General features: G+C 42.9%; 1 protein-coding gene across 1 annotated transcript; it reads right to left on the bottom strand.

Moving 5' to 3' along the window:
* Nucleotides 1-28,227: 28,227 nt before the first annotated feature.
* AMTN (amelotin) lies at nt 28,228-61,088 on the bottom strand. Its single transcript, XM_086963110.1, has 10 exons — nt 61,016-61,088; nt 60,845-60,913; nt 54,807-54,851; nt 52,993-53,049; nt 47,578-47,661; nt 42,576-42,656; nt 39,958-40,056; nt 37,011-37,046; nt 34,599-34,625; nt 28,228-29,371 (listed from the first exon to the last, which is right to left on the bottom strand). The coding sequence occupies exons 2-10, from the start codon at nt 60,896-60,898 to the stop codon at nt 28,772-28,774; spliced, it is 1,083 nt and encodes a 360-aa protein (XP_086819236.1). The 5' UTR covers nt 60,899-60,913; nt 61,016-61,088; the 3' UTR covers nt 28,228-28,771.
* Between the last annotated feature and the right edge of the window lie 11,001 nt (nt 61,089-72,089).

Raw genomic sequence — 72,089 nt, 5'->3', positions numbered from 1 at the left:
CTCTGTGCATAGATGTGTGAGCAGTTGATTCACTAGGTGTATGAGTTCAAGAGTGCAGGTGGAAACAGCGGTATGGGCGGTTGACTGTGTGCATGGGTGTGTTGGTGAGTGAATGGATATCTCAGTGCTACATGTCCAAGTAACTACATATGTAAAACACAGTGCATGTGAGTATTGGCATATATAAATGACTATACATGAGAGCCAGTGAATGTGCGAGTGGCTGTATGGATCATTGTTTTTTAAAATCGCGGGGTACGCGCACGGTGCGCGTACCCTGCGATTTTTTCTTTTTTTTTTTTTTTTTTGCCCTTGGGGGTCCTTTTGGGACCCCCTGAGAAGGGCTAGAGGGTTGGGGGGTCTCTACCCTGCCCCCTTTTCGTGTTTTCCACTCTTGTTTTGGGCTCTCTTGTGCCTCAGTTCTCCTGAAAAATAAGATGGTGGCCAACACTTCCTGGTTTGGACAGTTTGGAATGTTGACAGTCGACTGCCAGCCAATCGGAAACTCGCTCGCGCACGTAAGGGTTCGCGCACGTACGCGTACGGTACGCGTACAATGCGCGTACGGTGAGCACATATAGATATATAATTTGCTCAAATTCAATTTTCTCAACACCTACTGGAGGGATTTTCACCAAATATAGAAAAGGCACTACTGCATACCTGTCCCTACCATTTTGCCAAGTTTGGTGTAATTCCGTTCAGCCGTTTGGGCTGTAGCCGTGTCTAAAGGTCCCATAGAAAATGCCATTTGAAAAATTTCAAATTCAATTTTCTCAAGAACTACTGGAGGGATTTTCACCAAACATAGCAAAGGCACATCTGCATACCAGGCCCTACCATTTTGCCACGTTTGGTGTAATTCCAATCAGCCGTTCAGGCTGTAGCCGTGTCTAAAGGTCCCTATGGAAATTAACATTGGAAAACACATTTTGGGACCCCCCTTTCGGCCCCCGCTTGATGAATCCTCCCAAAACTTTCAGGGAAGACGCGGAGCGGCGCTGGCCAAAATTCTGGAAAATTACACTCAGATTCCTCAAGCCAAAGTTATTCCCAATAGAATGTTGAGCGCATATAGATATATAATTTGCTCAGATTTAATTTTCTCAACAACTACTGGAGGGATTTTCACCAAATATAGAAAAGGCACTACTGCACACCTGTCCCTACCATTTTGTCAAGGTTGGTGTAATTCCGTTCAGCCGTTCGGGCTGCAGCTGTGTCTAAAGGTCCCATAGAAAATGGCGTTTGAAAAATTTCAAATCCAATTTTCTCAAGAACTACTGGAGGGATTTTCACCAAACATAGCAAAGGCACATCTGCATACCAGGCCCTACCATTTTGCCAAGTTTGGTGTAATTCCATTCAGCCGTTCGGGCTGTAGCCGTGTCTAAAGGTCCATATGGAAATTAACATGGGGAAAACACGTTTTGGGACCCCCCTTTTTTCTCAGCCCCCGCTTGACGAATTCCCCCGAAACTTTCAGGGAAGGAGCGGAGCGGAGCGGAGCGAAGCAATTTTAAGGAACATTACACGCAGATTCCTCAATCGGCGCCAACGTTATTCCCAATAGAATGTTGGGGATTTCCTATGGTAACTAGGTCCTAACTATATACCGCCAGTAGGTACTATATATATATATTTATTGCTTTTATGCTTTTATGCTTTTCAATATTAGCATGTGCTTTATTCTGTTGTAGAGGCTATTCAATGTTACTAGACCATTTTAGGGCAGTCTATTAGTATTTTAGAATGTAGATTTGGGTCCTCACAGTGTCCCTAACTGACTCCTTTGTAAATGCTGCTTTTCTGTCAAAAGTGCAAAGGCCACTTCTGGCTCAAGGTTCAGCATTAGCACTGTGCTATTTGACCTTTACTGTGAATTATATTTTTCAATTTTAATATTGAGCCAATCTGGGGTGGGGGGTGCATTGATTACGTCATCTTCTCTTTATATGTGCTAATGTAATGTGTGAATTTTAATCTGAGTTTTTGTTTTGTATTGTATGGCTTACACTTGTGGGAAACAACAAAATAAATTCACTGGCTTTGTTACATTCCACTAAATCTAGATATTAAGTTTGCTTTCGGTTAGAGCACACGTGTGGCAGGTTGATGGACTTGGTCTGACACGAAAGCAGCAAATGATCTAGTGTTTAATTTGCCTTCCATCAAATTCCATACTTCTGGGGAGGGTGCTATTAGGAAGAAAACAATACAGGGGCATGGTTATTGTAATTTTCTTCATGGTCGGTGTCAATTTATCGGACATAATATGGTTACCACTGTAACTTAGCCATGGATCTAGGTTTAAGCAGAGACCTTTGTCTGAGTCACACACTTCATTCAATTGTAATCGCCTCTATGTACCATAGATTGACAATATCTCTTCTTCTGCCTCAGTGCAGTTAATTTCATCTCAGTACACTTGTGTACTGCAGCTGCTCTACCCCAGCTAAGTCATCTCTTCTCTAAACGGCACACGTTCTAGGTTATGACTCCTTCCCCTTTAGCTGGCTCTCCAACACCTTCATCTGGTATCTTGGAGGGTGAGATCTGATAGACCAAATACCTAAAAGGCCTTTCCACATTTCTACCCTGTCTCCTGAAGAAGGGTGCTACACAATCGCTTCCAAGAAAATATTTTTTCTGGACTTCAAACACAAACTCGCCATCCTACACAAACTTCAATGTTTTCACTTTCAATGACCTTGTTTTACAAATACTTGTCCGCAAAATTCTGCCTAGAGTTAGGTGCATCTAAGCTCTAAATCACTGTAGACCCTCCAATGTCAGTTTCTTTGATTATTATAATGCACAACCTAAAGTTTCTACTCGTCCTCTTCCAAGATTGGTATCTTTGTTTGAGTCAATGGCTCAAGGGACAAACTCCCCACTCAGTCAAAATTGTTGCACACTAATCTGCAAGGGATGCAGTTTCCTTCGCAAGATTTCCTAATCCCCTCCAAGTGGTCACTGGACTTTGTCTGAAGTAAAATAGAGCAGCAGTTTGAACCGCCACTCTTAGTTTCACTGCTGAACTGCGTCCCCAGTATGCGCTATATCAACAAGTTACCGCTTGCTCTATATATCTTTTATGTAATCTAATACATAGGGGTTTGTTTACAAGCCCTTTGTGCCACCTGTGCGTCACTTTTTTTTGTGTTTAAGAATTTCTTATTAAGTTTTCAAGAAAAAACAATACAAACAGCAAAGTGAAAGGCGAATATATAAAATGCAATATGTGAAAAGAAGAGTAGTAGGAAGACAGTAGAAAGAAAAGGAAGAAAAAGAAAAAGAAAAAGAAAAAGGGGAAAAGAAAAGAAAAGATTGAAGCAAGAAATATATTATTCAAATAGTTGAAAGATAGAAGACAGAAAAAGAGAGTTAATGCAAAGATGCATGGGAAGAGAGATACGTTGTAAAAGGTAGCCAGAGGAGATCAGATTTAATTTTTTGCGAGAGAGTGAGAGAACAGTAGCAATTTTATGTTCATCACAAATAAAATTCTACCCAGTCAATGAGAACATTTTAGAATTATCTTTCCAAGATGATAAAATACCTTTGAATGCTAAAGCAATACAAAGATCAAATAGCAAGGAGATAGAGGAGGAGTCATCAACATCAGGAGAGGAAGAGCCTAGAAAAATATTTTGTAAAGATAAAGTAAAATCACAATTAAAAATGTTCATACAAATGGCCCAAACAGATTTTCAAAATATTAATACATTTGAAAAGCCATAAAGTTCATCACACAAAGAGCCAGTAGAACTAGAACAAGAGCAACATAAAGGAGAAGAGGATGGGGAAAACTTGGAAATAGAAACAGGTGTAATAATAGCTCTATTGTAAATAAAATATAAGGATTGAGTTATACGAGAAGCAGCAGAAACTTTAAATAACTTAGACCAAAATGTGTCCCATTTCGAAACAGAAAGAGAAACGGACAAGTCTGTTTCCCACGTAACTTCAATGTGAGATTTAGCTCTTTCAGTAATGGGTAACAACAATAATTTGTATACAATAGCAACTTTAGGTCTTTGTGTCTGAAATAAACTATATAACGGAGTAGGTGGAGTGAGAGAGGGTGTGTTATCAGGAAGGTCAAAAGTGGCAAGCTGTAATTTCAAAGCATCTGAAATTGCAGTATATTCATTAGAGCACGAACTAGGTAACTGAAATCGGGATTACAATTCAACAAATGGAATAACAGAGTTTTGTTGAATTAATTGGTGCACAAAGATAATTCCCTTCTCCTTAAAATAATTGTAGTTGAATGATTTACCCTTATATTTGATAACTGTATTATACCAGATGGTAGAGGATAAAAAATGATGTAAAGGTACAATTTGACATATATACAACAGTCTGAAAAGAGAAGTCTTTTAGTAAAGAACGCTCAAAAACAATCCATCTAGGGATAGGAATATCAGCAAAATCCTAGGCTAAAGCAAGTGATTGTTTATTTAAGAAGGCTGATTGATAAGCTTTAAAATTAGGAAAACGTACACCACCTTCAGATTTAGGACATATATGTTTTGCAAGTGCAATACATGTGTGTTTCTTGTTCCATAAAAATTGGGAACAAATAGAGTTAATTTGGGAAAAATATGATATGGGAATACGCATAGGCAACATAGATATTGTATATAGTACATGCGATACAATCATCATTTTGATGGTGTCTAACCTTCCCCACCAGGAGAGAAATAGTGGAGACAAGTATGAAGGAGTGATGGGATTTTAGTGATTAATGAACAAATATTTTATTGTGTTGGACAAGGAAGCAGAAAACCAAATACCAAGGTATTTGATTTTAATGGGGTACCAAGCGAAATTAGTTTCAGAAAACATATATTGGTAGCACAGCGAATTCAGAGGTACAACTTCAGTCTTAGAGAGGTTTAACTCATAACCAGAAATACTGGACTACAACCGAACATCATCCATAAAAGGAGGCAAGGAAGTAAGGGGATTAGACATATAAACTAATATATCATCAGCATATGCAGAGATTTATGTTTCTATAGAGTTATATGAGAAGCCAAAAATATGAGTATTAATGTGAATGCATTCAAGAAAGGGTTCGAGGCATAAAACAAATAACAGGGGAGAAAGGGGACAGCCCTGGCGTGTACCTCTATATAAGGGAAAAAAAATTGAAAATCGGGTATATACAAAAATACTAGCTCCTGCACAGGAGTGCAAAAGTTTGACATATGAAATGAATGTAGGTCCAAAACCAAACCATTAAAGAGTTTTGAACATAAATTGCCAATTAATACGGTCAAAAGCCTTTTCGGCATCCAAGGACAACGCTGCAAGAGGGAATTTGAATTTCTTGCCGTGGGAAATTATATTTGCAAACATTCTAGCATTGTCCGAAGCTAACCTGCCCTTCACAAAACCAACTTGATCAGTCTTTATTAACAATTGAATAATATGCTCGAGACGAGATAACAGAATCTTTGCAAGTATTTTACAATCATAGTTAATCAATGATATAGGTCTGAAATTTTTACAAAGGGAATGCTCCTTGTCTGGTTTAGGGATAAGGATTATTAAAGCATCCATAAAGGACCCAGATGCTTTAGCATTATCAATAAAGGAATTAAAAAGCTGTAAGAGTTTGCTGACAAAAATGGAGGCAAAAATAGAATAAAATTCAACGGAGAAACCATCAGGTCCTGGTGCTTTTGATTTTTTCAGAGAGTTAATAGCATTAGTAATCTCCTGAGAAGTAATTTTACCCTCCAATAAGCTGAATTAATTAGGCAAGGACGGGGGAGATGGGATGCCCCTAAAAAAAGTATCCCGATTTTGATTAGAAGGATGAGTATCATCAGTATGAAGTGATTGATAATAGTCATGGAAAACATCAGCAATATCATCATCTGATGTCACTAAGGGCCTCATTAGGATGGCGGACGGACCTGCATCCGTCCGCCACCCCCGAGGTGGAGGGACCAGCCGCAGGGGCATCGGCGGTCCCTCCGTGCGAATTAGGATGTGACCGCCACCCTGCGTCACATCCTGTATATTTACCATTGCGGTGGGTGCTGTTCGAAGCAGCACCCGTCGCAAGGTTAAATATGCATGCCTTCCATTTGCATGCACAAATCGGCTGGCACCGCCTTGTACATGCAAATGCTGGGGGGTACCATAGGCCCTTCAAAACACCCACCCCCAGATTGGATGGCGGTGGGATCAGAAGCGGACGGCAGATCCGTCCGCCGCTGATCCGCGGGGTGTTGGCCAATACCTCGCGGATCAGCGGCGGACGGATCTGCCATCCACTGCTGATCCCACCGCAATCCTAATCTGGCGGTGGGTGTTTTGAAGGGCCGCAGCGGTGATTCCGCATTCTCCGGGCCGGCGGTGGCTTCTGCCGGCCCGGAGGTTGCAGAATCACCGCAATCCTAATCGGCCCCTTGGTTTTTAGTGGAGTCATTCAAGATGGGCCCAATACTTTTACGCTCAGATTTGACTTTCAAATAATAGTCTAACAATTTACCTGCATTATTCTGTCCTTCATGATACTTAGATTTAATTTTAAGAAGAATATTACAAGCTTCGACTGTTGCAAGTTTATTAAGTTCGGATTTGGCTTTCATCAACTCATGGACAGTTTTGGGGGATTTGGATGTAAAATAAGTATGTTTCAATAATTTAAGGTGTTGTAATTGATCTGCATACTTTTTCCGATTAGTTTTCTTTTTCTTTGAAACAAACGAAATAGTAAAGGCACAAAAAGAAGCCTTAAAAGCATCCCAATTATTGGGAAAGGAAGTGTCTGATGGGTTATTGAGCATAAAATATTAATTAATAAAAGTAGTGGCTTCTTTAATAAAAAAATAGTGTCAGATAATAAAAAGTTATTAAGTTTCCAACGGCTGAATTCTCTGGTAGTAATGGATAAGTCTGAAACAGATTAGACTGGTGCATGGTCGGAAATTCAAATAGACCCAATTTCCGATGATTGAATGGATGGAAGTAGGGATTTGCTAACCAAAATAGAATTAATCCTAGAATCGATTTGATGAACATTGGAAAAAAAAGTATACTCAAAAGAATCAGGGTTACAAGTTTTCCATACATCATATAATGATCAAGAGGCAATGGCCGACTGGAATGCTATGTGGGATTTATCAGGATTACATTTACATTTAGATTGTCTGTCAGAAAAGGGGTCAATCCATTGGTTAAAATCACCTGCAATAATAATGTTAGGACAATCGATGGAGGAGAGTAAAATTTTAATGTCATCCCAAAATTTAGAGTCTGATTTTACTGGGCCATAAATATTCAGCAAAACCAGAGTTTTGTTTTGGATAACAACCTTGGCCATTACCCAACGACCATCCTCATCATTTTGAGTAGACACAATTTGTACAGATAACGACTTATGAAATAATATCGCAACACCCCCTTTCTTGCTAGAAGCAGGAGAATAAACAACATGGCCCACCCATTGTCTTTTTAATTTCAGCGATTCCGCTTCAGAGCAATGCTTCTCTTGAAGAAAGGACACCTGAGAATTAAGTTTGGATAAGTGAGAGAGTACCTTTCGTCTCTTGACGGGATGTCCAAGGCCACGCACATTCCACGTTACAAATTTACACATGAAGGAAGGATGGGAGGGTTATACATTAAAAGTTGATACACATCAGGGGTCCATCTAAAAAGGAAATGACACCACATATGAGAATCATAACGGAAATATATTATATAGAAACAAATCCCACTGATAAGCACATGCACCATATAATAAAATACATTTAAAAAAATACCATATATTAGATGAAAATAGATATGTTACAAAACAATAAACATTGCTAAGTGATCCATGCAACAAATTAAATAACACAGAGCAAAGGAAATAGAAGAACATACAAAAGGAAGAAGAAAAAAAAAGGGAATAGAGATAGAAGAAAAAGAAGATAGATCAAGGAAAGAAATCCAGATCTATGAGAAAAGAACAACACCTGAAACTGAAACATGGAGCGTAACTGCACCAACAAGAGATGAAGCAACAGAGAAAAAGAAGAAACTGATAGAATTACAAACAGAATATAATACATAAGGTAAACTTACCCGTAAGTAAATCTGCATGTGTAAGTTTACTCTTACATATTTAAGTAATGTTACTGTGTCAGAGGTCCACAGAAGCCTGATGATGCTCTCTCAACTCATTTCAGTAGAAATCTGTGTAAACATGGTTTACTCACAGTGGGATCCCGCAGACGAGGTGCTGTATCTGTCAATTGTGGCTCCAACACACTTGCACTTCACCTGCCCAAGATTACTGCAGTGTTTGATCTTGGGCAAGTTACTATTTCCATGTGACTTTTTACCTTTTTTTTGTCCTCATATTTGCCACCAGATGGAATGACTCTAGATGGAAACTCTCAATTCTGCCAACATAATGCCTAACTGTGCGCCCTGGAATATTTTATTTTATTTTTAGCTTTCGAGAAGTCTCCCAGAGGTAGGTTTTCTACTAGTCCAACTCCCCTGATCGATGTCTCTATACCTTGTCTTGGGGAGGACCAGACCACAAACCCCTGGCATAATCATTGGACGTTTGTTGTCTAACTATCCGACCATTTTATCAACGGAGCCCAAATCTTTGCCGCCTCCTCTCCTCCACACAAGAGGTCTATTTTACTAATAGCCATGATGTTTTTTAGGCAGTCTGCAAACCTAGGGGGGGGTTGAAGATTTCCATTCTCTACAGATCTCCCTCCTGGTAATAACAATCACATAGAATATAAAGTGGGTGATGCTGTCTCTAGTATCCTATTCCTCTAGCAAACCCATAAAGATCAGTCTGGGGCTACACGTGACTGATCTAGACAGTACCTCCTCTAAAAAGATGCAGACCGATGACCAGTAGTTTTTAATCTCTATACAGTCTGCAAAAATATGTAAATCGTCTGCCTCTGTATTTTTGCATCTGGGGAAGAACTGTGGTGTTCCCAATATTTTTGAGAGCTTGGAGGGAGTCCAATAGACCCTGTGTGCCGTGTAAAGAAGGTTTCTTCTGAGGTTGGCAGGTTTTACTGTTTTTTTAGATATTCCAAATGAATCTAACCAAACCTCCGATTGTTTCTCCGGATCATCTCCTATTATATCCCCCCAAAGTTTCGAGATCTCTTCCTCCTGCCTGTCCTTTGCCCCAATTAGTATGTTATACCATGCTGAGACCTCACCCTTCCACCCTTCTTGTCTGTTAGCTAAATCTAAGAATTCGCAGCCCGCTCTTTCTGACACCCAATTTTGACTTCCCCACCATGATGATAAAGGCTCAATAGTGTTAATTAATGAGCACAGGAATACACCTCTGGAGTAAAAAACGTGTCTTTTATTAATTTTCACAATTTTTTTTTAAAAAACGCCAATTTGAGTGTTTGTGGTATATTGACTTAATGAGGTGCAATAGTAGCAGGCAATGGCAGGCAGGCTACAAGAGAAGTAGGCAGGCTACAAGAGAATGTAGACTTATAGCTTATGAAAAAATGTACAATTCAAACTGTAGAATAGCACATTGAATGCCCATGATATTTTAAGGTTTACGCTATTTTATCCCCTGCAGCAAAATTTATCGAAGGGAGCATAAGGGGACTCACAGTTGGAGTCGTCTAGAAACACAGGAGGGTTTCGCCCTCTCGGCTGGTAGGAGTCCAGTTGGCCGATTGAGGGTAAATAGTATGGAATTGTGTACATTTGAGATCACTCACAATATTTAAAAAAAAAACTTTTTATTGCTCTTTATAAAGCGGGTGTATATGTGTTTGTCTTTTTACAGTTGTGAAGACTACGTTTGTCCAGTGCAGTGGCTTAAAAATGTGTGAAGCCCTGAAGAAATTGCCAAAAATTTATATGGCAATGAAACATGTCGGCAAGTAGAGTATGGTTGGATAAGGAGTAGCCATACCCACTTTTTTAGATTCCACAACCAACACAGAAGAGACAGAATAAAGGCATATATCTGTGTTGTTTGTGGGTTGTATGTTGTTTTGACACTATTTGTGTTGTCCGTGGTTTATTCACACTGCACAATTTTCACAAACACATTGTCTTGTTTGTTATCTGGACACATTTTCCCTTTGAGCTTGATGGTGCCAATGATGAGATCAGGGCAATCCTGGTGAGTACCTGCCAGGTTCCCCTTGGTGGTGCGCCCGTGAGGCGCCATCTCACTCTCACACACTTTTTCTTATGTTTGTCTGAGTTTGACACTAAGGTGTGTGATATTCGTCGTCTCACAACTGTTGTTTTATTTTAAGGGCTTGGGCAATTTTTAAGATGGCACAACATGGTTGTACCTCCTACCTCAATAATTAAAATAGAGGAGTCAGTTGCAAAAGCTTTGTAACAATTTGTACAACATGAAAATAATGAATTTCTAAGTGTCTTGGTGGTTTGGGTCATTTTTGTGATATCAGTAGTTTCTTTACAATAGTCGTAATAGAGAACTGAGATTTACATAAATATAGTTATTACAATTTAATGTATTTATATGTCATTGTAATGTATACGGGACTATTTTATTTTTGAAAGGTATATTTTTCATCATGCTTTTTTGTCACATTCAATCCTTTAACATATATATATATTCTATACAGAGAACAGTTCTTTTTGGTAATTTATCAATGTAACAGACATTCTTTAAGCTTTCCTTAGGTTTTTGTTAGAAATTGCAAGTCTAACACATCCTATTGTCAAAGACAAAAGCAATTGACCAGTTAGCCATTTGCTAAACATTATATCAATGAGGCCTCCCTTTCAACAAACACCTTTTCGACCAACAGCCAAAGAGCTCTTTAGCGTACATAATAGCAGTACTTTTTAAGTGCCAGTGTTGATGATATCTTTATATATTGGGTATCCTCACCTACTACAGAAAATACATTAGGTGGAGTTGTGATGTGAATATCACAGAATTATTATTCTAGCATGGACCCTTCTGCCAACAGTGATGACCTCTTTGTGGACCTTGGCGCTCTGTGGGAAGCCTGCGCACCTCTGCACGTGAGGATTTACCTAGCGCCTCGCCGGACCCGCTTCGCAGGTCCCGCAGCGCTTTTACTGACTGTGGAAGCTGCTGGTTGTTTGCACAAGCTTGTGGGGAGCGCGGGGCAGGCGAGTGTGTCAGCGGGGCTGCGAGCGTTGAGGCAGGGACTCCAGCGTCCAGGAGTCCCTGCGCGCCCAACCGGTTACACCTGGGCTGCTCTGCCCGCTGGCCACGCCCCCCGCCAACGGAGTAAAAGCGGATCAAGCACTCGACCCACTGGGACCCTTCTGCCAACAGTGACGACCTCTTTGTGGACCTTGGCGCTCTGTGGGAAGCCTGCCCACCTCTGCACGTGAGGATTTACCTAGCGCTTCGCCGGACCCGCTTCGCGGGTCCCGCAGCGCTTTTACTGACTGTGGAAGCTGCTGGTTGTTTGTACAAGCTTGTGGGGAGCGCGGGGCAGGCGAGTGTGTCAGCGGGGCTGCGAGCGTTGAGGCAGGGACTCCAGCGTCCAGGAGTCCCTGCGCGCCCAACCGGTTACACCTGGGCTGCTATCCCCGCTGGCCACGCCCCCCGCCAACGGAGTAAAAGCGGATCAAGCACTCGACCCACTGGGACCCTTCTGCCAACAGTGACGACCTCTTTGTGGACCTTGGCGCTCTGTGGGAAGCCTGCGCACCTCTGCACGTGAGGATTTACCTAGCGCCTCGCCGGACCCGCTTTGCGGGTCCCGCAGCGCTTTTACTGACTGTGGAAGCTGCTGGTTGTTTGTACAAGCTTGTGGGGAGCGCGAGGCAGGCGAGTGTGTCAGCGGGGCTGCGAGCATTGAGGCAGGGACTCCAGCGTCCAGGAGTCCCTGCGCGCCCAACCGGTTACACCTGGGCTGCTCTCCCCGCTGGCCACGCCCCCCGCCAACGGAGTAAAAGCGGATCAAGCACTCGACTCACTGGGACCCTTCTGCCAACAGTGACGACCTCTTTGTGGACCTTGGCGCTCTGTGGGAAGCCTGCGCACCTCTGCACGTGAGGATTTACTTAGCGCCTCGCCGGACCCGCTTTGCGGGTCCCGCAGCGCTTTTACTGACTGTGGAAGCTGCTGGTTGTTTGCACAAGCTTGTGGGGAGCGCGGGGCAGGCGAGTGTGTCAGCGGGGCTGCGAGCGTTGAGGCAGGGACTCCAGCGTTCAGGAGTCCCTGCGCGCCCAACCGGTTACACCTGGGCTGCTCTCCCCGCTGGCCACGCCCCTGCCAACGGAGTAAAAGCGGATCAAGCACTCGACCCACTGGGACCCTCCTGCCAACAGTGACGACCTCTTTGTGGACCTTGGCGCTCTGTGGGAAGCCTGCGCACCTCTGCACGTGAGGATTTACCTAGCGCCTCGCCGGACCCGCTTCGCGGGTCCCGCAGCGCTTTTACTGACTGTGGAAGCTGCTGGTTGTTTGCACAAGCTTGTGGGGAGCGCAGGGCAGGCGAGTGTGTCAGCGGGGCTGCAAGCGTTGAGGCAGGGACTCCAGCGTCCAGGAGTCCCTGCGCGCCCAACCGGTTACACCTGGGCTGCTCTCCCCGCTGGCCACGCCCCCGCCTATCTGCCCTCCAAGTGGGTGTGGCAGTGTACAAAGGTGAATAGAGCTTCCGCTTCGTGGGAGCGAGCTGGAGCGCGCCGGGAGAAGCCCGGGACAAGGGCGGGACCGTCTAAGGCCGTCATAGGCCGGAGTAGGCTGGGCTGGGCCTACCCTCTTGTGTTGGTCATTTGAACCCTGGTCCAATTTGCTGTTACAGCCCCCGCTGAATATAATCGATTATCTATTGTCATGACGTCCCCGGCAAGGGAGAGTACCCCATTGAAGCAGGGAGGAGTTAAAAACAGGACCTTAGAGAACTATTTCTCCCGGGCTGTGGGGGAGGGGGACAAGGAGAGTAACTTAACCCGGCTAAGGGCAGAGCGGAGACGCTCAATAGATAACCTGAAAAACAGACCCCTTGGAGAATACCCCACTACGCCTAGGGAGAAGTTGACCCCAATAGATGATGTCCCACTCCTGTTGAGGGATTGTACGAATACCCCACCAGTTCCAATCATGAGTCTAGCCCCAGCTATTAGCCCAAGCCCTACTAGGGTGACCATTGATCTAGTCTCCCAACCCCCTCCAGCCCCGATAGCTAGGAAAGCCAAACCCAAGCCAGCCACCACGCAAGGAGTACATGGGCCTCCTCCTAACAAACGCAGGAGGAAGTCGAAGGGAGTCCAGGGGAAAAGTAAACCCAAAATCTCTCACTCCGATTTTGGGAGGTCTTCAAAACCCCCCACATCGGCGGTGAAACTACCGGACGAACCACACCCTAAACCTACGGCCCAAGATGCCTTGGCTCCCGCACCGATAAAAGATACAGGAACTAATATTGCTAATGTCTCCCTTTCTGTTGTCCCGCTTGGTAATTTGGAATTCCTGCTAAGGTCTCTATTACTCCCAATCAGTGAGAGTATAAAAAAGGTCGAGATTAGACTTACCATTCTGGAGGCTACATTAAGTAGCATGAAAATCCCGGCTGGTCACCAAGGAAGGCAATCAGAGCCCATTCCTACCCCATTGGTCCCTCATCAGCCCTTAAACAGTGTAGCGAATCCAGCCCCACCACAGGCCGCGAATGCGGCGGCCCCCAAACAACCCCTGAGGACCAAGCCTGCACCAACTAAGTCCCTCAACTCTAATATGCCCATTCCTTCTGCAGACTCTGTTCCCCTGGCACAGCCTGTAGATAGCACCACATTGACTCCTCTAATGAAGCTTCCCCCTAGACCACGTAGGCCTAATCTTCCCCCTGAGACAAATGATTTCACTGTAGTTATGGCGGGCGTCCCTCCACTTGAAGTAGGTGAAACTGAGGATTTTTGTTCCCTAAAAAGCAGGGTAATCAAGTGGCTAAACATAAACAGACCCCTCCCGGTACACCTTAATAATGAAATCATAATGGTAAGAAAGGTGCCATGGGTGGGGAGAACATACAAATCTATAATAGGGGACTGCAAATTGGTGAGCTTCAGGGACGCTGGCACTGTGTCTTACATATGCCAAGGAAAGAATAGATCTAGGGAATCCACCATCCAAACCCTTCGTGTGTCTTTCTTTTTTCCCCTTATCCCTGCTCCATTGCAACCGCCCCAAAATCATGATAATTGGGAGAGGGTTGGCCGGAGGGGGAGACATCATGAATTTAACCCCAGGCCATTATTTGGCCGACCAGAACCACCCTTTCACACCTTCAACCGGTTCAACTATTTGAATGGTCTCGAGGGGGTGGATTGACAAACGGATAATGCTCCCCTGGGTGACGGGGAAAAGGGTGCTTTGGCAGAGGAGATGGTGGAGCAAAGCCTTCGGGCTCAGCAAACTCCATCGAGTGGTGTTGGGAAGTCTGTGTATGCTGAACCTAGGGTCACAGACATAGAATGTATAGGAGGGGGATATGGGCTGGGCCCGCAAGGGTTAGAGCAGGAGATACAAACAAGGCCTCAGGGGGGATTAGAGCAGAGTGGGGAGGCACTGAGACTGATCTCTTGGAATACAGCAGGCTTGGCAGGCAAATTTAATAATAAAGAGTGGCTTGATTACATTAGAAAATTCCATGTAATCTGTGTGCAGGAGACATGGGCCCCGGTGAATAATTATCACTTACAGGGGTACAAGTGTTTTTTTGTGCCCGCGCGAAAAACCAGATCAGGGAGAGCAATGGGTGGATTATCCATTTACGTAGATTTAGACCTCGCGGGTAGCTGGTCCTCCCCAGATTGGAACTCATATGGGATTCAGGCAGTCCGGTTCCTCGGGAAGGGGTTAAGATTTACTGTTTTCAACATCTATAATAACGAGATAGCGGACAATCATATCCCACTAGTAGCTGAATTGGATTACAGTCTGGGTCAAGAAACAACATTCCAGAAAAAGGGGCAGTCATACGCGCTGCTACTAATGGGAGACTTTAACTGCCATCTTTGTCCGGCACTGGTCCAGGCTAACACTGACTGGTCCCAATGCCCTAAGGAGAAGGGGCCGCATTTTTCTCATACGCCCACGGTGTCGGCTCTCAGTATGCTTCGGCTTAAGTATGACCTAGAGCATACCATTAACATGATAGGCACACAGATGGATGGCACACTCCCACCCACATTTAAGGGCAGGGGATGCTCATCTGTCAGAGACTATATTCTGGCCTCGAGATCCTTGCTAAATAAGATAATTAGCGTGGGGATAGAATGGAGCAGTTTCAGCGACCATAACCCTCTCGTTTTGGAGCTGATATATAGGGCGGGTGCTAGAATTAGAGTCCAGCGCACAATCACGGACAGGGTCACAGACCAAGGCAGGAGACTAAAATGGTCCAAAATAGACGGGGAAAAATTTTATAAAGCCCTGGTGGACATGGGCAATTCGGCCATTAATGATTGCTTAGACTTAGAAGTCCACGGATCAAGGTTACTGGAAGCATTCGATCAGATTGCTAACCTGATCGATGGCCTACTCAAAACAAGTGTGCCCACACGGAACCATGACAATCCCCGGTGGTTTGACAAAGATTGTTCTAAAGCACTGAGGGAGGTGAAAAGCTGCCTTAAATTAAAACCAAGGGACCCTCAAAAAATTAAGGTGTGCAGAGAAAAATACAAAAAAGAGACCAAGAGGAGGAAACTTGCCTTGCAGGCAGAAGCATGGGCAGAACTAAGAGAGGCAGGGGAAAGAAAGGATTTAGCGGGTTTCTGGAGAATCATTAATAAACCGACTTTCCAAGAAAATGACTCCCCGGAGATAGGGGCTAACATCCTCCCAGAGCACTGGGTCACCCATTATAGGGGTCTATATAACCATGAGCCTGGTACCCCTGTAGAGTTACCGGTAACCTCAACTCAGGCTTCACCGGTAGTATTTACTATTAAGGAGATTACTGCTGGGATGGAGGGTCTGACTAAAAATAAAGCCCCGGGCCCGGATGGAATTCCCCCCGACCTGTTTCTGAGCAGCATAGAACTATGGGCCCCTTTAATGACCAGGGTTATAAATACTGCAATCACCTGTGGCCTGCCACCGTCTTGGTCCAAAGCGATCATCGTGCCGATTTTCAAGAAGGGCAATAGGGACGATCCCAAGTGTTATCGGCCTATCTCCCTGATTGACGTATCGGCCAAACTCTTGGGTAGGGCAATCCTCAACAGACTGTCCGAGTGGACCGAAGAAAATAACACCTTCTCGGACACCCAATACGGTTTCAGGACAGGGAGGTCTACCAGTGATCAATGCCTGAACCTGTATATGCTGACTGCCAAATATACTCTGGCCAGCGATGAATCGATTTATATGGGATTCATGGATTTGGCAGCAGCATTCGACCACGTTAATAGGGAGAAACTGTGGGATATGATGTCAAGTATGGGGATCGAGAGCGGTTTAATTACCATACTAAGGGAATTGCACAGTGACACCACGGCCAAGGTCCGATTTAATAGGGAGGGGGGATTGTCCGACTCTTTTCCCTGTATGAGCGGAGTCCGACAAGGCTGCATTCTCGCCCCTTTTTTGTTTTCGCTTTATATCAATAACTTGGAGCAGTTTCTGTTGGGTTTAAAGGTAGATTCCCCAAGGGTGGGGTCGCGTCATATTCCTGTTCTGCTTTACGCAGATGACGCGGTCTTGATCGCACGTACACCCCGGAGCTTACAAATCCTGATTGACGGATTTGCTAAGTTCATGGGTGCCTTAGATCTCTCTGTTAACCTGGGTAAATCGTATGTGCTCCTGGCTGGTAAAAGAACTTCTTCTAAATTCACTTATACAATAGGCAGCCATATTTTAGAAGAGGTTAAGACGTTTTCTTATCTTGGAGTAACTTTTGACGGTGCCTTGCAGTTTAATTCCCTGGTGGAGGAACGTTGTAGTAAAATGATTGCCTCCAACGGGGCAATAGCTAGCTATGGCAGAAGGCTAGGCAGATGGAGCCTGGAGCAGGTGATGAACTTGTACAGCTCCGTATCATGCTCCAAAGTAATTTATGGGGCAGAAGTATGGGGCTTTGTGAACACCACTAGAATCCAACAGGAAGAAAATAAATATTTGAAATCCATCCTGAGGGCACCACCTAGCACTGCTGGAATTGTAGCACACAGGGAATTAGGGAGGCCATACTTGGATGACCTGGTAAAACTTAGGCCAATTGTGCCCTGGCTAAAAATCTGGGTTAATCCTGATGCGTCTCTCAGCAGAGAAATTTTATTGGACTGCTTAGAGAGGGCTAAATGTATGCGCATTCCCTGGCTCAAATACGTAAAGAATACCCTAGAGGAACTAGGCTTTGGAAACCTCTTCAATAACCCTGCAACAATTCTAGCCCAGCATAAGAAACAAGTAGGGGAAATTTTCCTAGAGCGGAAAAGCCAATGCAGAGCTGAGGCTGAAGGGGTTAAAAGGACAGTGAGGGCCCATAACCTGGTGAAGAGTGTGGAGGGTATGGAGCCTTATCTGTACCTTATGCACAACGCACAGGACAGATTCCTGATGTGCCGTTTCAGATTGAATTTACTCCCATTTATGTTGGCTTCACCAGCAGGTTTTACCACATCAATTGAGCAGAAGGGACCCTGCGGCTGCGACAACGTGTCTCCGCAGGACTCCCTTCACTTTGTTTTGCTCTGTCCTTTTTTTTACTATGCCCAGGCGCAGATTTCTTGTAAATGTTTTAAAAAAAGCCAAACAGGAACATGCCAGGGAGGCATTAGTCTTTTTACAAAAAGCTTCGGACCCCTTAACTTTATGTTGTATAATGAATTTTATTAAGGTAGCGGTCCGTTTAAGGCTAACCAGGGGAGAGGAATGAAATGTCTTGGATTTTACATTTTAAAATTGTTGGACTTGCCTGTCGGTATTTCTATTTTTACTAATACTTTGTATAAGGATCTTGAATAATGTTTAATGACTTTTTATCTATGTATATATATGTGTGCTTTTATGGTGTTTTTTAATCACCGAATAAAGATTCTTTGAATTGAATTGAATATTCTAGCATTGGCCGATTCAACCCCACCATAAAAAACAAGAATGAATCATCAGACAAAATATGTGGATATGTAGATTAATATTTTGAATATGTCCCATGTCGGTGTTCTGCTGTACTCATAACAAAACCACACTTAGGTGTTTAAAATTGTTCTGTTTCACTTTCAACAAAACGACAAATGTTCTCTTCATACTCCTGTGATACCCTGAGATTGAAAGGCAGCATGGGCACTTCTGGGACCTCTAGCAACAACTTAAGGCACTGCAACCTGGTAAAACACAGATATAAGAAATTCGATTACTGATTAACTGGGGTGTGAGCCCTGGTCAAGTAGCAACCACAATTCTAGTCAGGGAAAGGCACAAGCAAACCTCAAAATAATCTGTGCTCACCCCCTGGTAGCTTGGCACAGAACAGTCAGGCTTAATTCAGAGGCAAAGTGTAAAGTATTTGTGTAATACTTCAAACAGTAAAACAGTGACAACACCACACACACATATCCCACACATGTTTAGAGATTTAGGGCTTAATTCAATAAAACAAGGCCAAAATGACAGAAATAGGATCAGTAGACCCAGAGTTAAAGAATAAACAGTAAAAGCAGAAAGCACCAACCGGGGCTATCTAGTTGTGCCAGACCAGGTCAAAGCCAAAAGCTCAGACCTACTGCTCAGTTGGAGCACAGGTCAGATATAATCCCAGAATAGTCCCACTGAAGCTTTACCTTCTCAAGTTTTGTGCCAAGAGTCCCATTTGCATTGGAGAGGGTCGCGAGGAGCACGGAGACTGTCATAGGCAGCAGTTGGCGTGGTGCGAAGAGCAGGCTGTGCATCGACGACGGGTGGACTGGAGCTTTGTGCTGGTGGTCTCCCGTGTGCTGTCAATGCTACTGTGTGAAGAGATGAACTGGCAGTGACTTGCTGTGATTTTGCGAGCTAGTGGTGCGGTTTCAGTGTGAATGAGCATAATTGCTGCTACAAAGAGCCCAGAAGCCTATTTCAAAAGCTCAAGAGCCACAGCAAGTATCCAGGACCTGAGAGGCACCCCTTGGTTTTCAGAAACTTGCTGAAGACGGGTCCAGGAGCTGTTGGGGAGCCTTTTATGTCATGAGGCTCAGATCAGGAGGCAAGCAGTCTAGAACTTTAAGTCAATCTGGGATCTCAAGTTCAAGACTTTTGAACAAGCACATGGACCCCCTAGCGCTCTTAGCTGAGGACTATGTCGCAAAAATAGTATCTTACCCTGATGACACACAACTGTTGTTCACCTGTGAGAGGGGTGTCAATTTTAGAGGCAGTGAGATCAATGCTTGTTTGTCGGAGGTGTTTTCCTGGCTTAGATGTAATCAACTAAAATGCAATCCGGAATAGTCGGAGATCATTTTCTTTGGCTTCAACCCCTGCGAAGCATGGCATAATTGGTGGCCACAGGACATGTCCCCCCCCCTGCAACCTCAGTAGGCATTGTGAAGAATCGTGGGGTTAAGATGGACGCTGACCTGTCTATGAAGGCTCAGATCAAAACTGTGGCCGGCACCTGCTTTGGATTATTGAAGTTGTTAAAGAATTTCCTTCCCCTGCTGCCAGTCTCACACAGGAAGAATGTAGTCCAGGCCCTGATTGTATCAAGTCTGGACTACGCCAATGCCCTTTATTTGGGCCTCCATGATTATCTGCTGGGCCGCCTGCAAGTGGTACAGAATGCGGCGGCCATAGCTATTCTTTTGGAATGCCCCAGGGCCTAAATGACCCCCCACCTGATATCCCTGAACTGGCTACCGGTCCGGAAGAGGATTCTTTTTCAAGTCCTAGTTTTGACTGTTAAGGCCCTCCATAATACAGGGACACCTTACATTAGGAAATGGATTCAACATTATGGCCCACAACGGACCCTGAGGTCCTCAGTTCAGCTTTTGACGACCCTCCCAAAGTTTTCCGACTCCCGCATGGGTGATCGTTCTTTTCAAGTGGTGACATCTTGGCTATGGAGCAGCTTACCACTCTTCCTTAGACAGATGCAGGATCTCTTCGCCTTTTGGAGGAAACTAAAAACATGGTTATTCCAACATTAGTTCTTGCTGGCCGGCATTTGTGCATACTGCCTATCTCGTGGACCTTTAAATGCCGAGACACTCTGTGGAGTAGCTGTGCACTTTACAGGGACCTAGTTACATTACATTACAAGATGAAGTTGCATGTCCAGTTCTTCTTCCCCAGGCAAGAGTATAGCAGGTCAGCACAGCAGGGCAGCAGTTCATTTAGAGCAGCAGTCCAGCAGAGTGGCAATCCTTGTGGCAGCACAGCAGTCCTCCTTCCTGGCAGGGTATCCACAGGTCCAGAGGTGTGCTGAAGTGGTGGTGTGTGTGGTCGTTCTATTATACATAGTTGTGCTTTAGAAGTGGCGAGAAGCTTCTAGAGGCATGACTTTGAAGTTCACAGAAGCCCTGCCTTCCCTGCCCTGGGTCCAGACTCACTATAAATGGCATGCAGCCCTTTGTTTGGAGATGTAACAGAGCCTATTCAAGTGTAAGTGGGGCTGTGCCCAGCTCCACCTCCCATCCTGCCAGTGATGGCCCATCCAGTCATACCTAAGCTCCCATTGTGTGTGGCTGTTTAGGAGTAATACACAAAGCCCAACTGCCAACTACACCCAGTTATGTGATCAGACATAGTCTACAGACACAAAATGGCTAAGGCAAGAAAAAGCCAACGTTCTAAAAGCTGCATTTTCAGAATTGGAATTTAAAATACAACTTCACCATTAGTTGCTTTTAATTTAGCATTCTAGAGACACCAAACATGATCCTATTATCTCTTCCTATGTGAAATTACACTTTTAAAATGTAATAAGGCAACTCCAATGGTATCCTAAGGTCTAAATATGCCTTGCAGTAGTGAAAAACAAATTGAAGAGTTTTTCCCTACCAGGACATGTGAAACTTAGAAGTACATGTCCAACTTTCTAAAATACACTGCACCTTACCCTTGGGGCAGTCAAGGGCCTACCTTAGGGGTAACTTATATGCATTAAAAAGGAGGGTCTGGGCCTAGCAAAAGCTTTATTTTGCCAGATTAACATGTCAGTGTAAAACTGCTCACACAAGCTCTGCAAAGGAAGGCCTGAGACATGTCTAAAGTAAAGGGTCACTTAAGTGGGTGGCACAATCAGTGCTGCAGGCCCACTAGTAGCATTTCATTTATAGGCCCTGGGCACATGTAGTGCACTTTACTAGGGACTTATAAGTAAACTAAACATGTCAATTGGGTATAGCCAATATTACCATGTTTTAGGGAAAGAGGACAAGCACTTTGAATGTTGTCCATTTCGATCAAACTCAGCTCTGCAGCCTTATTCAGTGTCTTCTTCTTCTAGCAAGAAACAAAAAAAAGGTGGTTCTTGATTTCTTTTATGAAGTGAGTTTCTGAAATAGGCCTTTCCTGTGTGCTTTATAGCATATTCTGTGAGTTTATGGTTTTTAGTAATACTAGTTTCAAAATATTTTCCCAGATTCATAGATGGAGACAGTGCTCTATTTTCTTATACAAATTAGTTCACTCTGGAGCAACCAAAAACAGAGAAATGGACATCAAGACTGTGGACACAGTATACAATGTGGAAATCTGCAATTGCTGTTTTATGATCATATATGGGTGTAGATTTTGGAGTGTTGAAATTCACAAAGAGTTTGCTGAAAAGAAATCAAATTGTTTGGTTTCCCCAAATTCAATTGGACCCTACATGAGCTGCAATTGTGATAGTACAGACAAAAAAAATTACTCCAGCTACAGCGCTATATCTCAATTAGGTTTGTCATTCACTGACTCCAGCCAGTCCCTGTGCTGGTGACACTTGCATCAATGTGCTACCGAACCTGAGCCTGAATCTAAGGTAGATGAATCATTCATTACAATCTATCCCGTATGGCTGAATTTAGTGCATTAACAGGACGACACCATCTGTAACCAGGCCCATCATCTCCACATCAATTTGACCATCAAAATGGCCACATGTAGCTGATTTGAAGATATGGAATCTTGTTCCAAAAAGACTGCTTGAGTGCATTGCAATCAGATGAAATGTGAGTCAAACACCATCTGGAGGTCGGTCACCTCAGTTTTGCATTTACTTGCTCCAGAGGTAATGTTCAAACCTTGGAGAGACCAGAAATCTAGATCAGGAGTAACCAAGGGAGATACTGTTTACAATGTGTTGATTGTCCTGGTCAACTTGAAAGGTTATATCTCACCACTTTAGATTTTAATTATTCCTAAAACAAATGCTTCATGTTTCTGAGCTGCACTGTAAGCAGCTTATGCATCAGTGCTTAATTTGTAAAAAAACAAAAAGTGACAGGACCCTCATCTGGTGGCCAGTGCAGCTTATCCTTTGCCCATGCCAGCGCTGCCAGTAACATTACCAGCACAACTACTAACCATTGCACTCCTGAAAGTGTAGATGTTCAGAATATTTCAGTCCCCCAAAACTATAATAATTGCTTGGTCAGCATGAAGTATTCATTTTTAATGTATAGTGAATTAATAAACAACTGTTGCTATCATCATCTCTAAATTAGACAATCTGTTCCGCCATGTGGAAGACTGCCATAGTGCTAGTGTTGACAGTAAAGTACTGGTGATTCGCACAGGTAACCACTGGCTCAAATTATGCACAGTGGATGCACAGGGGTGCTCAGCCTTATTGCAATGTATTACTGTCTGGAGCTCCTGATGCCAATTACGTCCTGGGGACACTAATGTACATAACTGTTAGGAGGCATTGATTTTTAGTACTGATATTGGTCATTGATGATCATTTCTGCCTGTACCATTGAACTCATTGTTGCTTTGGATCATTGACATCATTAGTACTGCGGGAAATTGGTGCTTGGGCCCAGTACTCATGCTCACTACTGCCTGAGCAATTTATGCTCATTACTGACTGGAACAATTGATTTTCATTCATGTCAAGCAACAAAGAGCAGAATGTGGGGAATAGCCCTCAATTGATTAATACAGGAATTTGCCATCACCGCCACCTGAAAGGCAAGCGAGAGAACTCTGAAGTGGACGGTCTCTCTCCTATTCAGAGGAAGCTTCTTTTTGCTTAATAAATTGAACATCGGCTGAGTGTCATCTGTGTACATGTAGCACACTTATAAAGAGCACAGAAGATATATTACAGCCATTGAGCAATAAAATCACCCCTTGAAGATCACCCTACTACGAATCTATGTGACGGAGTAGCACAGGGGGTAAGGCAACTATGATCTGCAAGAAAAGATTTTAGTCAGTCTCATACATCAGAACATCACTGTCAAGGAGCCCCTTGGCAAAGACAGACCTGTCAGTTGTGTGAAAGATGCTGTTACATTCAGAATAAACAAGGCAATTATAACATTTACTTTCACCGCTGGCCACTGATCTTTCTTTATTTTTTTTTTATATTTTTTGTTTTGGATACACGTTTATTCGTTTCTCTTCAATGTACATAGGTTATAAGTTCAATTTCACAAAACACAGCAGTACATGACATTATCTTCATTTGAAATTCTAAATTATAACAGTGTAATACGATTGCAACAGTGTCCTATTGAGTGTAATATGTATTCACTGGTGTTCATGATCAAGAGTGTTGATTTGGCCACTGGTCTTTCAAGACTAAGAAGACCACTACTACAGAACCCCTTCTGATCAGAATCTTTTCTCAAAGGGATTTAACAAAAAAACTATTTCTCAGCAAAATCCTGTTTCTTGAATCAAGATCTTGATAAAAGGGAGTACATTGTAGAAAATTAGTAAGAAATTTAGGGTTCCAATTGTTTATTTTGAAGACTGGAGATAGAGTGGCTGTTTTACAGGGTGAGAGGACAATGCCTGGGGCCAAAAAGGTGTTGACTGGCAGTGCAAAGTACAACAGATCATACCATGTTCTCTCTAAATGATCTGAGTAGAGATTAATAGGAGATCCTAAGGGGTGAGTAGAATTCAATGTGTTTCGTTACATTTTTTGTGCCTTTCAAATTGCATTGTGCTTTTAGAAAATGTCATTTTAGTCATATTTCTATTTAGGCTACTGTCTCGTGAATGTTATGAGAATGTTCAGTACTGTTCAACAGGCAGGGTTTCTTGAACCGTGTCCATTGCCTGCACAGCCAGCACTCTTGATCCCTAGTCAATGGCTTGACCTCAAGGTTCAGGCAGAGCTCTGTGTGTTCTAAGCTCACGCACCTATATATATGTTTCTCACTCAAGTGCAGAATGGCAGCTTGCCTAGGGAATGATGGATTATTTTAATATATCAATGTTGTTGCGTGAAGGAAATATTCAGAACTCTAGACGACATTGACCTCCCAGGCAGGATACTATGACTGTGAAAGTCTAAGAGGAGAGACAGACAGGCTAGGATATGGAACTTAGTAATCTGAAGGATTTTATCGGCACCCAGTAGAACCTCTGGTCTCTGTGGTAGGTAACAGGATAGGTTGTGACTAGGCCCCAGGTACCGGGATCCAGCTGGAGAACTAAAAAGCATTGAGCTGGGTGCATCTTCAAACCTTGCCCGGGATCATGGCTTGCTGCTGGAAGGAGTGTTTGAACAAAGTATCTGAAGCAATTGATGGTAACTGCAGGAGCACAGAGCAGGAAGGTAAAACATCTAGAGTACTGCCTAATGGGACCCAATTCCTGGGCTGGGGCACCCAGAGAAAGAACAAACCTTCTTATTGTAAATCGTTCCATTTGTGTGGAAGATGCCTTAGACCACAAGGTAGTGACTTGCATCTCTTAGGATTGTAAGCAAACCATAGCACTAGTATTCTTGACAATGGAGAACTCTTGCGTAGAAGCAGGTATAAACCCCTCTGGTAATGATTTTGGAGCAATCACGACTGAAAGGTCCAAGAAAGCCAGGTTGCAAATGGTAATTTTGACTCAAATGTCATTCTGATATTGGCCCCTTTCTGCCATAAGAATTGCAAAAGGCCATTATGCAGTACTTGAGATGGCTGAAGAGAGAAGTGCGGTGCACAAGGTTTGAACAATTCGTTATGTAGTCTAGAAGTACTTTGGCAACATTATTCTCAAGATTCAGACTTAGCTGTGAAACATGGTGTTCACTGCTGACTGGCTGGGTTCTCTATCATCACACAAAGTGCTTTTTGGACTATTTGTAATAGAAAACTAATAGGCTTGGTAGCAGTGTAAGGTTCCAACAATTTGGCTCAACAAACACTGCAATTAGATTTACTGCACCTCTCTGCCAAAAAAAACTGGTATTCTTACTAAAAGTGCACAGACGTTGCTGTCTCTAGGACATTCATCTGATGAAAGCTGAGATTTCTGGTACAAGGAGAACCCTGTCGGGACAGCAGGTCTGATCAGCTCATTGTCATAGTGGTGTCCCCTGGGATGCCCCCTTCATAAGTTCGGGGAGAGAGTGGGTTAGAGTGGAGGGAGATGGTCTGCTCCTTTATGAGCGGTGTCCATTGGATTCATGGTTCTCACCCACCCTCTGATAGGTATAATACTAACTCAGCCATGGATTAAGTATTATTGATAGATGTTCTTATGGTAGTAAATCATACTTTGTGCATATTCATTTACTAGAAGAGGTCGTGGGCATAGCACAAAAGCTGCCTTGCAGCGCAAAGGGTGTGTGTCTTCTTTCTGCGCCCTAGGGTACTTTAGTAATAGAGAAGGGGCAGTAAATGCTTGTGCAAGGCCTTCTGTAATACAGATCGTACTGGTGCATGTGTAGCACGGCTGGATCTTAAAGGGGCATTTCTTCAAATTACATGGGGTTGTGGCCCCATGCAAAGGAAAGGGCATGTTTCCCCTGAAAGTGCACCATGCCATATTATAGACGTGAGCCCAGAGGCAAAGGAGCTGTTAGTAAGTGTACCCGCCAGTAGATCTTTGAAGAGAGAAACTGCAGATCACTTTGTATTCTTAGTGTTCTAGTACTGTTTTACTGTCAAAGATGTCAAAGTGTCATCCTGTCTATTTGTAACCCTACTTAGGAGAACATGAACCATGCGTGGAAACTGATGTCCAGGTCCGGTGGGTTAGCTGATTAATGTGTCAACTGTAGGGGCCTGTGTTTAACCTCATGATCACAGGTTCAAATCCCAGCTGGTACATTCAGCCTTTCATCCTTCTGGGGCTGATAAAATGAGCACCATTGAGTTGGGTAACATCTATTATTCGGCACAAGATACCTACGAGGGAACATGCGCTTTACAAATGTATATGGTATGTTATGATGTATTCTTAGAATTCGGGGATCACTAGAGGTTTAATAATTAAACCTGCTGTGTTCGGTACAATAGAAAGTGTTTCTTTTGTACAGCTTCATTACAAACTGTAAGAAGAAAGTGAGACGAGCGAGAAGATAGAGCCAGATGCAATGTTGACAATTTTGAGAGGAGAAATAAAAGCGATCACACTGCTGAAGGAGCTCCCACACTTGTATTAACAAAGAAGACAAAAGCATTTGTACAGGCATTTTATTGAAACACTATTGCTGATTCTTTGTCAAAAATGGGCATCAGGTCACAACATTTTCATAATTAGGATCTTGTAAAAAGTTCAACTAGGAACACGCAGCGCTGTAAATAATCAAACACCCTTTATTCCAAGCATCAACCAGACTGTAAGGGACATATGAATTTAGCTGCCATCCATTTTACATATTCACAGAAATATGCCCAGAACAGTGGTCCAGCACTAATATTAGCAATAATAGGATGCTCGTGAGAGGAGATAAAATGGATGACGTAGAGAAAGTACTTTTAGATCACTGCCGAGTACCCTTCGGCACTATTACTACTACCAACTGGCGAAGTTTACTACTTATTGGCCTCCCTATGATTTATAATTTGTGTGTTGATCTAATTTTTGGATATTTTAGTCTTTAACAGCTTAATTGTATCTACTTCATTTCATGTCTCTTGTTTAAAAGAATTGTCTTAAATTGGATTTTGCTGTGAAACTTGAAACCAAACAAAATTGTGTTCAGGAGGACAATCTGTTTCTTAGTTCCCCAACGTGGAATTGTGCACCTTCGCCTTTTGTTCTTTTAACTGTTTTTTATTGAATTTGATTGAGTGGATCCTCTAGGATCAGGACGAATGTGAATGAGAGAGTATGTGTATAATTGTTTGTTTGAATGATTGTTATTTGTGGGGATCTGTATATATTTGTGTTGTATTTATTTGTTTTTCTGATTCTGCATTTACTGAAATTAATGGATTGCGCATATATGAATTTTGATTAAAAACGTAATTCTGGATTTGCGCTTACATTACGTTGTTTGATCCTTTCTTTTGGGAGGGAGATTGTACTTTTGGTGACTTTATTAGCACTTTTTTCTATAGTTCGGGTGGAGACTCCTCTGTTCCATATATTGCCCTTTCCCCTGCGTCTCCACCTTCATCGAATTTCAGGGCCCCCTTGATTTATTGGGAGTACCCTTTGGTACCAATGTCTGATTGTGCGCTACACAAGTTTGCAAAATAAGTGATAAATAACAATCAATTACACTTATGTATTGACACATTTTGTTACATGCCATTTGAATCAGTGCTATTCGTAGTTAAACATAAGAACTGACAAACAAAAGTGGTTCCAAAAGTGAGCATGACTACTAATAGAAAAATGTTTTGTGAATTGGGATCAGAGGGCTTGTTGCATAAACAAATTGCTATGAGCACATGTAACTTACTTTCGTAACAGCGTTTACTTCTAGAATTTAGGCGTAAGCCATAAGAATCGCAAAAGTAAGTTACATTAAAAATGGCCAGATTCAGAATGATGTTGCTGTAACTTACTCTTGGAGTACTGTTGGCTTACTCCTGAATTCCAGGAGAAAGCCTGTAGTAAGCCACGAGTATCCTTGGAATTCAATTATAAACCAGGGGTACTACTAGAGTTATATCTACTCATAGCACAATTTTTGTGACTCGTTCACAAAAGGTTTGTGAATCTCCTACCAAACGCATACTACACGGTTTGGTGCTTTTTATTACTCAAATGGAAAATCCAATGCCACCATTGCGGTCAGCATTAGCTTTAGAAGTCACCAAGAATCCTATGTATGCCATTCATGCAATGCATTGTGCCATTAACATTTGAAGAAAGAGTCCGTGCCCCCCCATAAGTTCATGCATTGCATCACTGATGCATTTAATTTTTAGCTTATCAAATTAATGGTATTACAGTCTGAGGTTTTGGGCTTGCAGAAGGCAAGACAAGCGATTTATATTCCAAATGTTCTCTTTTTTCTTTCACGAGTAGTACTAGTACTCCTATGAAGATGTGCAATGCTCTAATCATGATCCGGGCAAATATCGGGATTAAATTATGTGACTGCTAAATATTAATTGTTGAGGATTTGTTTTTTGCTGAGAAAGCTACTTGCACTCGATTCCAAGCATCAGACCTCCGAATGGGGCTTACTTAACACATGTGTAGCTTTTTCTGTTACTTTTCCGCATAATTAAGTTACATTTTACCTAAGAAAATTGTGCAGGCAAAATCTCTGGAGTGCAAAAGCTGCACCAGAGTTGTATTCCTGTTAAAGAGGCAAATTTATGTTTGTGCCCGAAATTGGATTTTTGGCCAGATTGTGATCAAGACATTAGAATTTGGTTCACTTTTGATGAACATTAAGGTACCACAGTTCAATTTAACGTCCTCCTCATTTAGAACATGCGTATTTTAGGCCCGTCTTTTCTTGTGCTTCCTCAGAGGCTTGAGGTCAGGCACGGCCATTGCCAGATTTTGGTCACCTCTCCCCAAGCTGTTGAACCCTTGGTTCTGTGGCCTGTATGAATGTGGATGTCTCTCATCTACTGCATCTGGTGACGTTTCGGCTACCACAACAGTGGGTTCCACGAACATGACCTCGGTTGTGCTCTCAGTAGGAAATTGCCTCAAGCCAGCGGGTGGTGTGAACGTTTGCAAGAACTCGCCAGTGCCTGCTCCTGCCAGGCTACCTTCAGTCACTCCCTTCCTGACTCCCGCAGGTACTGTGACTGCAAGAACTTCTCCGGTGTCTTGGGCTGGTGAGACACCAGGCGCAGCGCTTGACGTCTCTCCCCGTCTGTTGAGGTTGGACCCTGCTTGGCCCATTGGAACAGCTGCTTGTTCATCTAGGCTGATTCCAGCCTCAGCTGCAGGACGCGCTGCCCCTTGCAACAGTGGTGGTAATACTGATAATCCTGGAAATGCAGACATTCCTGGTAATACTGGGAATGCTGGTAAAACAGACCCATAGGGTGGCATAATCACTCCAGCGAAGACCTGTGGCACAAGTGGCTGAAGGGAAATGAGAAAAGTGTTAGTAATGATCGAACACAGTGATACATTGAAAGCAATATAATAGCTTATATAGAGGACCGCTAGGATTATGCAGCAGTGCAGGACTAAATTGTGCAGCAGGTGACTAAATTATGTGGCACAAAAGAGCTAATTGTGTGGCATTATTTTGTGGCTGAATTATCTTGATGTTCTTTCATTCTGATACCAAAGGGAGCCCAAATGCAATGCAAAACAACATAGGTTTCTTTAGAGCGAAAACGAGTCATTCATTAGATATTTCTATCTACATTGTTTTTTCACCCACAATTAATGAGTTAATTTTGTATGGAAAACTGATATATTATCATTAATATATTAACTCTGCCCTTGTAATGCCAAGAGCCAAATATAGTGAGTTACAGGAAGTGTGCAAGTGTAGTCTTGCTTTCTGCTGAGCATAGCATGCTGCATTTAGCAAAATATATGTTTACATGCAATTGCATTCAGCAGAAAATAGCCAACATGCATAAAGTTCTTGTAATAAAAGGCATGACTCATTTATTCCACCAATTACACTGACATTGCAGACCTGAGCAAGTATTACAGAGTGCCCCAGGGGCGCAACGTTCATGTGCACCCCCAGGGCACTTCTTTATTACAGAAGGGGCCACAGGCACTTGTGCGGAACCTTCTGTAGTACAGATAGACTGGCACACATGTTGTGCCAGCACTATCTCAGGAGAGAATCCCCTCATTTGTATGGGGGCATGTCCCAATGCAAATGAGGGAATCTTTTTACCTCTGCACCCATCCACCTCCGGCTGACCCAGGACCATCTCGCCTTCAGGAGACAACTCAAGAACTGGCTGTCCGAGCAGTAGCGGACCCCTTCCCCCAAGCGCCTTGAGACCCTTCCGGGTGAGTAGTGTGCTATACAAATGCTGTGATTGATTGATTGATTGATTGCACCCGCGCCCATTATGGACGTGTGTGCAGAGGGGGAGAAGCTGTAAAGAGGCGCACTGGCAGTGCACCACAAAAAATGGCAAACTCTCAGTGCTCCCCCTTATAGCAGCCCTCTGGGGAGGGTCAACGAGGGGGGTCAAATGGATCCCCCCAGACATCCCCTTGTAGGCGGGTTCAGTCAATCAGTGAATCCGCCTGCCAGAGGATCTCTCTACCCTCTTTAACTTTAAAATGCAGGGGGGTGCTGCCTGCACAGTGAAACACAGAGTGACTTTGAAGCAACCGTTCCTTATTTCACTTGGATGCCATGCCCCCAGGGCAGTAAACCTTTGCAGCTTCCCTGAGGCAGCGCATTCAACCTAATATGGCGCAATTTCTTTGTTTTCGCACGGCACCTGTTTGTAGGTGGTCCATGGGGCAAACAGGGAAAGTGTGCCCTGTATGTAAGAGAGCCCCTGGGCTTTAGTTTTGCATGTATTTTGTGTGCACACTTGAGCCATTAGAAGCACGGTTTTTCATTAAGGAGGAGCTCTGCAGAATACTATTGTATGTTGCATAAGTAAAATGTAAGTACCTGGCTATGGAGCAAAGCGACATGCAGACCTTAAAAAGAGGAGTAAAATGCTTGATATTTTTCTGTACTTTGAGAACCCCATTGAAATAATTGCTGCTTTATGAATAGTGTCTGCTGCAAAAGAAACTTGACTAAATAATGAAACAAAATATCTTAATGATAAAGAACATATTATTCCTTTCCTCTATAAATAACATTCAAATATGTGAGGATTTTTTCATGCTGCAGACAAAGCCCTTCCTTTGCCCATCAATTAGGGATGTTGACAAAGATAAAAATATCTTTATTTGATTATTAAAAATAATAAAAAAAGAAGCACAGTTATAAAAACAGGTGCAGCCTTCTACATAATGATGGAGGAAGCTTCGCCAATGGTCAACCGCTTTTCATTAAAAAGGCAAGGATTTGAGGTAATTTATTGCAGACCTTAAAAATCTCCCAACTGCTTTACATTCCAGAAGGGTACTTAACACCTAGGCCTAGATGTAGGTAATAGCAATTTACCGAATGGTAAATACCGAATTTTACAGATTCGGTATTCACTATTCGGTAATTGCTATGTAGGTAAAATATTCGGTAAAAATACCGAATCTGTAAGATTCGGTAATTACCGATTCTGTAATTACAGAATCGGTATTTGCCATTGATTCCTATGGGCCTTCAAGCCCATAGGAATCAATGGCAAATACCGATTCTGTAATTACAGAATCTGTAAAATTACCGATTTTGCAAGGGTGACAGGGTGTCACTTTGACACCCTGTTGCACCCCTGTTTCTGGCTTGTGTGCCAGGTGACACACAGACATGCCCTTAGGGCATGTCTGTGTGCCACATGGCACAGGTGTACATGCACAGATGTGCATGTACACTGGAATTTGTTATTTACCATGGAATAGTATTCCATGGTAAATAACGATTCTGTAAGGGCCTGTGGCACTGATTACAGTGCCACCTAAATCTTGATTTACAGAATCGGTAAATTTACAGATTCGGTATTTTACCGATTCTGTATATTTACCGAATCGGTAAATATACCGATTCTGTAAATAAATGCCCCCCTACATCTCAAAAGCCAAATACCGGTCGGAAACTGCCAAAATCGGCCGTTTCCGACCGGTATTAAGGCTCCTACATCTGGCCCCAAGTCTGTCTACTAGAAATGTTAATACTGCATGAGCAACAGTTTCACTTCCTTGGGACCAGGTTAACTCAGGGACCAGGTTAACTCAAGATGACCAGTTGACTTTTTTTACGAGTCTGCTACTGCGTTGTACCATAAATTGTGATGTTTGAGCTATAAATACATTTTGGGTGAAATCTGAAACTTTTGCAGCAGATGGTGGAATATAAGGCAAAGACATAATTACTTGGTAAGAGCCAGGGCTACCTAATTGCATGATTTCTGTAGCTTTCCCTGTGAAATTATAATTAGGGCTCCCGGTTTTATGGTATTTATTTTTTTGACATTACCATCTGTATTAATCCATATATATTTTTTGCTCATTTTTTCAGTATTTATCCGTTTTTATTTTGTGTTTTCTGTATAAAGGAAGCTGCAATTGGTATTTTCCACATTTATTTCACTAATCGAATGCCAATTGATTTTAATGTGGAGAATGTTTCTGCAGTATACAGTGCAATTGCGTTAGCCGAAATGCTTGCATTGTAGAATAACATAAATAACTGAAGATCTGCACTTAATTAAACTTAATTAGGAAATCTATTGTTTTTTCATCTACCCTTCCTCTCAATCTGTACACCTACTGACTTGGCGCTCATGATTCACAGTAGAAAACAACCATCCAAGAATACCTATTATCTGTATTTTTCTGTATTTAAAAATAAATACAGACAGGAAAATTAATAGTTTTCGGTCTGTATTTATCTGTAAAAATCAGTAAAAACGGAAAACTGGGAGCCCTAATTATAATAATATTAATGATTAACAGCATTAACACAGATGCATTATATTGGTATGGACATGCATTTTATTGGTATGGACATGCATTTTGTTTATCGCTTTGTATCTGATTCCAATTCTCCATGGCCCATTCACGTAGCATTCCTCCAGCATTATCACTAAGACAAGAGTAAGTCATAGTCACTCATAAAAATTCTTTTATAAACCATGTCCCCTAATTTTAGATTTCTGAATAGTTTTGAAGTTAAAACATTGAAAGATGATAAATATTTTTCATGTGCTATATGTTTGGAAGGAGTTGTCCTTTCAGTATAACACTTGGGCCTGGAGCAGCATAATTCTATCTCCACCCTTTAGAGATTGTTTAGGCCTAATATAGGTTTACTTATGACCTTATGTATCCACGTGATCTAAATGAATAATGAGGTGTAGTGCCCTTGAACCAATATAGAAAGTGCATTTACCATGTAACCTCAACATTTTATGTGAGTGTACATTAACGATGCCTTATAACAATGAATTGCAGTTCTCATATATATCTACACATGTGTGGTTAAAATAACAATATTGATCTTCTTGTATCCATGTACTCATTTAAATAATATCTTGCATTTATCATATAACAGGAATTCTTCCGAGGATGATAAGACAAACGAGCACAGGGAGGACTATTGCAGGGGTGGCTGCTCTGAAATAGCAGAGGAACATCGCCCCACCAGCTCAGAGCCAGCAGGTAAAAAAGAAAATGATATTCCATCATCGTTTTATTTTTCACCTACTGGCTGAGCCAGAGTGTGTATGGAGGGGTGGGCCGGGGCCATGGGAATGAGGAGGAGGACTGGTTTGTGCACTTCTGAGGGCACATGTTTGTTTGGCCAGCCGTCTTAGGCAGGCTGAACACACATGCGCACTTAGGTTTTTCCAACCAGCCCGCGCTGTTGGAGAAACAGCACATGCTCCCTGTCTTGAGTGGAGTGTCAAACCAGTCCACTCAGGCCAATTCACACGCTGCTCTTACAGCATGAGAGCAGCACATGGATTGCACAGGGAGTGAGTGATGCTGTCCCAGTGTCTTCTGCTCGGGCCAAGAAAAACACCTAGGTGCAATGTGACGGACGTGGCAGGTACTTCAGGTAAGTTCCTTTCATAAAAACTATTATTAATCCCTCTACTCCCCTTTCCTTGATCCCTGTCCATGCCCACTCCACCCGGCCCACCACTTTTTGTTTGTTACGGTCACCACTGGACTACTGTCTGTGTAGAATGAGTAGATGGAATAGATGGACGTTTCAAATATGTGGATCAAAGAAAAGAGTTACAGGTGTGAATGCCAAAGAGTATAATTTGAAGGCGGACACTAATGAGACCTTTTGATAGGGGATTCTAGAATCTTCTTTCTGTGGGTATATATCTAGGCAATCATCTTTAGCTTTGTTCAGATTCCTTTCAGACTAGGAGAGGTGTAGACCTCTGTGCGCTACTCTTGTTGTGACATTTTCGTTCCTTGTAGAACTTCTACAGAGGTTCTGCTATGCTAACCCCTTTCTATTATATTGGCTCTATTTAGGGTCTCTTTCCAGTCTTAATTAGTGTAGGTTAGTTAAATAGAATTAGCATTTCAATCTTGTGTTATAAACAGGAGGACCAAAGCTTTCAATCTAGCCATCAAGTAGTTTGTGCCAACATTGCTCAACCAGTATTGTTTAAAGGTCACGGAGGTTGTTTGAGATATATATATATATATACATACACACACACACATCTTGTTTATCAAATATAGTTACCATTTCCTCCGAGCTCATTAGCATCCCCTAAAAGAGAAACAAGAGAATAAATTAGTTGGTGATGATCGCGTGTAAAGTGCAGGTGGCTAAAGCAGACTTCTAATTCCCTTTAGAAAAACATATCCTTTTAGAATGTGTACTTTTGGCATACCTAAAAACAACACATGAAGCTCATTTGTTGCCACAACATGTTTAAAGGTGATCTTCATAGACAATGAATGCCATGAAATTGGCCATGGGTGAACATTTGGGGAACTGTGCTATAGATCCCTGGATTTGTTCTAACCAACCCTGTATCCATTCGCTGTGAAGAATGGGTAATCATGTGATGTATTAGGCAGACACAAAAATATTATCCGGCGTGTCTATTGCCTACAGTACATCTGTAACACCCTATGATTTTGGGGGTAAATATGAGTCAGGGGTGTAGCTACCATTGGTTCATCAAGGGCACCAGGGCCCAGAGCCCACTGAACCCTAATGATTGTTATATTTTACTATTGCAACATAAGGTAAAATGGATATTTTCCTTGCTTGCACCAGGGCCCATGGCATACTCTCTACAGTTTATATTTAGTGCACATGCGATTAGTTGTTTAACTACGACTACTGAATCAGGTATTGTGAATGTATAGAATGAAGTGTGACTATCATACACAAACAGGTGGTATCGCATAAAAAGTGAACACGCGACAGATGTAGGTAAGAGTTGCACTGGCTGTGTTTGATTGTCTGAGACAATTAAGAGTTCATGTGACTTATCAATTTTCAGAGGAGTGTGAGTAAGAAACTAGTGAGAAAACAGAACATGTTCGCAAATTAACGATTTAATCAGCTGAGATTCTTGTTTTAAGAAATCCACAGAGGAATCTGCTAACAAAAACACGTTGTAGCAAAGTCAATAGGTCTGACGTTTTGTTAACTAAAAGGTATGTAATGGATGGGAGACTTTGTATGTGTTGAACCAAACTGTCTTAAAAATCCTATAATAAAACCACATCATGGGCTACAAAACTATGGAAGCTAGTTATAGGGCCCTCTGAACAGACTGCATTAACAGAGGTACCATGTACCTTCAAGGAACAGTATCCAGAAATGGACTTGGAACATAAAGGCCCAGACTTACTAAGGCTGTGTGCCAGATCTAGAATGACACAGATCGATGCAAAGTGGCACAAAATGGTAGAAGTGATTTATTTTCTTGCACTAAAGGTGTTTCACACTGGTGAGATGCCCTTTTCGCAGCACCAAATTGCTTTGCTCAGCTTTGCATCAAGGGGTGTTACTGGTGGCGGATCAGCGCAAACATCCATACGTTTTGATGCAGAACCCCATCAACTAAGGCGGTCACCATCTGCCGGATTACGACTTTCAACATTGTACCATGGTGGACTGCCGCCTGCACAAGGGAACAGTCATTCCCTGGCAGTGGCATAGCTGTGCCACAATGTAACATGCTCAGCGGGACTGGTGCAGTCCGGCCTAGCATATTACGAGTTCCTGCACCGCCACCCATTTTATGGCAGTAGCCCCACCATGAAAAGGCTGGCGGTGCAGAAACAAAGAGATCCCCAAAGAATGCACATACCCTCCACCATAGGGATGCATTCAGGCGGGGCACAACATATGCTCCCTGTATTCTTGCAACCCCAGTTCATGTCACCGTCTATGCAGTGCCGGAACATTTTTGCTGTTAACATTGCGGTGCCTGTTTTTCTTGCACCGATGTGGGAAAGGCAAAAGATAGTCCAACGTGCATGAGTTCAACTCCTAATAAGGCAGGCGTTCTTGGTGCATCTTTGGTGCACCAGCGCAATTGTGTCTCTTTGGAGAGTAAGCGCAACGGTGCCAAAGTCGTAATCAGGCTCTAAGGTTTTTTAGTTGTTCATTGCTAAGAATATTGGCAAATGTAATATTCTGAGGCAATGCCATTTACAAAAACGTTAATATTTTGCCTACTCATTTCAAGTTCAGATGTTTTTATTTTTTTGAGGATTGTTAGAAAAAATAATATGCCTAGACTATATTACAGTTCCTATTATGTCGAAGGGGAATAAGGACTATTTCAAGATGGCTGCCATCATAACAACGGAGACCTTTCTTCTGGTTTCATATTTGAAATGTCCAGTCAGCTGAAACCACATTCATTCAACAGAAACTCCCACATTACCTTTGAATTTCCTTAACGCCTGCACCCATGAGGACCAATATCTTATTTTCATAATGGCATTGGTATGAAAGCAACACTATACTTTTACTTTTTGAATGCTTACTGTAAAATCACTCTTGCATTATTCAAGGAACCAAGACTCTTTACATCACCTATCATAGTTTCGAAGATGGAAAATTCCAATAGGCTGGCTCATCAAGTGAATTGACACTGCACATTAAATTTTCTGTCACATTTCTTACCTGTTGTCCCATTTGTGTTATTATTAGTGGGAAAAGCTGTAAAATAAATGATATATTAATGCATCAATGGGGTTGCACATTTGGAACATATGAAAAATGTAGTTTTCGGTTATATATGAAATACAATCATACTTTTCATAAACCAATGGCATATTTAAATCCTACAGTTATTAAACAATTTTGATCATCTTTAGGTACCCATTGTATTACAATATGTAGGAAAATGCCTAGTTTTGCGTAGTCACCTCCATTGTCTTGCTAGATTTTGTTCCTTTTTTTGACTCTGTTCACAGGGCCACTGCTGTCCAGTGCCCAATGCATGTGACCTGACTAGAAAGAAGGTCATGTTAACTTTGATATACTCAAATTTGGCACATTTAACTTACTTACAAGGTCTCTAGTACATGGCACCAAGTGTACTCTGAGCTTGTGATTTAAATGCCACTGGTGGACTGCAGCACTCATTGTGCCACCACTAAAGTGACAATGCAAATACTTGACTGCAAACCTGCTAATACTAACTCGGTTGTGCAGTTTAAACTGCAAATTCAACCAGACAAAAAAACGTCTTTTGACAAGGCTTAATCTCCGTTTAAATAATAATAAAACACCCTAACAAGGCCTTAAATTCCATAATGCAGGGTGCATAATATGTAAAAATAAGGCACTTACATGTTTAATACTAAACAATTCCTTACAGTGACAATGCCATAAGAGTTAATTTCACTGTAACCTGGTTAGCTGTTCCATGGGGAAAGAATTGGGATACTTTTTTAAAGCTCTGCCTCAGAACCAGATAAAGAGTTAATTCTTGGACTTTTTAAAATTTTTATTACAAATGAAATTCATTGGTAAAGTCGGATTTGTAACAAACATTCTACAAAAGATACTTTTGATAAACCACCCTTAGCATGCCTAAAACCTCTAGAAGTCTATCTGCCAGTGCTACTAACTGTCACCCAGGAGCTAATTATCTCCTCGGTTATGTGTGAAATTGCTCCCAAGCCGAGGCAAAGGCCTTGAGTTGGGGAGAAATTGACCTTTCCCTGACAGGATGGCACTGGGGCTGTGCCCAGTCCCATGCATAGCTTCAAAGTTGGCCTACCCTATTATGGGCAAATATATCTCACACTGGAGCCTGTCTCTCTTTCATCTAACTAGCCAGCCAGGCACGGATACCACTGGGAGAGGAGCTGCCCCCAGAATCAGTTTTGAGTGATCACAGGTAGGGGGCTGAATGATACTATTCTTGGCCAGACCTCTAGTATTGGCACAGGAGTTCTGAACAAGGGAAAAAAGGTTCTGCCATGTTGGATTCAGGCAGAGATGGGCAATGTGGGATTGCTTGCAATAGGGCACATGGAGTTCGAACTGCTGCAAAAGTGGTCATGGTTAAATCTACGAACTTTTCCTTTTTCCTTATTGGCAAGGAAGGGGCCAGTAGTCACCCCCACCAACAGGTAAGTGCCAGGAATAAATGTGGCACCCCTGGACACCCTCCACAGAAAATACTGGACCTTTGAAAGACAGAAGAAGGCTTGCATTTGCTATTGTGACCAGTGAGGAGAAACCCAAGGGTTGGACTTCAAAACTTTTTGCCAACTTTACCCTGAAGAAACTACAGAGAATGGCTTCACTGTGAAGCCACAGCCCCCAAAGTTGAATTACCAGTCAGCCCCAGCTTGCTGCTTTGTCCCACTGAAGGAAATCTGACTTCAATAAATGTTTAAGTCTGAATGTAGAGGACCTCGAGGGTCCAATGTCAAGGAGCCTCTGACATTTAGGCCTTCTTAGGAATGGACTTCGGACTTTGCCAGATTGGAGTTCTCCCACCTTTATCAATGACTAGGACCCTGTGCTTCAGCAACTTGCCATTGTTGAGGTCTGCTTCCGATTCAGCTTGCCTCGCTGAGACTCGTCGACAACAAATTTTTCTTCATGAATGTTTTTAAGTCAGAATGTAAATTTCCTACAGAGATGAACCTGATCCCTGTATCTGACCAGTGATCCATCGAGTTGAGCCTTAACTTTTGATTTGACCATGTCTGGCATGACCAGATACCCCTAGCTGGGGCTTTGTGCTTTTTGGTGATATTTTTTAGTTTTTTATTTAAAACTTTGAATATTCATCTCTCCGATACTCTTTGTTGGATTGTCATTTTTGTGTCATTTTGTTCATCAAGTTATTCTCTACTTTCATAAATTTGAGTGGGTTTTTATTGTGTTGTGCTATCAACTTTATAACTGTTTTGCTACTTCAAGTGCTTTACATATTTTTTAAGTTAAGCCTCTCTGATGTGTGCTATACCTACGACGGGTTAAGCTCAGGTGGGAATTACTGAAAACTTCACTGGACTGAACATGAATAGTGACATTATTGCTTGTGGTGGACCAGCATCCATTCCAACTAAAAATCCAGCCTCTCACACAATTGTTTTTGGACACAGAGCAATATTTTAAACACTTCTGAACACAACAAAAGCATATGGAAAAGTAGAGACTCTGTGTATACAACAATCAAGATGACGCTGACCTGGGAAGCTCTTCTATATAATCATATATATATACATTTCTAAGGTTGGTAAGGAGCACCAAGCTGATCTAGTTTGCACCATCGTGGGCTACAAGGTTTTCCGTTCAGATTGTGCACTACGTAAATTAAAATTGTGCATGGTTACCAGGTACTCAATATGCACCCTCATTCTTCATTGCACACCTTGGAATGGGGAATAACATACTAATAGTATATGTTACTCCCCATACCTAGATGTGGAAGCAGCACTTGATCTGAGCCTAGTTTTAGGGTATGCAATTTTAGCCCAGGCTGTAAAGTCGAGTTTGGACACTTCAGTATTAATGCACCAATTTGAATCTTGTACAAAGTGCCAAATAAGTGGTTGGTTTATGACTGACATAAATTACAACAAGAAAAGAGGGACATGCATACATGATGGGGGTGTGGAAACATTGGATGGTGGACTGTCATTTCTCCCACATTCATCGGAAGGGCTTGTGGGTATGGCATGGCTCCTGGTTGTTGGTTACCCTGTGAAAGAAGAAAACATCTTAGAGACATATTTGTCAACATAACTTAACCTTACAGGAAATGTATGTTGTCATTCATTCATGTAGTTACTTTGTTTTGCTTGTAAGTATATTTATATTTTTATGATTCCAATATTTAACATAGCATTACGCATGTTGCTGTGAGGCCACTTAACCTGAATGTTGTTTTTAAGATACATCTGGATGAGATTCATAAGGGGTCTTGTGATGTATTCAAGAAACCTGAGTTGCAAAATGTGAAACTTCAGTGTCATATTCTGGATTAAATTGAGCTATTCCATCCATGTCCTTCAGTGTTGGGTTGTTATGTGTAATGGTTTTGGAGGAATAATAATAAGAACATAGCTTAAGATTGATCATCCCAGAGAGTTGTGAATCCCACTTTTTGGAGTGGTTTGACCATCTTCTGGTTTGCTCTAGATCACAGTTCTCAGTAAACTGCTTATTCATAGAGTTCCATTGAAAATGTTCAATTCTTATGGGTATGATTAATCCATTCAGGAAGTCCTGAAGGGCTTTCTATATGATAAGGAACCTGAACAACAGAGAACAACCCGTAGCTGCCCCTTTCGATTTCAGAAGTGTGCTCAACTTGCAAAACCAGTAAGGAATACTTTGGAAAAAGGTATACAAACCTTTGGAAAGAAACCTTCCTTTTCTGGCAATAATGGTTTATTTCCTGAAAAGCATCAAATGTAGATCTTCTGAAGGATGTCACCTTAATTAACCACAATTACTACAAGCAGGTTTTCCCTAAATAACATTCCCCATGTTTAGTGAGCATTTCCAATTTTGTACAATGGTGAAATAAAGCTAAAGGTAAGCCACTGGGTGTGTGTGTGTGTATATGTTTGTGCGTGCTACTTTTACATGTGTTTCTCCATAGTGTATCTTCTAAGGAATGGCTTGTGAAAAAATCTGTAAAAAATATCAACCTATAAGAATATCGACTGTAGAACACTTAACCATTCATCAATGTCTAGAATGGGAGCGAACAACCCACATATATAGGTAGCAATCGATAAACTGATTCAGAGCAGAAATTAAAAGCAGTCCTAGCCCTTTGAACACCTTCACTAGACATGGATTGAATGATGAGCTAGAGTATTTGCTTTAGTAGAGCAGAAGCACAAAAATGTGATTAGGATAAGAGGACAGATGTGAGTCAACTAAAACATTATGTAATACATGGGATTCTGCAAACATTTGTCTCTAATCGCTTTTTAATGGGCGACTTGTGATGCACCCAGTTGCGGCTTATAAAGTAAAGACATCAAAACTCGACTGTAATAAGTTCTTGTAGGCAAGTTCCAATGTCACATTGCCTACTGCCAAAGCCAGAACTCAGGTGAAAGGCAGGTCACGGAGCAGCTGTTTAAAGCAACAAAAATCTAATTTAGCTTTTCTTTATTCTGCTCTATTTCTCTAGCTTAATGTGCCCAACAGAAAGAACATGATTATATTTTGCATTCCCTAAATAATTATAGAACATTTCAATTTTTCGGCATGTTTCTACACTTTGTAAACTACTGCTTCTTTTTTTTCAAGTGACCTGAATTAAACAGCTTCTAATATCTTTTTGCAACAAGTATTTAACAGGTACTTGAAGTGCTTAATTTATCACTAGAGGTTCTATTTTTATTCTTCTTGTTTGCAAACACGCTTTCTTGTTCATAAGAAAGATCTACACACCAAGGTTGTAAGTGATTTGTGGGAAAGTTGATGTTGTAACATTGTATTGTATGGGATAAAGTACCCCCTGCAATACATGATAAAGATATTGCAAGCCACCTCAAAGTTCCATAATCTTATAAAGCCAATCGGCCTTTGGCCTTGTTCCTCTATATGGTTATGGAACTCCTTGTGGCTTGCAATATCCTTCAATATGGCAGGGGGTATTTTACTCTTATACTATTAGGGATATCAAGCAAACCACTGAGCTCCTCTATTGCTAGTTCTTTTTTAAAAATGTTCACATTACATACACAACAGTTTTGTTTTATTTAAAATAAAAACTGCGGTCATGCCCTGCCACATGCCTGAAGGAAGACAGCCTGCAATGTGTGTTCTTGTTGCCATACAGTCCTTACTTGGACTTATTAAAGTTACGATTGAGTAGGAGCTTTCCAGACCCTCGTAGTTTTCCTCACAAAAAACTCTGATTATCACACCACTCATAATTCCTGTCCCAGCAGAAAACTTCTGTTTGCATATAGATCAAACCTGACAAATGTTACCAGATGAAAAGGCTTGATGAATACCAAGACGTGCATTTTGGTGGGAAAAGAATTAAAAAAGTCACCCCATGCCTCATGTTTGAAGGCTCAACTTGGAATAGGCGCTATTTGTCACACATGTTAAATTCCAAACCCCAGGAATTTGGAAGCAAAGGAGTAGAAATATTTCATGAATTCATAGAAATGACACTGGACCCATGCGTGCAGTCATATATGAAAGTAGCACAGAGCATGCCCAGTAAAGGAATAAACATCTACTTACTGGTGACTGTGGAAAACCTGGCGTCATTGAAAGTGGTGGTAACATTGGCAGATTCCCAAACACATTTTCAAATGGTTGAAACTGATAAAGAAAGTAGATACAGTTAAACAGGAGAAAGAAAATGTTCCTAATAATGGACAAAGCATCTCTTTTATGAACGCCTATAGTTTGAGCACCTTATAAAAGGCAACATTCGAATGATGCACCTGCAAACACCAGTTATGCATAGTATTAGGACTTGATTATATGTGCAAGCACGTTCGTCCATCAGTACAGGAGTAAAAGAGACAGGATTTCCAAATATATGTCCCTACAATAGTTTTTGATTTAGGTTAATGCTGCCAAGTATGTCATATTAAGTTCCGTTCTATAGCATCCTAATTACAAAGTACCAATGGTTGTGTGTTGGTGGGCCAACAATTGGATGTAGGGCCTAGTCTATAAGTAGCCTTGTCGTGTCTTTTTAAACAGTATGAGCCAGATTGACTAATTTTTTATTTTTCACAAAACACTGCTCTGCTTTGTGCAAAGGGGAAAACACAGAGCAGAGCCAAATCTTTTACGTTTCGCCTGTTGCTGATGCAACCTCCCTCGCATGGGACAAAAACTGACTGTCTTACAAGACACTCCACCTTATACAATAGGTAAGTGGGTGAGAGTGTGCTGCCTAGCATAGGATTTGTACTGGAAGCATGTTCTTCCTGTACAAATTCCTATGTCTAGCACAAAATCAGAAGGATTCCACAAATCGACACTCCTGAGAACTACCCCACTAATGACAATATACTATTATATCTTAGCACAGCGACGGCTCGTGGAGGGAGTTACGGTGGGGCAGGAGGGTGGGGAGGGGGAGGGGCAGGGTGGAGGTTGCTAAAAACCGGCATATGGATAATTGCAGGTAAGTAAACAATTTAATTAATAAAACGAATTTCGTAGTGCGCCTTGCATCGCAAAATGCAATGTAGTGCGAGCTACGAAATTCGTTTTATTAATTAAATTGTTTACTTACCTGCAATTATCCATATGCCGGTTTTTAGCAACCTCCACCCTGCCCCTCCCCCTCCCCACCCTCCTGCCCCACCGTAACTCCCTCCACGAGCCGTCGCTGTCTTAGCACTAACATGAACAATCAACAAGATAACAAAGGTGTTAGACAATTGAGCTCTAAGATCACAGCCACCAAAATAAAATCTGCAATCGCCTCTCTTCCATTGGATAAGGCAGCTGGGGAGGACTTACTTCCTATTGAATTATACAAGATCTGCATTCAAGAATTACTTCCTTTTTTTGGGCTACTTATAGAATCAATTGGAGAAACTGGGAAGACCCCTCTGTCCTGGAAAACTGCTAAAATTGTATTCTTTCTTTAAAAAAAAAAGCCATTGGATGATTGTGGGTCATATAGACCAATTTCATTGATCAACGCTGATGCCAAGGCTTTTGCTAAAATTCTGGCAAATCGATTAGCTCCCCTTATGCCCGAATTAGTCAACATTCAACAACATGGATTTGTTATGGGGAGAGATACCACTGTCCATATCAATATGGCTATAACATATGTAGCGTCAACAGAACTCATCCCACTTGGAATGGTCATGCTAGATGCTGAAAAAGCATTTGACCGAGTGGGTTGGGACTATTTATGGGCTATTCTTAAAGCCTTTGGCATTCAGGGGCAATATCTTGGATGGATTTAGTCACTGTACGATCATCCGATGGCTAAGATAAGTTATGCAGGAATGAACTCTTCCAATTTTCCGATAGAGAGGGGAACAAGGCAAGGGTGCCCATTATCTCCCCTGTTGTTCGCCCTCTCCATGGAACCATTTTTAAATTCACTTCTTGCTCAAAGCGCTATTATCCCTTCCCAACATCTTGGGAATAGCTTAAAAATAACTGCATACGCGGATGATATTGCGATATTCACCACTGATGTAGCTAAGGCCATCCCAGGGATAACAGCGGAAGCGAAAAGATGGAGGGATGTATCAGGTTATAAATTAAATATAAATAAAGCTCAGGTCATTCTCAAATATAAACCTGCGGTTGTGATACAAGGTATGTGCTCAAATGCTACTTATTTGGGCGTAAAAGTAACTGCAAATATCGATGAAATAATAGCATTGAATTATGATTCATTATTGAAGGAATTAACTCACTCACTAAAAAGTTGGCATAAGATACCACTTAGCCTAATTGGACGTATTAATTTAATTTAAATGAAAATTGTGCCTCAATTTCTTTACTTATTTAGATCAATCCCATTGCAACCAACTCAATAACCTGTTTTTTTAAAAATTGGATGGAATCTGTAGCAGTTTCATATGGGGATACAAAAAAGCTCGTAGATCTGTTCAGGTACTGAAACTCCCAATCGAAAAAGGAGGTTTAACTTTCCCCGATTTTAGATAATATTTCTTTGCAACTTTTTTTGGTCGGATCTATAGCCTTCTTAAAAATGAAAGCTCGTTATTTTTTCATCAGCTAATGTTAGGACCTGATTGTAAACAATTTGTGGCTCGAGGCCACGATCCAAATGATTTTAAACGAGTCAAGTTTAAGACTGCTAGACATATAACTAAAATCTGGAACCAAATTATGATTTTTGACAAGATTTCCTTCTTTAATGCAGAACTACAACTAAGGGGGAATCCAGGACTGCCTGGAATTTTTTCAGATGGTACAGGGATTTCATGGGCAAGGTGCGGTATTAAAACTTTGGGAGATCTCTATAGCTCTAATGGATTACTAGGATTTAAATCACTTAAACTTCTATATAAATTGAACGATGGTATGCATTTTGAATATATGCAAATTCAGGATTTTTTAATTCGGAAAATGAAAATTAATGAGGTTTGTTACTCAGATACTTTAAAATGTTTGTATTCGGACCGGACTAAATGACTTATAAGCGAAAGTTATGACTATTTAAACCAAGGCAAGATGGATGATTGCGGAAAGATAGCATCTAAATGTTCGAACAGACTGAACTTAAACATCACTTCTAGTCAGATATCTGCCTCTCTATGCCAAATAAATCATGTGGTTCAGTCCTCTAATGTAAGATTACAACTTTACAGAACTATTTGTCAATTATACTATACTCCTCAAAGAATCTCTAGTTGGTCACTAAATAATCGAAATAATGAACACACAAAGTGTCCTAAATGTGATCTGGAAGCCGCTGATATAGAACATATGCTTTTTTCTTGCCCTGCGTTATCTCAGTTTTTGAAGGGAATAGAAGGCGTTGTAAATAAGAAACAAATTATATTCCCGACTCTTTCAGCTCATTTGATCTTACTTGATCTACAGGATATAAATAGTATACATAAAGATCTGAACTCTATCTTATTTGCCTGTGCAAGATTAATAATAGCTAGATCATGGACCTCTTCAGAACCTCCACATGTTATGGAGTGGTGGGCTTTAGTCAATGAAATCCACACAATGGAAATAGCACTAGCCAGGCTAAGGGGGATGCGCTTACTGAGAAAAAGGGAGAACATTTGGGGAAATTTTATCTGATTTGCCAAATATTGCTTAATTTTTAAAAAGACTGATGAGACAATTTCTTTATATGTTTATTTCTTATCTATAAACTTATTCTGTCTGAATGAATTCCTCTGTAGTAATAATTTGGGGTAAAATCTGTTTGTTATAATGTTATGTTTTGACCATAATGTATTTGTTTTTTTCTTTTTAAGCTCTTGCAATATTAATAAAAATATATATTTTTTTTTAAAAGTATTCCACAAATCGATAGGGTGCAATGCACTATAGCGTACTTGTAATGGGTGGGTCTTTTGGAGCAATAAATACAATTCCCCTTGGTAAGGCCTTTGGTAATTTTTTATGCAAAGCCTGGTTCTAGCTCTATTAGTAGGTTTGAACTTTGTGTCAAAGTCCATGGGTATTTGCACTTAACTGCCCCAGTCATGTTCCCAAAGCCTCTTAAAACAAAGCAATGGGAAGCTCCTCAAAACGGTTTTTGAGCTGAGAAATGGACACCTTTGGAGTGAAAAACACTTTTTGTCCTGGATAGTATATACCCTTGCAAGACTTTGCATTGCTTGCACCAATTCGCATTGCTTTGCACAAGAGCAAAGCCTTACTTCTTTCTTGGCCGACAAAGACCTTGTTTATTTGAAGGCATCCAGAAATAGGAGTTCCATCCATCCACTAGGGGAGATCCATCTTCTTGGCTTTCTACTGAATTTCTCTCAAGAGGACTCTAATGACCTGGATTCTAACCATACAGGTTTTCCGCCTCTACTTCTGCCTCATCACTAGTCCTTCATAGAACTCCCTGTGGGCTAACTATAACAGTAGCATGGAAGTCTGGGTGGGACAGAGCATACACATACACCAAGTTAAAATGCAGTATTAAGAAATGCAGGCTTTGGGATTACAGATAGGTTAATTTCATAGATATGATAAATCAGAAACATCCACTATCCAGGCGAAAGGAAACCCATCCACAGGCTTGGAGGTTCCTATAAACCTATTGTCTTTAAGCCATATAGTCCCACCCATGCCTCCTAATAAAGGTAGGATCCCCGGTCTAAACCTCCTTCTATTGCTGACCTGGAACACTCCGGTTTCTTAGCTAAGGACCCTAAAACTGTTGTAAATTTGGAGGAGTACTACTGTTATTTTTTTTAACTCTACAAAAATTGGAAATGTACTCCGAAACCTAGAGGAGTAGATATTTCACACAAACATTATGAGGCACTGTATAAGCATTTGTAAACTGTGAAAACAGACCTGTAACTGGTTGCAGTGTTTTACATGTACATTTTACATGTAGATAGTCTTATTCAGGTGTTCAAATTAGGTATTTTTCAAAATGGTCAACTTTCTCAATTTCTACAACACTTCATTATTTTTAAAAATGCCTTAGTACTATTTCACACATGCAGCCCAATTTTTAAAGCTATAGACATAAGGGGGTCAGTATACAGTAAGGAAAACTATGCATGCTATCATGGTTGCTTACTTGGTTGAGCTGCTGTGTTTGTTGTGCTGTCATATCCGGTATGAGTTGGGCTGGCGGAAGTCCATGGCCAGGGTTGACCTGTTGCTATATTAAGTGGGCATATTAGCATAATGTGCAAGACGGTGAAGTTTAACATAGAACGTTGACTGGTGGTGCTTTTCTTATGTATGAACAGTTTCACATGTCGCATTCACAATGAACCTCAGAAATGTACTCGATTAGTGCTACAGCATAGTTAGGAGCAAACTGTAAACTTCATCGGAATTAATTAAGAATTCAAAGATCCCTTTCGGAAGGCTGTGACTGTCACCGCATTCCTGAGGAAATAACTGACGTGATCATTTACGCAAACGGAAGTGTGGCAAGTGCATATTTCCGAATGGCTTAATGTTGTGCATAAATGCATTTTCATTTTATTAAAAAAACAAATCACCACGTGGAAATCACTTTTCCTTGCGGAAACGCCTCTTCTAAACGCTTCACAATTTTGGGTGCGTTTCATTCCCCCCTGGAAAGTGGTTTTGCTCCTGTCCTTAGGTGGAAAAAGATCTGTAAAAGGTTTGAGAATAGACGCACACTTGAGTGCTTGTTGGTGTTCGGCAATTTTTGTAGCTGTCTCTCTTTCGGGGCATCCATAAACCTGTCCCCGTTAACATTACTGAAATGCAATAGGACACCATTATTGAGTCATTTTACATGTGAACAAAGCTATTTATGAGTGCAAATTCTCATTTTGTGAAAAACAAAGTGAATATGCAACATGCATTTGATATTCGAGGATCACAAATATCTTTCTGAATTTGCCTAGGAGCTGTTTTGCTCGTTCTCAAAACCTATCCGCTGAACTAAGGCAGGCAAGTCTTAATTGTTAAGACGGTTGTACTTCATGCTGTTATCACATCTTTAGGCAATTTGGATTTTTTTATTTTATATAGCGCAAACTAGTCCCGAAGAGCGTTTTACATAGCATCATTTCGTTACACAAGGACACATTCATTTTTGTTAGGCACAGGAAGATTAAGTGATTTGCTAAGAATCACAGGATGTTGAGTGTCGTTGCCGAGATACGAACCCAGTTTCCCAGCATCAACGTCGACAGCTCTAGCCGTAAGGCCACATCCTCTTTCAATAATTGTAATCTGAGAATCTGCTGAAAGATGCACACAAAAAATGGTGAAAAGGCAAGGATAGATTAAACGGTACATCAGACTATGGGCCCTGTGGATGCCCTGGGTGCGGTAGGGCTAATTGGAATGAAAAAATTTTTTGACCTTGAGAAGGTCTACCTTAGTTAGGGGCATATTTATAAAGAAGTGATGGAGCATGGCGTTAGACTGCTTGGATTAACGACGTGCTCCGCCACTTCAGAAACGCAACTGTATGTGTGCTGCTTGGTGCAGCACTCATAGAAGTTGCAACTCGTCATTTCTTATTCATGATTGTTTATGTGCAGGAAAGGTCACCTTCCTGCACATAATCAATGGCATTTTGCTGTAGAAACAGCAAAATCGAGAAGAAATAAAGCATTTCTCCTCGTTTTGCCATGGAAAGACCCATTTTTTCGGGTCTTAATTAAGGCACTGCCTCATATTAACGCCACCCTTGTAAATATGGGGCAGCATCAAAATCAATCAGTGTCGCCGTGGAACGCCCACCGCAGCACCCAGTTCCCTCCCCCTTTCATGCTAAGGGTCCGATTCCGACCGAAAGGTCAGTGCCGGACGAAATCCTTCCCGACCGAGTCATTCCGATGGGCTCAGCCGGGAAGGACTCCGACTTGGATTTCTGGAATGCAGACAACAGGCTCGGAGAGCCTGTCCGCAGTTTGGAAATCCTCCAGTACTCCCCCGGCCACCTCTGTGCGACTGAGGGAGTACGATGGCAGCTTTTCACTGCCTTTTCATGCTGGTCTGTCCGGCACAAAAAGGCAGTCGGAAGCTGTCTCTGGGGGCCCCCAGCAGGGCCCCCTTGGGTGTGAGGCCGCCGGACGGCAGCCAGGGGGCACCTATGGTGCCCCTCCGTTGATCCCTGCACCCGGTGGCAGGCACCTTGGGGTGCCGGCCAAAGGGTGCAGGGATGAACTACACCCCAGCTTTCTACATTGCAAGCATGCTTTCCGGTCGGAAAGCATGCTTTCATTGTAAGGTATACGAAAGCGACCAAACCCTGTTCGGTCGTATCGTACTAGCAGGGCTGTAACCGACGACAGCAGGTCGGTCGGTTACAGCTCCAGCCTGATGTCGGACATACTTAGGTCCGTCCGACATCGGAATAGGCCCCTAGGTGTAGCGTGAAAGGGTGCCTTATTTACAAGGCAGCGCTAAGCCATGTTAAGTGGCTTAATGCTGCCTTGTAAATAAGGAGAAGACTGTATTGCCACCACAATGTAAAACATAGTGACTTATGGTGCAGATAGGGGCTTGTAAATATTCCCCTTCGTTTCTTGGCACCATTTCAGTGATACTGCAGGTGTAAACCACAAGTAGTTATTAGTAAAGCATACTACCTAGGTGATGGGTAGCATCAACCCTACTGGTATTCCAGAAGCTGAGATAACTCTGCTTGTGCAATGGTGAAAAACATCTGCAAGATTGTTTTGATAAAACACAACCAGGGTCTAGAAGACTTGCAAAGTGATAAATGCCAGCCTTTCAGATATTTAAGGCTATATTTCCCACATTTTGTGGACTTTTTTGTGGAATTTGTGGGGGTATTTATAAAGCGTAGCGTTCGCTCCGGAAGGAGCATCTTGGCACTGAATTTCCAGGTAGAGGATCGAAAACACATCGTAGTAGCTGTGGGAGTTAGATGGCTGCCTTGGTGTAGTCATCCGGAAGGTTAAAAATCCAAGATTTTAGCAGTTTTCTGAAGGGCTTTTCTTGAGTTTGATGTCTCAGATTTTTGGGCATGAGGTTCCAGGCTTTTGCGGCCAGGAAGCTTAGGGTTTTTCCACCTTTAGTCTTCAAATTGAACCTGGCTGGGAGGATGAGGTTGTCATGGGAGGAGCGGAGGGATCTACTCAGGTTGTAGTGGGGGAAGCGCCTGGTAAGGTATTTAGGGCCGGATTTGTTAAACGCCCGAAAGGCGACAATCAGCATCTTAAAAAATATTCTTTTGTGGAGTGGGAGCCATTGCAGGGATCTTAGAGCTACGGATATTGATGATTTTCTGGGCAGCTTTAGGACCAGTCGGGCTGCTGTGTGAAGTACACTTTGGAGCTTGGTCAGTGTAGCCTTTTTTGCTCCAGCAAGGAGACTGTTACAGTAGTCCGAGCGTGAGATTATTAGGGCCACTGTTACTGTTTTCCTGGAATCTAGCGGTAGAAAGTCGAAGAATTTTTTTAGAGATTTTATCATTCCGAAGCATCGGCCCGCTACAATCCTGACGTGTTGGTCGAAGGATAAGTCTGAGTCGAATAGGACGCCAAGATTCCTTCAGTTGTTACGGTCTGGGGGGGGGCAGCTGAGTTTTCCGGCCACCAGAGGGCTGGGCAGAAGATGGTGTTTCTTCCAATGGGGAGGATCTCCGTTTTGCTGGAGTTGCATTTGAGATGGTTAGTATCCATCCATTGGAAGACCGCCGTCAGACAGTTTTTGAGGTTTAGCTCTGCCTTGGTCAAGTTTTCCTCTAAGGGTACGATGAGTTGCGTGTCATCGGCATACGATGTTACAGGTATGCCGAATGACTCAATCAGGGATAAGAGTGGGATAAGGTAAATGTTAAAAAGGCGGGGGCTCAAGATTGAGCCCTGGGATACACCAGAGGAAACCCTCTTCTCTTTGGAGTGGAAAGGGCCAAGAGCGACAGTTTGGGACCTGTCGGTTAAAAATGATTTTATCCAAGATAGAGCCACTTCCGAAATCCCTATGTCCGTAAGTCTATTAATCAGGATGGAGTGGGAGATAGTATCGAACGCCGCGGTGAGGTCGAGAAGAATGAGGATGGCATTCTTCATCTGGTCTTGCAGCATCTTTATTGAGTCTGAAAGTTCGATCAGTGCTGTTTCGGTCGAATGATTGGGGCGAAAACCCAATTGTTGCGGATGGAGTACATTGTGAGCTTCAAGATATCGTTTGAGTTCTCTGTAAACCATTTGTTCGGTGATTTTTCCCAAAGCTGGGAGGAGCGAGATCGGACGAAGATTGGTGAGGTCTGACGGGGATATTACTAGAGCGCAGCAAAGCTCTGTGCACTGCCCGGTCCGCCTGCCCCAGGGCATTCCGTAAACAATACAATTCCAAGTGAATCTCCCAACTAAAGAAAAGGTGTGTGTGTGACACTGCTTTTTCTTATTATCACTACTTTCCTAACTGCTTAAATACATCTTTTATCAGATCATTATTACTCCTTTGTTTGAATAAATGTATTACAAATCCGTCCTGTGACACCTTCTCCCTGAGGGTGCCCTTTACTCTACCCTATCATTAACAACTGACATGGTTGTGGGTATTCAGCAGAAACAATGCTGCAATCAGAAAACGTTGACTGTCAAGGTCTCAATAACACCCTTGGATTCCCAATGACAGTGTGTCTCATAACCTGCTTGTACTCTGCTGAAACTGCAGCTCTTTTACATGCATGTTTCACTTCTAAAACAATGTCAGACATGAATCAATTTTCCCACCATAAGTGGACATTTATATAACTTAACATTTGGCTTTAATCAAGAGCATGGCTTTTTAAAAGCTGTTACTAACAGTGTACGGGCAATATGGCTTTTTGCGCCCACCCCATGCTCACCCAACAGATGTCTAGACAAATGCTTGCCATCCGTGTCTGCTTCATGCCCCTGTTTCACATTGTCACGGACCATGAAGTGCAGGTAAATAACAGGGGTTATTAATATGGCATTATAGGCCTCTGTTAAGAACTTTCCCAGTTGTTAAAGGCCATCTATAATGAGGAGAGGTCCGGTAACAAACGGTACACGTTGAGAAAGGAAGGTCATAATTTCATTGGAACATGCTTCCTATTGAGGGTAGGTTGTTCTAAATTAAACAGGGAGAAACAAAGACAAACATTGGAATGCTGAAACTGATGGACAACCAGTGGCGTAGCTAGAGCTCATGCCACCCAGTGACGGCCGGCGCAGGTAAGAGGGGGGGGGGGGGGGGGAGGAGTCGACAGACCAAGACGAGGGAAAAGAAAGTTAAAGAAAAACACTTACCTTGTGCTTACAGAAATTGCTCTTCTCTCGTGAATGGACCCCCAAGCTAAGCCACTGTAATCTACACCAACTATTATTGATTTACTGCCACAACATTGTCTTCAATTGAGTTCTTATTATTGCAATGATATGACTTTAATTTACACATTATCCCCAACTATTCTACAACTTCAATGTTATGAATGTAGTGCCCAGCAGCTGTACACAGAGAATAGGTGCATCAAAGCAGTTCATAGTTTCACACATACCTGAGTTTGCTCTGGAGTATTTCCTAACATATTATACATTTGCATCAGTTGCAGCATCTGTGAAATGAAAAATATGGGAGAATAATTTAGACTTGGACAGTTTTCAAAACAATTCATGCATCCAGGTTCAATGTAATCTCAGACTTTTGCATGCAGTTAAACCAATTATTGATTATGTAAAGCAACGTTCATAAACGGGTTAAGAAACAAGTATTTTTTTTAATTAACTTTAGAAGGACAGAGGGACAGGGAAATCAACATCACAGCAGAATACTGGTGTATTTCTCGAAACATTAGACTGAAGGTCAAAATTATAAAGCTCTGGAACAGATTTGCAAGAGTCATCAACAAGTTAGGTTCCAGCCCTGCCATGGCATCCATATAAAGAGACTTGTAGATTCTCTTGTTTTAGAATGAATCATAAGCCAATTTTTCTTGTTGTTGTGCCTCTTCAGAATGCACAATGAACCCCAAATGGTGTTTAACATCTCCAAAATGTGCTCTGAGGAAAATATTTGCGAAAGAGGGCTTCTCTAACCCCCAGATGCATCAACAACCCAATTTGCGATTCCTTAATAGCGAAAAATACCGAATCGCTATTAAGGAATTGCAAAATGGAATGCATCAAGAAATCACTTAAAAAATAGCGATTTCTTAGAATTCCTTAATTGCGACTCGCAATTAAGGAATACCTCCCCATTCATTCCTATGGGCCTAGAGGCCCATAGTAATGAATGGGAAGACAATCTCAATTTGCGAATCGCAATTTAGCGATTTCTAAAATTGCGATTTTTGCATTTGGGATATGCATCCCAAATGCAAAAATACCGATAGCAAAGGGGCAGATTCTGACAATCTGCCCCTTTGCGAGCGGATTTTAGTTTGATGAATCTGGGCCTTAATCTCACATAAAGGCCTGATTAGAAGTTGCAGCATCATTTATCACTCCTGATAAATAATTATACCAGAGGATACGTTATTTATCAGGTGTGATAACTACCACTTATTAAAAGTTCGTGGGGAATAACATGCAGATTTTGGTGTTTAATGCACCATAATCCGTATAATATGGTAAATACCTGTTTTTGCAGGTATGACCTGCCGAAATGCAATGACGGATTAGTTATTAATCCATCTGATCATTATGGCATGCATTAAATATTTTCAAACTCATAATTAGTCAGAATATTACGAGGAACTCGTAATCAGGCCCTAATTCTCCACATTAGTAATCCACACCTATCCTCTGTTAAGGGAACCCCAGTGTCCCTCCATTCTAATGCCTTTTTATTCCTTTACACAGAAGAGTAAACGCAGATGGAAATATCCCACTAACAGTGTTTGCAGCGATTCACCTGTAGCTAGGGCCACTGAAACTATTCTAATCTGTAGCGGCTTAGTTTTTTGCATAATTATGGATTAGCAGCACTTGCTACATACTCTTACATTTCCTTCAGAATTAGAGGGTACATTATTTGCTGATGCAGTGCAATCATGAGTAACACTTCTTCAAAATATGCTGCCTTCAGCCACGTAATTTACTTTCCCTTGCCGCATATTTTAATCAACATTGTTGCATAATTTGATTTCTTCCCTGCAGCATAATTCTAGTGGCCCTGCCTGTAGTGCGCTCTTTCAATTTCACTCTGAAAACACTACCTGCACATATCATGGATTATTCTCTGCACATGTCACAAGGACCTTAGAGGGGAACAAGGCCTAATTTATAAATTAATTCTTAACTGAAACTGAGCTGATGTGCTTGATATACACTATCACAAAGTCTGGACAGTTCTTTTGAATTGATTAGTTACCTCGCCACTGTTGCTTGCGGAGAGGATTCTTTCGGCTTCTCTTACCTGCAAGGCAAAGGGAAATTGATGACTTATGATTTGGGGAGATAATTCTACAATTGGTACTCAACAGTGAATTCTACGCATGTTTAACAGATAAATGTAAAGGTCATTTGGCTATCACGGACAGTGGATGTTCAGATACATAAATGCAGCCCAGAATATATGTTTAGCTATGGTGATCTTCACACCCCACACACGCACACACTCATTGTATCTTGAAGACCTGAGTTTTAGCCGAGGTTGGTTTACTTGATCAAAAAATATTTCTTTTCCAGTAAATCAACAATTACTTATTTGTTTTTACTCTTTACCCTCTCACTTTGATTGCATTTATTGAAAGGAAGTATAAAATGCAAATAAAAATTGATTAATTGAAATTGATAGGCTGAGCGAAATGGTGGAGAATATCACAGGATATGGACAACCAATGGGATGCAAGGAAGAAGAAATGCAAATAGGTATGGGCAAATCCAATAGGTTTCGCCTTTGTGATTTGGAATTCATTTTTTTATTGTAAATTTTAGCTTGGTGATCAGTTGGGCAATTTAAGTTAAAGAAACTCCATAAAAGAATGTGTTAGTGCGTTAGTGATTTAAGGGGTGGGAGTAATCTGCGCAACAATAATTTTGCAGTGGAAATCTGCAAAGTAAGAGAGTTCAGCAGCAGACATACAGTAAATATCAGCTAACACAGGTAAATTAGTTAAAGGGCCAAGTTCTGAAAAAAATGAATATGTAGGAGACACTGTTCACCAACCATATCCTGTCTTCAGAAAGATGGGCCCGACTCACAGAACTAACTAAAGACAAAATCCTAAACTTACTACCATTTTGGTATTCACAGAAGGCACTTACTCATTTTGGTATTCACAGAAGGCACTTACTCATTTCGGTATTCAAAGAAGTTAGGTGTCTTAACTTTTGGACCCCTAAATGCCTTCTGTGAATACCGAAAGTCTTAAAGTTAAGATTTTTCTCTCTTTAGGAGTAGTAAAGTTAGGACTCCTAACTTTAGGACTCGTAAATGCGTTCTGTGAATACCGAAAGTCTTAAAGTTAGGATTTTTCTCTCTTTAGGAATAGTAAAGTTAGGACTCCTAACTTTAGGACTCCTAAATGCCTTCTGTGAATACCAAAAGTCTTAAAGTTAGGATTTTTCTCAATTTAGGAGTCCTAAAAATACAACTCCTAACTTTAAGACTTTCGGTATTCACAAAAGGCATTAAGGAGTCCTAAAGATAGGACTCCTAACTTCTGGGAATACCGAAATGAGTAAGTGCCTTCTGTGAATACCAAAATGGTAGTAAGTTTAGGATTTTGTACAGACTTTTAATTACAATGCATCCTGCCCTATGGACTAACTATGGTCTACATTGGGGTGGTATGTGCAATAGAAGAGGAGTTTAACCCCTTAAGCACTGCCGTCGGCCAATGGCCGACGGCAGCGCTACCTCGCCAGTGCTGCCATCGGCCATTGGCCATTGGCCGACGGCATTCCACCCACGATCAAAAACGGCCACACCGCGGCGGGAATTACTGCCGCGGTAAACGGGTTAACCCCCTTGCAATTTTGGCAAGGGGGTTATATTGCCAAATCAAACTGGCGGTTTAAAACTGCATTAAGGCTGCAATGGAGCCCTGAGACATGCTTTAAAGGGCTACTTAAGTTGGGGGCACAATAAGTGCCGCCGACCCACTCGTAGCATTTCATTTAGAGGCCCTGGGTGTATGGAAGAGAACTCTACAAGGGACTTATAAGTAAATTAAAGATGCCAATCAGGTGTAAACCAATTCAAGCATATTTAGGTGAGTGAGCTCAAGCACTTTAGCACTGGTCAGCAGTGGTAAAGTGCACAGAGTCCCAAGGCCAACATAAAATAATTGCAGCAAAAAAATTTAAGTAACTAGGCAAAAAGGTTGGGGGAAGACCCCCAAAAAGCTGACAAGTCTAACACAGACATGTGAATTTGTAAAGTTTGAATTAAACATAGAGCCAAAAATCACAAAGTGCCAACTTCTGTCTCTCTAGACTGGGTCAAAGTAAAAAGTTAAGGCTGACTGCAATGGATCGCAGGTTGTATATGGGGACCAGGTTCATCCCTTGGGAAAGTTTTTATTCTCAATTAGAAATTTTTATGAAGAAAAGGGAGCCATTGATGAGTTGGTGGGTGGGGGTGTAAGCTTCAACCTGGATCTGAAGCCAGGCTCAACCACAACAGGCTGCTGAAGATTGGGATTCCGTACGGTTGTCGACCTTAAAAGGCCAGGAATGGGGCTGGTCAGCCCCCAGGCCACGCTGTCAAGGGAGAAGTCACCCTCCTCACTTCTACAGCACCTTGTTGACTGGGAGCAATACATATCTCATCACTGGGGAGGCATCAGGGATAAGGTTACAGATGGACACTGGCATGAAAGCCTTCTTGTTTTGAGCAGGAAAACTGCAACTTTAAAAAGTGTAATTTCTAAAATAGTAATACAAAATCTGACCGGACCATTAAGTTGGATTTTAAATTACTTTCAAAAGGAGTCCCTGAACCATTTTTCTAGCTACTCTCAAACTGAATTTAGCACTTATTAATTGTAATAGTGTAAACCAGTGTTAGCTTAAGGGAGAACCAGCCTTGTCACAGTGAAAAATGACTTTGAAGGTTTTTTTCCTGCAAGAACATGTAAAATATTACGTTTAGATACCCTACTTTTTAAATAATATGCATGCTGCTGTATGGGTATTTAGGGTAAGCATGAGCGGATTTTGCGGATTGGCAATCCGCGAATTTTGCGGATTTGCGGATTCGCAATCCGCAAAATCCGCGAATTCCCGCGAATTTGCGGATTTTTTTTTTTTTGTGTTCGCCCGTGTTTCTGCCAGTTCGCGAGGGTTTTTACAATTTCGCAATTTGCGAACTTACCTGTCGGGTCGCAAGTTTTGCGAACTTGTTGTTTCTACGTGTCCAGCCTGTTTGGGACACTCTTCTTCATCACTGCCACTCTCTGTCACCACTGCCACTCTCTGACTACTCATGCCACCCTCTGGCCCACCCATGCCACCCTCTGTTTCATCACCACACCCTCTGGTTGTCCAGTGTACATTATTTTCGGCAAAGCAAAGCACACCTTCCCTGCCTCAAGTGACCTGAATTAATTTGGGGCTGATTAATGTGTCACAGAATATTTTTTTAGCTGGCACCTGCTTCCTTAGTGCGCCCTGATTAGTAATCTTTTGCACTTGCTAAGTGCTTTCATTGTTGCAAAATTAGTTACAACACCTGCCCTGCCCCAACTGACAATAATGAATTAGGGGCTGATTAATGGATTTTAACTTCCAGCCTGGCTCCTGCTTGTCTCCCTTAGCTGTAATTCAGGACCTTTGTGGCATATGTGTAACTATTCTGAGGTTCAGAGCAGGGTCACATAATAGTTTCAACTGGCAACTGAACTCTGGAGGGGCCCCTCAGGAAGCACTACAGGAAATGGCTACTAATGATGTGCCTGAACTTTTGAACCTGGTAAGTAGTTACTTTCAGTTTTGCTAAGATCGTATTTCTGCAATTTTGCACTTATTCGCGGGGCGCGAACTCACGCGAACAGTGCGAGCAGCGCGAGCAAAATCCGCTGCTCGCGGATTTGCGGATTTTGCGGGAAATTCGCAAATCTCGCGGATTGCGGATTTCCCGAAAATCCGCAAAATCCGCGAGCGTAACGGATTTTCCGCCCATGCTTAATTTAGGGCCCACCTTAGGCATTATTTATAAGCATTATAAAAAAAGATTTAGGCCTGGCACAACAGTTATTTTGTCAGGTTGAAATGACGGTTCACATCTGCACACCTAGGCTGCAGTGGCAGGCCTGAGACAGGTTTTTACAGAGCTACTTTTGTGGGTGGCACAATGAGTGTTGCAACCCTCTAGTAGTAGTTAATGTACCCGCCTTGGGTACAAGTAATAATATATACGACGTTCTTATAAGTAAATGAAATGGGCCAATTAGGTGTATGCCAATATTAACATGTTTGTAAGGGATGGCACACACATTTTCCCCCTGGTTAGCTACAGTCAACAAAAACCAGTCCAGCAACAGAAGGCAAAATCTGGGATGAACTAGCAGAAAGAGCAAATTTACAACAGGTGCACTTGTGTTTTTGGTGCAAATTTTCGAGTACAATGTATCCTCAAGCCAAAATGGACACAAGGACACATTTGGTGCTGAAAGATCGCAAAGTGACAATTTTTTATTTTGCATCTTTTTGTGCAATTTCAAGTCATTTTTGTAAAATCTAGCGTTAAAGGCTAAGGCACGTAGCATGAATTTCCCACATCCCAAGCAAATACTTTAACCACAACATCTATTTTCTGGAGTGTGGGCCATTTTCTAGGAGAACAATGCCAGTATTTAAAGAAAACGATTCATCTCATAAACAATGTCACAATCTTGAAGTGCTTACTACCAAAGACTTCCAAACTGGAAACACTATAACATGTTTAACCATTGTTTTACAAAAGAGGTCTGGGATTTAATACCGCACTTATTTGTGTTTCGGGAAATTAGGTAACAACATATGGTGCAGAGATCAAAGGAAACAAGACCCCATAGTTATACAGAGAGCACAGTGGAACAGAGCTTAAAAGGATGTATTAAATACTAGTCTGTTAGAACTGTATGTTGCTCTCCCCCACATACATGAGACACACATTTGGAATATGAAAGAATTTAAGCATATGTACATAACCCGAAATGAGAAGGAATATAACAGGATGTTTGCACTGTAGCAAAGAAACGGGGAGGGACATTTCCACCCCAGGTACATAAGTCTAAAGCAGGGGGCATAGGTTGCCCTGATGCAAAAAAAAAATACCTATATTATTTTGTTGATTTTAAAGTATAGAATTCGAGAAAAATGTATGTTCCAGTCAATTTTACAGGAATATTTTTAAATAGATGTCAAAATAGTGGCGACTGATTGTGTATATTGTATCTATCTAATCTATCTATCTATCTATATATATACACACACACACACACACACAGCACAGTTATTATTCATTTAATATGTGTATCGAAAACTGATTCTAGTGAAGATATGTTGGGCGAAAAATAAATTAAGACAGCTGATTTTGCAGCATTTTTGTTAGGGATCTAAAACAAACACATGCTCTACTGAACTTTCCTCAAGTCAGTCTGATCTTTCACATGTTAAAAGTCAAGAACATGTATTTTCACTATTTCTTCTATGTATATACAACCAGGGCACAAGTCCTAAACAAAGAAGTGGGGGGGACGCTGTCACCGGAAGTGACGTCACGACAGGAAGTGACATCACGAAAGGTGCCGAGCTCCTCGTCCCAGAGAGGCCAAAGAGTGAAGTCCAGCTGTTTGGCAGGGGGGGGGGGGCGACATCCGCCCAGTAAAATAAGTGGGGGGACGCCGTCCACCCGCGTGGTACCCCGACTCGAGCTCTGTATACAACACAAATATAATGACACCAGTTTCCTTCATGTTTTGCCTTGGTGTAAAACCTTACTTTGCTGTTATTCATGTTGCTTATGTGTACTTGAATATGCATTTTTAGGTTAAAGTACAGAACCAGGAAAGGTGAGTCCACATGAGTAAGTATGATCTTACTGCGCTACCTGCAAGGGGCAGCAAATGGCACCATGTGGCTGGTGGTGGGTGGACGCCCACAGATAAAAAATACATCCTTTAATTTCCTATTCTGCCAATAATCCTCAGACCCTTCCAATAGAGTCGTGAACGCGACAAATCATATATTTTGACACTGATTGCAGATTGTTTCATTTCTGACATGGACTTTTTACACGGAGACTTAAAAGTGTGCGACACAGCACAGGTGCACAAGTTTGCAAACTTCAGTCAGTCCAGAGAGACCGCTTTAGCGATGTTATAGCTAAGCACAACTGTCGTTTTTGTCACACTTTGCCCTTACAGAACCAACAGAAGCCAGTAAGAAGCAGCGAGAATATAGTAATAAATGCATACTTACTGGAAAAGCAATACTCGTTCCCAGGAGACAGAGGAGCAGACTTGCGGTTCTCATGTTTGAAATTGCTACCTGCATCGAACAACAACCAGGTGTTATCTTTGGGTGTCGGATTTTCATCCATGGAAACCTAGCACTTAAAAAGTTACTTCAGTCCCTACACGGGTTAATTACCTTCAGATGGTGATATAAATAAAAACGTCAAGCGCGTGCCACCACTCTCGAACTTTCTCTCATGGAACCCTCGGCGATTTGCGATGTCCTTCACCCAGTCCCACATTTTAAACGCGGCTTCTTCCAACAAGTGACCAATCAGAGCACAGACTTAACTCTGAAGTCATTGGGCTTCTCCAGTGCCCACCGTCCAATTAGCCTTTTAATAGGCGCAGACACGGTTATACCACAGGGCGCCCGTCTCCTTTAATAGGAGGTAGTTAAAGAAACCTTTCGTAATCTGAAAACACAAGCCATGACCTACCTTAAACCGCAGCTCCAGCATACACACCCGCGCGCGGGCATGGGAGACACCATGTTATCACACAAAACACCTGACACTCGATAAACTATTTCACACCGAAAATGATGTGAGATGTTGCAATAAAGTCACCAAACGTCTGTGATCTGGTCTAAGTAGAACAAGCAAGTAAAAGAAGCGTACTACAAAGAGAAGAATTGCAAAAAAGGAGTGAGCCTAAGTGGCCACATCACGTTTTCGTTAGAAGATATTGTTGTAAAATCAGTCAGTACAAAATAGATAATTTCGTTTAAAAAAAACCTTCAAAACATCCAGTTCTTATAACGCACTTCAAATTATCAAACAATCCTCTGGTGCTTCAGAGTTTGGCAGAGCAATGGACCCACCGTGAACCAGCAGCTGCCCTGTTCCATCAAACTAAAGGCTGCCTCATCCATTTAGAGGTGAAGCTTAGAGCTGGGTTTTTAAATGTGGAGCCTTTTAAGGTCTTATTAATAGTTTAGCTGCAAGGGGGGAGGGACCGCCAGCACCCCCAAACCCATGTAGGAACCGCCGCCAGATGAGTTTTCCCTGTTTGGCGGGTGATTCTTTGGCATACCCAGGGCAGCGCCTATGAAATAGGGAACATCAAAGGCAATACCTGCACTGAATGGACTTCTGCAGTCCATGCCATGCAGGTACTGGGGGGCATGCACACAGAAGACAACATTTTGTTCTCCCTGTGTGCATCCACATGGCGTGAGGTGTTTTCTCACCGCCACACTTTTCAGTGTGGCGTTGAGGACATTTGTATTATGCTTGGCGGCGCTGCGATGGCCCCTCCAAGCATATTTCGGCCACTGGATCGCTGCGCAATCGTCAGGGAACTGTGGTTCTCTGGCAATTGCAGTGGATGCGGTGGTCCCAGGGCAGCCAGACTGCCCTAGTCGTAATAGGGCAATCGGGAGACCGCCACCATGAGTCTGGCAGTCCGTGGACCACCAGGCTCATAATAAGCCCCTTAGCCAACTTATCTAGAAGACTGCTGTCAAAGGACAATAGTGCGTGGTACTCACCCAGGCCTAGATAGGTGAGACATCCACCCCTTGTTTTCCCAGCCCAAAATTGCCATGCGCAGCATGGTGGCATAGGGCATGAAAATCCACAATAGACTCTAAGTACACAGAGAAAACTCCCTATGCACCTGGCCATTGTTATTTTTGTTCTGCAAGGAAGAAGAGAAAAGTACTTTGCAGACCCAGTGCATTAAACATGGTTCCCACTCAGCAGAGAAATGGTGCAGCAGCAGCTCCACTGAAGACCCAGAGACCCCTGCCAGGCAGGCTTTCCAAATATGGAGACCATGACCTCCTCTGATCTGGCAGGCTGACAAGTCACTTGCCAGACCTAAAATGAGACCCCACAACTTATGAGAATTATAAAGTTATTTCCTCCAATTTATAAAGCTATTTTTCCAATTTAATTGTATTGATTTTTTTAAGGAATAGTGGCTTTTTTATGGACATGTACAACATTCGTCTATTCAAGCAGTGTAAGAAAGAGAACATGTTAGCTTGAATTATACATCATGATTGTTTTCAGCATGTTTCTTTTACACATATTCAGTAGCAGACCTTCTACTTACTGTGCTTGCTTTTGTACACTTCAAAAATTAATTGTGTGAACAGGCCACTCTGCCACTCAGGTAAATGAAAACCAAAGTACAAAAAATACACCTGCAAGAGATATGCTTAAATACAACCTTAAGTCATGAAAACATCTATTTATTCTGTTTCAAGCATTTGCAATCGTAAGGAAACAGAACATGCAATTAAAGGAGACTAACTAACTTAAAAATTGCCAAAGGTTCCAAAAAGCTAAATAAGCAGAAAATGGGCATAGTGTTGAAAAATAGATTTGCCACAGCTTAGCAAGGCAGAGACGATTTGTGTCTTCTGATCCAAAAGTGTGTCAGAAAGTTTGAAAGAATTCCTTTCGTCTACTCTTTAAATTCCAGACTGTTTCTTATTTATGTTATAGAACTAAAGAGCGCTGTATAAAATTGGAGTACGTAAAGTAAGGGGCTCATTTATTATATTTTAGCATAGGGCAGAGCAGCAAGGCACCTTGCTGCGCTTCCCTATAGCCAAGTGAAAGGGCAGGAATACACCATATTTAAGCAATACATTGCATTCCTGTCCTTTCTTCCTTCGCTGTTGCCATTTTGGCAGCCTAGCGCCAACGTAGGCACCCTTGCACTAAGGTTCCATCTATTGCATGCAGGCTTGTTTCTGTGCAGAAAGGGGCAGGGTTGTTTTTGTACAGGAAGAGGAATTTTCCTCTTTCTATCAACATACAGCACACATAGGAAGAGGAATAAATGAGGAGAAATAAAAATATTTCTCCTCGTTACACCTCACGTGGCATACGGATTGGGCACTTCCCCAGGTTTACATGACTGCAATTCTGGGGCAGCATCAAATACCATGGGAGTTGCATGGAAAAACCCACTGCAACGCCCATGGAGCACCTCCTAAGTATAGAGTAAGGCGAAGTGTGTGACTTTGCCTACCTGCCGGGGAACCGAGGATTGGACATTCGGCTGCAGACTCCTTTCTTTGCCCGCTAGCCAGCTGCTCGCTGGACCCACTCCGCGGGTCCCACTTCGTGGCTCCGTTTGTGGGAGTTGCTCATAGCAAGGGGCTGAGACTCGGGAGACTGTTGGGGTGTGCGTTGTAGTGCAGCAGGGCTGCGAGCGGTGAAAGCAGGGACTCCATCTCCCAGGAGTCCCTGCAGCCTGACCCGAAACACCTGGGCCGCTCTCCCTGCTTGCCCCGCCCCCCTCCACGGACCTAAAAACCCCTTTGTTTGGACCCTCTCTGGGACACAGTGTGTGACTTTGCCTACCTGCCGGGGAACCGAGGATTGGACATTCGGCTGCTGACTCCTGTCTTTGCCCGCTAGCCAGCTGCTCGCCGGACCCGCTCCACGGGTCCTGCTTCGCAGCTCCGTTTGTGGGAGTTGCTCATAGCAAGAGGCTGAGACTCGGGAGACTGTTGGGGTGTGCGTTGTAGTGCAGCAGGGCTGCGAGCGGTGAAAGCAGGGACTCCATCTCCCAGGAGTCCCTGCAGCCTGACCCGAAACACCTGGGCCGCTCTCCCTGCTTGCCCCACCCCCCAACTACCGCTCCCTCTACTTTAACAGGCCCTCTCGACCGCCGCGCGGGAGCGCCCGGGAGCATCCCGGGAGAACCCCGGGACAAGGGCGGGACCATCTGCGGCCGTCCGCGGTCGAGCGAGGTTGGGTTGGGCCACCCCCCTGGTCCTCCTCTCTTACAAAGTGAAGTATTGTGGAATCACTAAATATCTGTTCCACTTCTTGCTACTCGTTCGTTACTATCATGCCTTTGCGCTCTGGAAAGGAACGAACTGTTCTACTACAGACTACTAAGGGGGTGGTTACTGGTCCCCTGGACGCTTTTATTATTAAGGCGACAGGAATTTTGGAGAAGGAAATAGCTTTGGCCGAAAAAAGGCTCTCACTTGACCTCATTAGTGGGAAACGTTCCTCGTTAGGCCCCCTTGCCACAGTGCCTAGTCCCGAAGCTTCAGCATCAGGCATTATCCCATCTTTGGTTCCTGTATTGGTGGATGTACACTGCGAGGAGGAGGTTTTGTCTTTGATTCCCTCTGACAGTGATTCGAATTCTAGTGAGTCACCTAGGAGTATGGCGGGGGGGAGTGTACTTTTGGCAAGTCAATCTCAATTAGACTCATCATCAAACGGGGACTCGCCCAGGAACTTGCCCTGTAAAAGAAAATGAAGTAAGGGCCGCCAGAGGGGATGTGTTTCAAAAATATCTAAAACAACTAGCATACCTCAGCCAATAACTATTCCTGAAGCCTCCACCTGCTCACAGTCTCCCTTGCCTGTAAGGGACCCCTTGCTCTCCCCCCAAGTCCCACCCGGGTCTTTGGATTCTTATCCTGCGAGCCATAGTGGTGATGAGGGCCTATTAGGCAAAATGGAAGTATTATTCAAAACACTTATTTTGCTCCTACTGGAAAGAACTAGACTCATTAATTCAAAATTGGACGCTCTCGAGAATCTTGTCAATACCAATACTGGTTTGTTAACACCTTAGCTGCTTCGAACGTTCAGCGCCCAGTGCTGAACGTTCGAAGAACGAATGCTGGCCCGTCGGCCAACGGTCGTGCGCAGCACTGGGGAGGTAGCGCTCGTGACGACCGTTGGCCGACGGCTGCGCTTAAGGTGTTAAAAAAGTTAGTTAATGTCCAAGTAGCATTGTCTAACTCTATCTGGTCTAGTAATTCTAAACCCCAGGGAGCAGTTGTTACCAGTAAGCAGCACCTTTTAGCATCTGCCAAGCCAACCACTATCCGGCCAGCCCCAAATAATCCTGCCTGCTCGGGCCTCGGGGGCAGGAATCCAAATAATACCACTACTCCCGCACTGGCCTCAAGTATACAGGTTTAGTAACCAAAGAAGGCCAGTTTTAAATCGAATCCTCCGCTCCAGCCAAGTACCTCTATGCCTACACCTATTACTCGGCCTCAGGACCATGTGAGGGGCGGCTCCATACCATCTACGCATTCTAAAATAAGCTCTAGAGCAGTGGGGAGTGCAACTACTGATTCTATCATTCCCCCTCTGAAGGCTAACAAACGGGGACCCCCTTGCACAGACTTACCTATTGAAGCTACCCCATATACGATTGTCCTAACAGGTGTCTCACCCATTAGGGAGGGCTAAACTGAAGCCTATGGGGATCTTAAAAACAAAGTTGTTTTTTGGTTAAATAAAAACCGTCCCCTTCCACCCTCCTCCACTACAGATATATCGAATGTGAGAAGAGTTGACTGGGTGGGACATTGTGCCAAGGATTTAGAAGGGGATTGTATTATTATAAATTTCAGCGATCCTTGGGTGGTGGACTTCATACGTAGGGAAGCAAGGTTTGGGAGGGTGGGTGATGTGCAGTCTTTGGGTCTTGGCTATTTTTACCCCAAAAGATATAGTGTGCCCTTCTCCAACTCCCTAACAACCCAACCTCAGACAACATGGCCTCCCTCAAGGCAGCCACCCGCAAACACCACCAACTGATTCGATCAGCCAAGAAATCAGCATTCAAGGTCCGTCTCGACAACAATTCTCATAACAGCAAGGAACTCTTCAATATCGTCAAAGAACTCACTAACCCCACCGCAGCATCCAACGACATCACTCCCTCCCAAAACCTCTGCGACGCGCTATCCTCCTTCTTCTACAACAAAATTGCCGACATCCACAACAGCTTCAAGAATACTCCCAGTGATCAACCCGCCCCACCCCCTTCAGATTCCACTCCTCCAACTAACAACCTCAGTGCCTGGAACCCAATAACCACTGAAGACACCATTCGCCTCATGAACTCAATCCACTCTGGCTCGCCTTCTGACCCTTGTCCCCACCACATCTTCAACAAAGCTGACTCCATCATCGCACCCCAACTCCGCGATGTCATCAACTGCTCTTTCAACTCTGCCACCTTCCCAGAAATCTGGAAACACGCCGAACTCAGCGCCCTTCTGAAAAAACCCACAGCAGACCCCTCAGAACTGAAAAACTACCGACCCATATCCCTCCTCTCTTTCCCGGCCAAAGTCATCGAGAAAGCCGTCAACATCCAGCTTGCCGCCTTCCTTGAATCCAACAACTCCCTTGATCCATCTCAATCCGGATTTCGAGCCAAACATAGCACCGAAACCGCCCTCATTGCAGCGACCGACGACATCCGAGCACTCCTGGACAACGGAGAAACAGTGGCCCTCATCCTACTCGACCTCTCCGCTGCTTTCGACACAGTCTGCCACAGCACCCTTATACAAGGCCTCAGCAACATCGGCATACATGGAAAAGCCTTGGACTGGATCACCTCATTCCTAGCTGGGAGAACTCAGAGAGTCCGACTTCCCCCATTCTACTCAAAGGCCACCGAAGTCATCTGCGGCGTACCTCAAGGATCCTCACTCAGTCCCACCCTCTTCAACGTCTACATGAGTCCTCTCGCCTCTATCGCGCGTCAACACAACCTCAACATCATCTCTTACGCCGACGACACCCAGCTAATCCTTTCCCTCACCAAAGACCCCAACACCGCCAAAACCAATCTTCACGAAGGCATGAAAGAAGTAGCCGATTGGATGAAACAGAGCCGCCTAAAACTCAACTCAGACAAAACGGAGGTGCTCATCCTAGGATCATCCCCCTCAGCTTGGGACGACTCTTTGTGGCCTTCCGCTCTGGGCACAGCACCCTCACCCACAGACCATGCACGTAACCTTGGCTTCATTCTAGACTCCTCTCTCTCTATGTCTAGACAAGTCAACACCGTCTCGTCCTCCTGCTTCAACGTCCTTCGCATTCTCAAAAAGATCTTCCGCTGGATCCCCCTCGAGACAAGAAAGACTGTCACCCATGCACTGGTCACGAGTCGTCTGGATTATGGCAACACACTTTACGCCGGAATTACAACAAAATTACAGAAAAAACTCCAGCGCATCCAAAACGCGCCAGCGAGACTCATATTAGACATCCCGCGCCAAGATCACATCACCGGACACCTAAAAGATCTCCACTGGCTTCCCGTCAGCAAAAGAATTACTTTCCGCCTTCTCACCCACGCACACAATGCCCTTTATAATCTAGGACCCGAATGCCTCAACACTCGACTGTCCTTCTACAAACCCACCCGCCAACTAAGATCATCCAATCAAGCCTTCGCCACAGTCCCGCGCATCCGAAAATCCACCATGGGTGGCAGATCCTTCTCCTTCCTGGCTGCTAAGACCTGGAACTCACTCCCCACCCACCTCCGCCTTACTCAGAACCACATCTCCTTCAGAAAAGAACTGAAAACCTGGCTATTCGACAAATAATGAACCCCTCCCTCTAGTGCCTTGAGACCCTCTGGGTGAGTAGTGCGCTCTATAAATGCCCGAACTTGAACTTGAACTAATGCTGAATAGACTTGCTGGGAGACCCCAAGTTGTTGGGTTCCCATATTCCCCTTTTTATCCTCATTTATTTAACCGTTTCGAACCTCTTTCTGGCCTGGAGGGCATTGATTGACTCTATTCTGCACCTGATAGAGGGAGTGGTTTTGACAATTATGTTAGTGGGGGTGATGGAGTATGTAATGTGGCAACGAGTAAGGAGGGAGAAAACCTAGAGAAGGGGATGGAGATAGCCCCTGTGAGTTACAAAGATGGTAACCGGCTGGCTGATTGTCAATCCAGTATTGATAGGAATTTAAGCCTGGAGCAGTGTGTTTCGGATCGCGTTGCTCCCGCCAGTCAGGTTGTGCCGCTTAAAATGGCTTCATGGAACATTGCAGGGCTAAAGGGGCGTATAGGTTCAGAGGATTGGACAGATTTTATTGACACCTTTGACATCCTAATCTTCCAAGAGAGTTGGGCTCCTGATCCAATATATCGGGTAGGGTTTCTAAATTTTTACAAACCAGCGATTCAGGGTCCCAAAGGTAGAGATTCAGGGGGCCTAGAAATCTGGGTTAGGCAGTCTATTGGCTATAATCTAACAGAAATTGTAGTGGATAACCCGGATCTCCTGGGAATCAAGTTACGTAAGAAAAATCATCAGGACATAGTAGTTATTAATATCTATGCCCGAGGCCGCCCCGGTGGGCGTTGTCCGGTTATTGTAGATGAACTGGACTCCTACCTCGATCTGATTGGGAGAGACAAGTTAATTTTCATAGCAGGGGATCTAAACTGCACCTTCGAACCCTTGTTTAGCGAGGGTGAGGGCCTGGGGTCCGAGGAAGATGCAGTGTGGAATATTCCGACGTTGACCTTGAATAATCTTTAGAAGGGTACTGAGGCCGCTCTTCACTGGTCAGGGCTGTGTTTGGAGTGGGGTCTGAGAGCAGCTAATGGTCGTTCGGCTTCAGACAAGGCTGGTCATCCCACCTTTGACAATGGGGTTAGTAAAAGCAGAATAGATTACATTCTGGTTAAAATGGAATACTGGTCCCTCCTGGTTGAAATGGAAGTTGTGGTTCACCCAGAAAATGACCACAACCCATCGTTTTTAAGTCTGAAGCTCCCAGGCAACCCCGTTAGGCCCCTATCAGCTCCGTGCATAACGGCTGAGGCGTCCTGACTAATGATAGAAGAAGGGTCAAATGGTGTAGGGTTGTGGAGGATGCTACCTTGTTAGATGGCATATCGAAGGACGTTTCGACGACTCTGAGTGCCATTCTGAATCTATCGCCCACTTTGGATGCTGTTCATCATCAGTGATCTTCATGAACAGTGTTTCATTAAACTCAAGGCCCTCCTGACTCTACCGCCAAAACGTGGGAAAGAGATGGTAACGGGTTGCTGGAAAAAATGGTATAATAAGAACTGTAGGGCTGCACATAGTAACCTAATTAAAGCCATTAAATCTAGGGTCACCTGTGATATTAAAACGGCACGTCAAATGTATAAAAAAGCCCAGTGGGAGGCGAAGAGAGAGTGGGACGAGTGCCATTGGTCCGATCTTTTCGAGGCCTGCTTATCCTCGAACCAGGTAAAATTCTTGGAAATTGTGAAATGGGGTAGGAACCCTGATTCTCAAACCCCAGTAAACTATATGCCTGCGGAAGTATGGGTGGACTTTCTCTCCTGTCAGTTTAAGGATCCTGATCTAAAACCTCTTAATGGTCAAGAGAAGCAGGTATCTCTGCACCCTGTCCATAGCCACTCGCTAGTCTTCACGACTTCTGATACTGAGTCTGCTCTCCGTCTGGTCCAATCGGGGAAAGCTCCAGGGATGGATTCTATTCCGGCACACTTATTTAAAATAAACCTCCAACTATGGGTTCCCTATATAACCTTGATCGCCAATGCTATCGCTAAGGGGGCAAGGATCCCAGAGTCCTGGAAAGGGGCGGAAATTCTTCCCATTTTTAAAAAAAGGGACCGTTCGGTACCGGGCAACTACCGCCCCATAAGTTTAATCGACTCCCTACAGAAAATTATTGCCAGGATGGTCCTTGCCAGAGTCCAAGGGTGGATGGAGATGGAAAGTATTCTCTCTCCATTGCAGGCGGGCTTTAGATCAGGCACCAGCACCATAGACCAGGTTTTCAGATTTACTCTGATATACTGGAAGGTGGTGCTGTTGGGCGGTGGATACATTTATGCCGCCTTTGTAGACCTAAAGTCGGCCTTCGATCTTGTGCCTAGGGCTAAACTGTGGGCGGTCTTGAGAAACTTGGGATTACTGCTAGATCTCCTAGACCTTGTGGTTAGATTACACAAGGGCAATTTTGCCAGGGTGAGGTGGGGAGGCCAAGGGCAGGTGACGGATAGCTTCCCCATAACACGAGGTGTCCGTCAGGGGTGTGTCTTGGCACCTACCCTTTTTTTATTGTTCATTGATCAGGTGGTGAAGTTTTTTGCTGACACCCCCACTGATGCTCCTTCCCTAGGTGGGTCTAAGTTTCCAATGCTCATCTTCGCAGATGACACTTTACTCCTCTCAAAGACACGTAGGGGGCTGCAAACTGCACTTAACAGGTTTGAGGAGTTCTGCAAATTAAACGATCTGCAAATAAACTTGAGCAAGACCAAATTCATGGTCTTAACCAAAAATTGTCCCATTAAAAGTTTTGTTAGCATGAATGGTGTCAGTCTCGAACAAGTGGAGGTTATTGCATACCTTGGAGTGACCCTAGACTATCGCCTACGCTGGAAACCCCAGATTGATGCGCTCTGCCTAAAATTTGCACACCTTACGGGCTGCTTAATTGAGGAGCAAAACATTTCGTTAACTAAACGGGTTACACCAGCACTTAGGATCTACGAAGCCAAAATCAGTTCTGCCATTTTGTACGGGGCTGACCTATGGGGCTACAAGGACCTATCGCCATTGGTAAAAGTCCAAAATAAATTCATGCGGAATTTGGTAGGTCTTCCCAATCTACACCAATCAAACCACTCTTGTTGGATATGGGTTGTAAACCCATCAACGAGATGATTCGATATCAGCTAGTAGCATTGTGGAGACGGATCTGGACATCACCGGATCTATGTCTCTTTGCCAGCGAATTGGCGGAAGTGAGATCAGCACTGGGTTCTAGTAATATTCCCTGGCTACGTGAGGTGAAACTAATTTTGGAAGACATGGGTCTTAACCAACTGTGGGTTTCTCCGGGGTCCACCACCTTCCTTTCGAAGCAAGTTTTTAAAGCACTTTATTGGGCATCTGTTAAACTTCCATCTGTTGTGCAATCTGAAGCTACCAGCTTGTCAGGTAGATTTTTGGCCCACAAATTGGATCCTTTTCTGGAGAACGATTGGGACGTCATCATAAAAACTTTAGACAAAAAACTATACCATCAGTTTCGAGTCGGGTCCCTGCCAGTAAGGCCCTTTACCAAAAATTGGTCTGCTCATTCTAATGATCTTTGCCCCTGGTGTGCTGACCATAAGAAGAGTGTGGGTCATTTCCTTTTTGCATGTCCTGCCTATCATGCCCCTAGAATTAAATGGATTAGGCCTATCTGTCGTCGAATGAAAATTAGAGGGAGCACTGAGGCTTTGTGGGTGCTACGTACCAACACCTCAGAGATGGTGGTAATAGGTGTGGCTAAGTACTTGGGGTGGGCGTGGATCATCAGAGCCAGACACTTGCAGTCACTTTGATCCTTAATTTTAGTTGAGTATTTCATACATTGGGTCTTTAATATACTGTTTAATCTTTTTTTTTAATGATGAAGGGCCA

Source organism: Lissotriton vulgaris, chromosome 3_1 (assembly GCF_964263255.1).
Source record: "Lissotriton vulgaris chromosome 3_1, aLisVul1.2, whole genome shotgun sequence".
Lineage (NCBI taxonomy): Eukaryota > Metazoa > Chordata > Amphibia > Caudata > Salamandridae > Lissotriton > Lissotriton vulgaris.
Note: the sequence above shows the minus strand (reverse complement) of the source record. Positions and strands in the feature narration are given on the sequence as shown.

What these genes read in the sequence shown, in the direction of transcription:
- AMTN (XM_086963110.1), bottom strand. Translation starts at nt 60,898, where the DNA reads ATGAGAACCGCAAGTCTGCTCCTCTGTCTCCTGGGAACGAGTATTGCT. An exon ending in ATACTCCAGAGCAAACTCAG is followed by an intron (nt 47,662 to 52,992) that starts GTATGTGTGAAA and finishes CACTTAATATAG; the next exon opens with CAACAGGTCAACCCTGGCCA. An exon ending in CAGGTTTTCCACAGTCACCA is followed by an intron (nt 40,057 to 42,575) that starts GTAAGTAGATGT and finishes CTTCTTTCACAG; the next exon opens with GGTAACCAACAACCAGGAGC.